This window comes from Ursus arctos, unplaced genomic scaffold, assembly GCF_023065955.2.
Source record: "Ursus arctos isolate Adak ecotype North America unplaced genomic scaffold, UrsArc2.0 scaffold_23, whole genome shotgun sequence".
Taxonomy (NCBI): Eukaryota; Metazoa; Chordata; class Mammalia; order Carnivora; family Ursidae; genus Ursus; species Ursus arctos.
In genome coordinates, this window is record NW_026622908.1 from 20,102,439 (window position 1) to 20,173,864 (window position 71,426).

The 71,426-nt window shown below is 47.1% G+C and overlaps 1 protein-coding gene across 2 annotated transcripts; it reads right to left on the reverse strand.

Annotated features, from left to right (window-relative positions):
- Positions 1–12,031: 12,031 nt before the first annotated feature.
- Positions 12,032–59,292, reverse strand: WT1 (WT1 transcription factor). Of its 2 annotated transcripts, XM_057317301.1 has the most exons (10): positions 58,458–59,292; positions 52,792–52,914; positions 52,213–52,315; positions 42,254–42,331; positions 41,172–41,222; positions 23,123–23,219; positions 20,048–20,198; positions 16,502–16,591; positions 15,810–15,902; positions 12,032–13,427 (listed from the first exon to the last, which is right to left on the reverse strand). In XM_057317301.1, the coding sequence occupies exons 1-10, from the start codon at positions 58,897–58,899 to the stop codon at positions 13,306–13,308; spliced, it is 1,350 nt and encodes a 449-aa protein (XP_057173284.1). In that variant the 5' UTR covers positions 58,900–59,292; the 3' UTR covers positions 12,032–13,305. The 2 variants fall into 2 exon arrangements, with proteins under 2 accessions (XP_057173284.1, XP_057173285.1); XM_057317302.1 differs by lacking the exon at positions 41,172–41,222.
- Between the last annotated feature and the right edge of the window lie 12,134 nt (positions 59,293–71,426).

A 71,426-nucleotide genomic window follows, 5' to 3' on the forward strand; every position in this document is an offset into this window, starting at 1 on the left:
CCTCCGCGGCCTCTCTCACTCAGTCCCTCAAAAACCTCTCGGAACGTGTGTGCCGGTGAGGCAGCGTGTGGCCGCCCAGCTCCACACTCACCCTTCGGCGCGTGCTCTGCAATGACTACCCGACTCGGAGCGCTGCCCACCGTGTGCAGCTCCGTCAGTAGAGGGCAATGGAGGAACGTGAGAGGAGGAAGAAGCTTCTCTTCCTGCTTGTGGTGTGCTCTCTGGCTTCTGCTTGCTCCTGCTGCTCCAATCATTACCACTCCCCCTACCGTGTGGGGGCCCCCCCAGGGGTGCTCTGCTCCACCCAGGGTACCCCGTTCCTTAGCAACCTCACAGCCCTGCTCAGAGCCCAGTACCACCTCGCTGTGTCTTTCCTGCGGCACACACTTCAGGCCTCCCCTCAGGCTGCGCAGCTCCCCCCGTGCACCTGTCCACCAGCCTTGGCTTCCCTGCCCCCTGGAGCACCGTTTCTCATGGCCCTCCCAACATCAATGCCACAAATCCTAGGCCAAGCGCCACCTGCCAGGAAGCAGCCTCCCAACACCCTACTTCCCCTTACCCACCCACCTGGGCTCCCCTGTCCCTGGACTGCTTCCTCCTGCCTCACCACTGTATACCAGCTCTGGGCCAAACAACCCAGCAAACGTCTCTGCCATCTGGTGGGCTGCGATCTCCAATCAAGTCTGAACCCTAGCTTCAGGGAAGGCCTCCCCACCCCAAGTTTGTCCTTCCCTTGGTACCTTCCCTCAGCTCTGGTGTAGCCTTTAGAATTCTCTCCATGTCTTTCGAGTTACTGATAGCTCCAAGCTTAATACTTCCTTAGATTAAACCATCTCTGTTCAAATCACTGTGTGGTTTCTGCCTCCTGCTTGGACCCCGGCAGACACAGGCAAGTACCACTATTATTTCCTTTTTAGAGATAAGAGAATGTGATAAGCACGGGCGAAATGACTTCCTTGGATCATATGAGGAATGCAGCAGAGCTGGACACAAACCCAGGCCTGTTGGTTCCAAAGCCTTTGATTCTGCAGTAACTAGGGGTTGGTGTAAAGACATCACATGGGACAGAGAGATGGGCTTACCTCCCCTCAGCCTCCTTTCCCATGCTTTTATGTCCTGGGTATTCAGATTAAAACAAGGGCCAAAAATGGAAAAAAAAAAAAAAAAAAAAAAAAAAGACCGCTCCTAGAGGAAGGTTTTCAACAGTGAAGAACGTCGATGGTTCTCTCAAACTAATGGCCAACATAAACATAGAGGAAAAGAAAAAAGAAAAAAAATCTATTTAAAAATCTCTTTCACACATATTACATATGGTCAATATTCTGTTCCAAATACACTTATTATGAGGCTGATATTTGATTTTTGCCAATTTCCCCATCTTTGTCTTATCTGTTAAAATGTCTTATTTTCCTAAAGAGAGAACTAAAATCCCAGTTTGGGGTCTTGCCTGTATTCGTATTTGGCTCAGAGCAGCCAGATTTCTTGATGATGTACGTCCCATCAGCTCTCAGGGCCTCTGGTCCCCACCAGGGCGCTCAGAGGCAACACATAACAGCTTCCATATTCTTGGAAACAAGGCCCCGGGCTCCTCTTACAGTTTCTTCCTTGGGGATCACAGCAATGCGAGTCCTAATTAGCCTCAAAATAACAAACCCCAATATTAATGATCTTTCTTGAGTGTTGTTCTTCTCTTCCAACTTTGGTAGGGAAAAAAGTCCAATGTGAGGATTAACCATTTCCTGCTGATGAGACGTGAACTCCGACCTGTGAGTTAGGATCCCTAGGTTTGAGTCCTGGTTTTGCCACTCATTCTGTGGCCCTTTGAATTGTTGTAAATAAGGGGACTGGATTCTAAGCTTCTTTCCAGTTCTATTGTCCTTTGACCCTCGGACTCCTTTCAACTCTATTTAGTCGTAGCAAGTGAAATCCCAGCAGCTCCCATCACTGACTGCTCTCAGTGCACCTGGCAAATTGCTAAATGCCTTAAATACATTATCTCATTTGATTCTTGCTGTAAACCTATGAGGCAGGGGCACCCGGGTGGCTCAGTCGGTTAAGCGTCTGCCTTCAGCTCAGGTCATGATCTGGGGTCCGGGGATCGAGCCCCATGTTGGGCTCCCTGCCCAGTGGGGAGTCTGCTTCTCCCTCTCCCTCTGCCTGCAGCTCCCCCTCCTTGTGCACGCACTCTCTCGCTAATAAATAAAATTTTTAAAAATAAATAAATAGACCTATGAGGTGAGCACTATTATCTATTTTTACAGGTTCAGAGGGATTCAAGCGTAGAAGTAATAAAGCCATAGAACGAGTCCTCTCCCCAGATGAGTCACTGACTTTTTCCCCAGCCTAATGAATACGCTCCGAATAGGGTCCAGCAGAAGAAATGTGAAGGTAGATCCATCATTGATTTAAAAAAAAAACACGAAAGTCAGCATCAGACTCCACTGGCTAACGGCGGATAAGGCAGTGGGTGGAAGTAGTCAGGGGTGGTGAGAGCCGAAGTGGAGGGAAAGAGGCTTTAAACAGCACAGCCAGGTCCGTTACAGACATGGTCTGGTTAAATCCTGACAGCAACCAGAGGAGCTGAGCTTGTTATTCCCATTACACAGATGAACAAAGTGCGGTTCAGAGAGGTTAAGTAACTTGTATACACTTGTATACATCACCAGCCAGCAGCAAAGCTGTGATCGGAGTGTGTTGTTTGACTCCTTCTATTACACTACAGTGGGACGATGGTTGGTGGCCAGAGATTTCAGGGCCTAAGGAACCATCCATAGATTTATCAAGACCAAGGCGGTGTCAACTGACAATGAAATAATTGGTCCATTGGTGCAAAGGAAGAAAAAAATGTTTCTTCAAAAAGTCGGTCCCTCCTTGACATTGGCTGAGCGGAGATGTCCTGCATCGGAGGCCCAGCACCCCTGCAGGAGCTCTTTCTGGACAAGGGCTGCCTCGCCCAGGAGGGAGGAGGCTGGGGTCTGTGACTGATCCCAGTGGGGCTGACTTTAGGTTGGGCCCCAGTGAGGCTTTAGAACAGGCTTGTGGGAGGAAGCAGAAGAATATGGTGTGAGGCAGGCACAAGGCCTACACACACCAAGTCATCTTCAAAACAGAAAGAATCGATTGCTGTTCTATTTGTCTTTTGACCCCAGATGCTTAAGAAGAATCAAAGCAGGGCCTTCATGGAAAAAGGGAATGACTGACTGAGTACAAACACACATTATGCTGGTAAACTGGCTCTCCAGAAAACAAACGGACAAAAACAGTCCTGCTCTGTAGCACTTGTCAGTTTCTATGGTACAAATACTCCCAGTCCAAGCAACTAATGTTTTAACAACTGGCTTGCAAAATTCTAATCTTTTTTTTTTTTTTTTAAGTAGGCTCCATACCTAGCATGGAGCCCAACACCAGGCTTGAACTCACGACCTCGAGATCAAGACCTGAGCTGAGATCAAGTGTCGGACACTTAATTGAGCCACCCAGGTGCCTCAACAAAATTCTAAATATTTAATAACTGGCTCACAAGCCAGTGAAAGCCAGCTTTACATACCACTGGGTAACTAGATCCAAGGGTGCGCCATCTTGAGAAAGCAGCAGTCTTTTTGGACAGTGGCCCAGTGCCCTCCTTCCCCACTACGACTTTAGGTATACTAAGATATTCCCTGTCTTTTTACTTCTTGCAGTTTCTTCTGCCTGGAATGTTCTTCCCTTCTCTTCCTTCTCAGAAACTCCTATGCATCGTTCAAGACCAGGCTGAAAAACACTCTGTTAAACCTTCCCAAGCCTCTTTAAGCAAAGCTCATGCGTGATCTTTTGCCCATGCTTGTACCATCTGTTTAAGTTCCTGCTTCTCCCACTAGACCTTGGCGAGAAGGCCATGCTTACTTCATCTCTAAACTAGGGGTATGATACATAGAAGGCTCGCGATATCTGTTTGCTAAATGAATAAAGTTATAAACTTCTCTCTGGTTTCAAATTCGGCAGTGAGTGACACAACTCCTCAGCCTACGTAAAACGTCTGTTTCTCCAGAAGGCCCATGAAAGCAGTTCTAACGGCAGTAATTGGACGACAGTGGCCAATCCCAGCTCTGAAGGGATGTTTTGGGAAGACCCAGACTGCTACAGTTGGTCTTAAACATTTTGGTGATAAAAAAAAAAAAAAAGGTGGGAGACTTTAAGGCTGGAAGTTGAACCTTCTCTTAAGTTCCCTCCCAGCAAACCTATGAGGCTTCTACAGGGATCCACTGCAGGCAGGAATAGTGTCGCGCAGGGTGTCCCCTCAGGACTGCCATGAGAACACCAGCATCAAAGGGCAGAGCTATCTCAGACCGGCCATCTCAAACTGGGACCTTCCAACCTGCCAGAGGGAAGTGGAAGGAAGGAATGAAAGGGGATGAGCAAGAGAGAAAGAAAGAACAGTGACAGGAGAGAGTAGCAATGTTCTCTCCAGGAACAGGTGATAGCAGTGGGTCACAGCAATGATAAAATTAAGAAAATAAAAACACTGCCCTGAAGATTTATAGACCAGCTAACACAGAGCTAACTCGGCAGTAATTCGGGCTGGTAAAAAGCAGTAGGCCGTCCGCCATATAAGCAGCCCGTCCACATCAACGCTTCTGTGGACATTGTGACCACGCCGGTGTGTTGACACCACACGGTCCCCACGCCCCCGGGCACCAGGAGCGGTGGCTAACCCAGGGGAGAGGGTGTGCAGGGTTGATGCTGATGAGGGGGTTTTTCGCAAAGACAAGCTACCCTTGACTGGATGCAGATGGCCCAGTGAAAAATGAAACCTGCCAGCAGAGGCTGCCTTTATCAGCGGTAGGGGCGCAGGGGGGACGAGACTTCCCCATCCCCGGCCCGCCCGAACGAGCCTCCGGTTTCAGCACCATATCACAGACTGTCCTAATGAGTTCTTCTGACGGGGGGAGCCCGCACATATCTGCTTCTAGGAGTGCATCCTGGCAGTCCGGGGCATGGTACCGAACTCGCCTGCTGTTTGCATTCCGTCTGCCGGAGCCGGCAAGGAATGCCTGCAGCAGGAAAAGGGCTGCGACTCACCGGGACTGAGGGCCCTGCCTACACCGGCCCATCCTGCCGTTATCCTGGCCCCCCCCTTAACTTCCGGCTCGGGGATGGTGCCAAGAAAAGCCAAGAGGTTTCCCCAGGCACGCTCAGCCAGATACCCAGACACCCAGTGGGTACCCACAGTATCAAAGACAAAACAAGAGCAAGGGCTGCTGTATATTAACTTTCTACTATGTGCCAAGCACCGCACCAGGCAGCTGTCCCCATTTAACCAGTACAACTGTCCTATGAGGTCAATGCTATAGCCCCACCTTACAGATGAGCAAAGTGAGGGCTAAGTCAGCCTATCCAGAGTCACGGGGCTGGTAAGTGGCTGATCTGGGGAGTGAAACTGTGTTTCATCTATTCATAGAGCCTATAATCCTAAAAGGACAAGTGTGGAGAAGAGTGGGCAAAATGAAATGAAGTTTCTGGTGATTTGGCAGTAGACGGTCAGATAAATGAATAAATTTTTCAGTTTCATCCAGGTTTTTTTTTTTTTTAAGGATTTTATTTATTTGAGAGAGAGAAAGAGAGAGAGCGCACAGAAGAAGGGGGAGGGGCAGAGGGAGAGGAAGAGAGAGAATCTCAAGCAAACTCCCCACTGAGCACAGAGCCTGACGTGGGGCTCGATCCCAGGATCCCAAGATCATGACCTGAGCTAAAACCAAGAGCCAGACGCTTATCCGACGGGGCCACCCCAGCGCCCCCAGTTTTATCCAGGTTTAGTAGTATCATGGCGATGACCATGATTTGAGAGATAAACCTGCCATTATGGGTTAAACACACTCAGACCACAAATTCATTTCAGAACCTGGTACCAGAAGTTTTTAATCACTGCTGCTTTTGGTTTTTTGAGCCACTGCTCTGCTCATCTGGGGCACCCAACCAAGAAATGCAGCCAGCAACTTAGAAGGAAAGGGGTCTCCAAGGCCCCCAACTGGCCTGCAAACTGAGACCCATACAGTTCCCAATTCCTCGATACCGTCCCACTTGCCCACACACACCAGTGAAAAAAATATGCCTGCGTCAAGCCTTCTGAATACTTTTTCCCTCCCATTTGGGAAGGTGAACCAGCGGGAAGCACTTTGATGCGTTCAGAGAGGACCTTTACACAAAGGTCCTGCACGCCTTAAGGGGGGGGGGTGCTGGCCACTCCCACCTGACCGCACCCTCCTCTCTGAGGTGACCGACAGGTGGGGAAGTGACCTTGCATCGCCAGTCCCTTCAATCTCCTGAGTTGGGCAGGTCAAACAAAGACGATGGAGACAACTGTGCGACAAGAGGGATTTGGCCGGCGTCGCGCAGTGCAGCCCAGCTCTCTTCTGTGCAGTGGGGTGGACCACAGCTTGCTGGCAGGGGTGGCCCTGAGCCTGTCTGATGTACAGCCAGACACCTGACTGCCTTTGACTGACGGTACATGGGCTAAGCACCTGCAGGGTCCCCTTCCACCTTCTGGACACCCCTGGAGGCACCCAGTTTTGTTAGGAGAGGAAGCTCTGACGTTCAGAAGGTGTTTGACGTCTCACAGGTGTGATGGCAGAGCCTGTGCTCTTAGTGGCTGTGTCACGATGCTGGAATGTTCCTACCTCCTAGAGGACATGTTCACCCCACGGCCTGCTTCAACAATTCTCATGCTTTGCTCTGGGCTGTTCTAGGCTGCTCTTGTCAGAGGTGAACGGCTGCATCAGCAAACAAAACCATTGTGTTTTGCCACTAGTATTGAATGTTACTAGAATGGGGGAGTCTTTCGAAATCCACATCTCTACAGCTGCTTCTCCTGGGGCCTCGGGGCCACTGCCTAAAAGTGGTGGCAGCTTGTCTCCAGATGGCAGCTTCGGGAATCTTCCTCAGAACACACTTTGTGTTATCCACCCAGTGAATTCAAAGACCTCTTTATCATGCAGCCCCTCTTGATTATCTTCTCCCGAAAGATCTCTGTAAGCCCTGACCAAGCATCCCCATGCCCTTCTTCCCCTGCTAGGGGAGAGATTTGCTAGAGTTGGGGCTGGAAGGAAAGCTGTGTCCAAATTGAGGCCAGTGACATGGGTCATTATATTTTTAGACCTCAGAAAAATGGGGACAAGAGGCATCTGTGACAGTCTCCCTGGCCCTCTTCATTTGGATAGTAAGGGCCCAAGGACACCTTAGAAAAATGGAGGCTGCTTGCTGAGACGTGGGGACAGTCCTATCCAGGCACACATCCACAAGATTCCCCCTCCCCCACCATCACTAGACACGAACAGCTTCCTCCTCAGCCAGTTCCCTCTGACATTCAGCTCCTTGGGAAAGCAGGATGCTGCTTTTTAAAAGTACTCATTGACCTTGAACTTTTAAATGTGTTTCTCAATTTTCCCCTTTTATCACTGTCCGGCTAACATCATGCTATGTCATTTCTTAAGTTCCGGTATTTAATATAAAATACTGAATGAAAACATATTTTACAAAAGAGCTCTACAACTGGGTATGTGGGGAGAGAACACTTTGCCAATCGTGCCTGTTCTTTCTCCCCGCACTTGACAAACATTCCCAGTATCTGAACAAACAAGTGGGCGAGGCATCGCTGTTCCTCCTCTGGTTTGAGGGGCCAACAGGCCCTGGGACAGAAGGATAAACAGGCTACAAGGAAGGGGTTAAGAGTCGGAGTCGGGTGAGAATCTCGACTCTGTCATATACAAGCTGGATGACCCGGTGGGACTGATTTCTGGGAACCTGTTTCTTCATCTGTAAAATGGGAATACTCTCAGTAGAAGGCCTGGCTCCAGTCCACACACAAAGGTCCAATAAACGGCCCCATTATGATCACTTTCGTGTTCACGCTTGAGCACCTCCTCTGTGGGAGAGCCCTGGGTGTGTGTTCACAGTGCTGGCTCCGGTTCACGTGGGGGTCAGGCCCTGTCAGACAGAAGCCCCCTCTTCCTGTCAGACCTCCCTGACATCCACACTTCATCCCTCATCCGTCTCATCTTGCTTCCCAGAGCTGTCGGTCTCCCTCTTTCCATCCCTCCTTCCTCTTACTCCCGGAGTCCAGCTGCCTCCTCAGTGGCCCTCAGAGTCCTTGCCGTGTCAGGCCATCCTTCTTACCCGGCGTCAACATCCCCAGTGCTCCTGGGACGCTGCGAGGGGAAAAGCCGCCTGTTTCAGCCAACCCACCCCGAGCATTTATCTCAGCCCCATCTCCCCCGGACCAGCTTCAGTCCTCCCCTGCTCCATAAAAACATCTCGTTATCTCTTCAGCTCACGTGTGCTGATTGGGTCTGCCCTCGCGGCTTACATCTGCAATCCCTCCGTCTGAGGCTTCCACTCAGACCTGGCTGGTTTTCAGTCTGGGCCTAACGGCACCGCCTCTCCAGAGTCCTGGGTCTTGCGGGGTTTGTTCTCATCTGTCTCTGAAAACCAACCCTGTTCCGGACTTGCGTACGCATGGCTGGCTGCTGGCTGGGCTGGAAAGCCCCCAGCCCCTTCCTCTGCTGTTGGGCTCTCTCATTCCTTCTCAAGGCCGGCTCAAGAACTAACGGAATCAGGGTTTTGCTTGAAAACGGAGAAAAGCCCGGCACCCTCCCCTGAAGCAGCTACTTTCTCAGTGCAAGAAACCAGACCAGGTGTGACCGACATCATTTGATCATTTGAATTTACCTAGTAAGCTTTGCGCAGATCTCAATCACCTGATACATAAAACAGTCATTAGAAGCAAAGACCTAAATGAAAAGGGCCAGCACCTTCATATTTTCTTAGGGATTTGTCTTCCTTCCTGTGGCAGCTTGCTTTTCCTTACTGTCTTACACATCTACCTGTGAGAAATTCTTAGAAGCCACTCTGCCAGCTATGAGTCTTTGAAGAAAAATGCCCCCCAGTCGAGAACCACTGTTCTTCTCACATACACACTTCTCTCTGACACACCTGTGGGTCCAAGACAAGAAGTGCAAACACCCGGCAGAGAAGAGAGGGCTCCAGAAGCCGCTGCCTTTGCCCCTTGGTACCCAAGGTGCTAAGCAAGTGGTTCCTGGTAGGGGCAGGACATGGGGAATTCCTGCCCGCCAGCAAGGCTGCTGGCTCACGGGGAGGAAGTTCTCTCCAAAGCCACAGACTTCCAGCTTGTGGGTGTCAGGGAGGTCGAGGCCCACTGTGGCGATGTGGACCGCAGAAGGTTTATAAGGGCTCAATACTCAACACACTGCATCTCCCCCAGGGGTCCTCCCTGCTTGTGGTGAGTCACCAACAGAGGATGGGGAGACTGGGTTGGAAAACAAACCTCCTCGATGGCCTCACCGGGGCTAACACATGCAGCATGCCTGTCCCCACTCACAGCTCCACGGGCCACCGCACCACAGCCCCAGGCCATCTTCCCTGGCTGTTCCCTCTCTGGTCTAGACAGGTTCAGTGTGGCCCCAGGACCATCAGGAGCGAATCTTATCGGACACCTTCCAGCAAGTATTTATTGAGCCCACTCTCCAGGTCCTTGCTACGGAAGGGGTGGTTCACAGCCCAGCTCGGAGCTTGTGAGAACTGCAGACTCTCAGGCCCCACCCCAGAACTTCCAAATCGGAGCATGGCCCTTAGTGATTCTTCAGGTGATGTATATGGTCGCTGAAGGTTGAGAATGCCTTTCTGTGAGTAACCCAAGAAAGGGAGATCTGCTCCTCTCGAGCAGCTCCCAGTCTGGTTGGGAAGAGAGCACTCACAGATCCGAAACAACGGAGCAGAGTACAAGTCTACTTCATCAAGCATGATTTGGTGGATACTGAACACCGAGACCAAGTCCTGCCTCGGCTTCCTCGTTTGTAAAGTGGCAATAACACTTGCCCTGTTGACCTTACAGATTGTCCTGGATGGGAAAGTGTTACACCCACAGAAGATACTATTTAATGTTACATACGTAGACGTCTACACAAGTTCAGAGATGAGAGGGCTAGGGATGACTGGAACGGTCCGTGAAGATCCAGCAAGACGAAGGGGGCCTTTCAAAGATACTGAACCATACACCGAATTAGACACTATAGTAAAGCAAGAGGGAAAATGCACACGTTGACAAGTGCACCAGAGCCTCACTGGAGCTACAGAGAGCTCCCCCTGACCAACGTTCACCAGCTTTCACCCTGACAACTGACTGATGCTCAGCTCCGTGGGTCTCAGAAGCACACACTCACTGCCACCAGAGCCTCACAGGAGACACAAAGCAAGCAGATGTCGTCTCTATGTGGATGCTGGCAAGAGCCCTATTGCTGCAAACCTCACCTCTGGTCGGGGATACATGAAAATGGATTTGTCATTTTGCAGGGCTGACCAACGAAGATGGGGATGTCTGGGGGCAGAGCTAATGGAATATTACTCAGCCATCAAAAAGAACGATTTCTCAACATTTGCTGCAACATGGACAGGACTGGAGGAGATAATGCTAAGCGAAATAAGTCAAGCAGAGAAAGACAATTATCATATGGTTTCACTCATTTATGGAACATAAGAAGTAGGAAGATCGGTAGGGCAAGAAAGGGAAGAAGAAGGGGGGTAAACAGAAGGGGGAATGAACTCACGAGAGACTATGGACTCTGGGAAACAAACTGAGGGCTTCAGAGGGGAGAGGGGTGGGGGAATGGAATAGGCTGGTGATGGGTAGTAAGGAGGGCATGTATTGCATGGTACACTGGGTGTTATACGCAAGTAATGAATCATGGAACTTCACATAAAAAACTAGGGATGTACTGTATGGTGACTAACATAATATAATAAAAAATATTATAAAAAATAAAATTTTAATGAACAAAAAGAAAAGAAAAGAAAAGGAAATTAGCAGGTGAGTTCTTACGTAATCAGTTCCCTAGGTAATGCTTTTTAAGCCTTTGCTATGTCCTAGATGTTTCCTTTTCTCCCTTCCCTCCTTCCTTCCTCCCTCCCTCCCTTCCAAATTTAATCTTCACAATAATCCTATCAGGCAGGGGAATCCTCTGTCCCTACCCTACAGAGGAGTAAACTGGGGATTTAGGATTTGAACCCAGGTTGGTCGGCTTACCGAAGCCCATGACCTTAACTGTCGCCCGCTAAGCCGCTAGGGCAGTGTGAGAATCTCTGGTCTTCCTCCTGCCGTTGAAACAATGTGGCTTTGCTTTTGTTGTGAAACCTGGCTCGCTCTGACTTGCTGACGTTGCCATGCTTGTCCTGAGCTTCTCCAGAGAAATGCTGTCTTCTGGCAGGAAAAGATAAAACCGGCTGATACAAATGAGTCACCATACTCGCTATAATTAACAGTGATGCAAGAGCCAGATGCAAACGAAGAGGGGCCTCAGGACCGGACTTTTAGGCGGCCCAAACTCTGAGCTGCGGTCTGCTCGGGATACATTGTAAATGAAGAGGAGTAGCTGGACGCATGCGCACTCCAGCTCCTGGCGCTGGGAGGGGCGGCACCAGCTCAATGTCCTTACTTACGGCGGAGAGACCATACGCCAGAACCAGACAGAGTTCATAGTTCATACATAATGCAGACCTTTGCTTTTACACTCGGCTGTCCTGGAAAGTCTAAGCAGTTTTGAACCTGCTGAGCTGACGCATAGCAACTACAGTAGGCAACTCCGTTGTGCCCGGTGTTCAGCCCATGGCCCCCTGCCTGCAGTATGTACCTGTGAACTTTCCAGAAAGACCAGTCATCATTAGCATCCCTATTCTCATTTGCTGACCTGCAGTAGCAAGTGATACGAGGATAGCCTGATTAAAATAAGCCCCAAGCGCTTCCCACCATGCGATCCACAAACCCCCGAGCACAGCCCGAGTGCCATCCCTTTGAAAGGATGCTAGCTGCTTCCAGGATGGGCAATTGCCTCCTGAGGTTCGACAGGGAGAAACAGGGCAGTCAGGACGTGGACAGACTACACTAGTGATCATCGATGTCCAGCAGCATCTTCTTACCTGTTTCAGACAGTCTCAACTGTTCTTAAGAGTTGAACACAATGCAGCTGATACAATCTTGCCACTTTCCTTTTGAATAGACTTTAATTGAGAGTGAAGTGAAAAATGCAGGTTACATTTTTAGTGTTATCATTGATACGCTGTAAGATCAACACCAAACAGTGATGCATCTAACATTTATACATTTCCTAAGTTTAGTTGTCAAAGAGCAAATCATTATCAGATATATATATTTACACAATAATTTCAAGCAACAGTAAATAATAAACACCCTCCTTTAAGCACACACGTGCACGCACGCGCACACACACACACACACACACACACCTTTAAACAATGGATTTCCTCACACTAGTAAGTCTCATTTTGTCGCATACACTGATAGACTCAAAGTTACTTAAAAACAGTCTTATCAGTGGAGATCCTGGACCAGCCCAATTTTCTTCTAGAATCACTTTAATTTTTACAACCTGAAGCCACACACCCAACGTGGTCTGTACACTCTAAGGACACCCCAGATGATAAAAATGAATCCCACTTCCTTTGTGTGAGGAGATATGTACGTCTCGGGAGATGCTTGTGATTACAACTCAAAAAAGTCGAAAATAAACAAAACCAAAATCTCAGATCTTCAAGCACAGTTTCTAAACAGCGTTGTGCTCATGTTAACATTGAATTAGCCGAACGGGAAGATTCTTTTAGATTTCTCTACAGAGGTACTGGTTAGTTCTGGTTCTTTCTTCAGCTGCTTGAAACGCACACATTTTTAAAGGTGCCTGGTAGCATTACATCTGCCTTCCAGGTTAGCGGCCTGCCTAACCTCCGGAATGCCGGACGGGACTCAGCCCCAGCGCTTTGCTCTCTGATTTATTTCTGGCTGTTAGTAAATGGAAACCATGACAAAGTTTACATTAGCAGACACATACACATGCCCCGGCCTATAAATATTCTATGATGGAAAATGGTACAATGACTCCATTCCTAGTGAAGAGGAGCGTAAAAGGAGAAGAAGAGGGGGCGGGGGGACATTGTCAACAATGGCTCTTCTTACAGTGGAAAATCCAGACCAAATGGCGGAGATGGGCTTTTAACTAACTGGACACTGACAGCCGCTTCTCCAGGGCCTTTGAGTCAACTAAAAGCAAGCAGGGCAGAGCCCGACCCCTCTGGGCAAACCTGGTAGGATCCGGTAGGACAAGCATCTTGTCTTGGAAGCTGGATGAAGACGATCACCGGCCATTTCCTTCTTAGAGAGGTGAGTGAGGAGGAATTTTAAAGTCAGGTTTGGAAGGAGTTCACACACTGTCCTGCCTGGGACATAGACGTGTCCCGTGTCGGACCCCCTCAAAGCGCCAGCTGGAGTTTGGTCATGTTTCTCTGGTGCATGTTGTGATGGCGGACTAATTCGTCTGAGCGGGCAAACTTTTTCTGACAGCTGGGCCACCGACAGCTGAAGGGCTTTTCACCTGTGGACACAACTGCCAGTCAGAGATGCTTGCAGCGGACAGACTGCACACAAGTTCAACTATCAAAGGCCCGAGCTAAACCATCCCAAGGCACGCACTCCCGATTCCCTCTAGTTCTTTCCCTAGGCTAACAAATCGGGCTCATTCCACGGGCAGCCTTGAAATGGCAGCACCTCGGGGCCCTTAAGGATTAAACTACGATAAAAAGCATAAAATATTATTAAGTCAGAGGACTGGGGAAATGGCAGAGAAGGCAAGAGTCCAGTTAATCCAAGTGTCTGGGCAATTCAAATGTAATCGAGGGGGAAACATCTGTTTCAACCTTTGCTGTTAGACCGTTTTGTGAATTGCATAAGTGTTTCCCCTCCACTGTCTTCCCAGGGAATTGAGCTTGACTGGGCTGCAGGAGCTCAGAATCATCACCCTGGATATTACTGACTGATTGCCCCTTGTAGTAGAGCTCTCACTGTAACTTTAATACGTCCGTCTGTGTAGATATTCGGGATGGGCTGGGTATTTTAAGATAAGTCACTGATTCCAGTTTGCAGGATATTTTCTTCTTTTACCTTAAAGTGTTATTCAGAGCATAATCCCCGTTCTAGTTGAGACACAGTTATAAGATTTTTAACGAGGCTGCCAAAAGATCGAAACCTCTCCATCTAAGGAGCTCTCAGAAGTTCCTTTCAAGACTCATTCTGAACAGGGAGGATAATCAGCATTTATGAAGTGCCTAGTATACGCCCAGCCTTGTCGTGGGCACCATCTACGTAAGTCATTTCGTGTATTCTTTAAAACAGCCCTGTAAGAGAAGCATTAGTATCCCTACTCTGGAGATGAGGCTAGACCGATAGTGAGGGCAGATCCAAGCTGCACTTAAATCCAGGTCTGTCTACTCTAAAGCCCATGCACTTGGCAGTATCCCACCTCCCAAGCCTGGCCCTAATGGAAATAGAGCTGTGGCTTTATCCTAAGTAAAAATGCCACAGGAGCCAATCTCTGTACCATCAGAGAGATCTTTCCAGGATATCTCTGGTTCCACTTTGCCTCCTTTGAGAACTACTGGTTGGGACAAGCAGGGAGCAATGTCCCAGGGGAGGTGTTGTCCCAAGGTTAAACTGAGGGGCTGATCAAATACAGGGTAAAACAGTCTGCCAGCGACGTGGGTCATTTTGGACACCGGCGGATATGCACAGGGTTGGAGGAGGAGGGGGGCAAGATACAAAGGATGATAACTAAGGAAAAGAAGAAACACCAGAGGCACCTGAGTAAGGCGAGAGACGTCCGTCCCAGCAACTCTGAGGCACAGGTGCCTTTACCCTGTGTATAAATGCAGCCTCTTCGGGCTGAGGATCTGCAACTGCACTGGGGGTCATGACCTCCTGTTTTCCTTCACCTCCCATTCACTGTTCCTCTGCTCTTCCTGATCCGGCTCCTGGCCGTCCGCCCCAACCTCCAGCCATGCTGTCAAAAGTCATCTTCTAATGGACAAAGCCCAACCCTTTCTCTTGTTGGCCTTCACTCTCCTCAGTCTCTCAATGGCACTCAGCTTTGCTGACCTTGCCTCTCCTCCTGATTCCTCTCCTCCCTGGGCTGTGAGAGCCTATGCTCTCTCTCCAAGAAAGAAGGCTGAGGGACATGGTGGGCTGGGAGCAGAAGGAATTGGGTTTGCTATTTACTAGCTTTGGGACTGGAGACAAATCATCTCATTGCTACGTGCCTCAGTCTCCTCATCTGAAAACTGGGGATAAAACAAGCCTACCCTCCTCTTCTTACAAGGATGTTGCAAAGATACAGCGGGATAACCCTGAGCCTTGGCCCTCCTTCCAAAGCTGAAACATACACTATTTTCATTCTGAATCACACCAACCTTGTGCAAAAGCAAAAACTTTCAGCGACCAGTGAATACATGTCCTGTTCCCCTCTCTATACTAGTACAAAGGAAATAATATCCAGATGCTGATATGAGTCTGGCAGAAACCATGTCTGCTCCTGGGACCTTAACTTCTGGCCCAGCATGGATTCGGGTCTCTGAAAATAGTGTCAAGAAATGTGAGCTCTCCAAAGAATAAATATTTGGCTTGTGAGAATTTCTGCTATTCTTCTGTGAAGTTGACGATCCTATCAAACTGAGTGACACCATGTGTCAGCAGCAAACTGGGAGCAGTGAGGACCTAGCCCATCTCCTCCTTTCTTTCTGGACACGCAGTAAGAGAGTGTTCTTTTCACATCTCCCTTAAAGATAGCCACGCACTGTTCTTTCTCTCAAACCCTACTCAGAACTTCTACACTGGTCTTTTCCAATCTCTCCCATCACAAACACTTCATTCAACAGTATTTTTAAAAAAAATAATGAAAAATAAATGTGAAGAAAAGTTTACGCACTTGTTTTACCTGTATGAGTCCTGGTGTGGGTCTTCAGGTGGTCAGACCGGGAGAACTTTCGCTGACAAGTTTTACACTGGAATGGTTTCACACCTAAATGGACAGAGAAGGTCTAGCCGCAGCCCTAACGATGTGGGAGCATAATGAGGCCCCCAGGGCCAGCTTCCTGGAGGTGGCCGGAGGAGCCGGGCATTTCCAGCCCCCTGACGACGTCTGCCTCACCCTCAGATGTCCCCCATGCCCCAGGCCTGGCACGGACCACCTGATTCCGCACAGTAATCCCTGAAGACCTGCTTCTGTCTGGGGAACAGCTATTCCTTAACCACAAACGTCCAGCTTCCCACCAGAGTCTCGGCTGTGTCCAAGACTGAAAAAGTGAATCACACACTACAAATTGGATTGTGCTTCCCACCACCCTGTTCTTCACTGCTACTCAGCGTATCATCAGCAAATGGCTAGTGGGATCCCACTGTTCTGCGGTTTGCAGGAGAAATGTGGGATGTTTCTTTGTATTTTTTTTTTTTTCTTAAGAAAAGGAAAATCTCCAGAGATGGGCGGTGGGGGAGGGTGCGATTATTGGGAAAAGCTAAGCAAGTGGCTTCTCACATCCATATTCAACAACAAAGAGAATCACAAAATCAACTGCAACCCAAGAGAACATACTGCCAGCAATGAGAAGTGAGCCTACAAACCTGTGTGTCTCCTTTGGTGTCTTTTGAGCTGGTCTGAACGAGAAAACCTTCGTTCACAGTCCTTGAAGTCACACTGGTATGGTTTCTCACCTTGGGGAAGACACATATTCCATTTGAAAATGCCTCTGGAAATGGGGATCAAGGGAACCTCTCCTACTGGGACTGAGGGATCCCAAAATGCCTAAGGCATGTGGGTAGACCTTGTTAGGGTGCTGCTATGTGAGGCTGAAGACCCCCCTGCACACAGGCTCCTGGACAGTGAGTGTAGAACGGGGGACTAGTTATATGAGGATGGTCCCTGAGCTCTAAGTTATAAGTGGAGGGGAGCTCAGGTTCTGAAGTCGGACACTAGGGTCACACCCAGCTCTGCCACTTAGAGCTTTGGGTGAGGTGCCACTTCCTTATGGAGAAAGGGGGCCAATAATCTCACAACTTCAAAAGATTTATGAACAGATTGAACCAGGCCATCCACATAAAGGGCTTCTTTGCCCAGTGCCTTGCACAGAGGCACTGCTCCAGAAAACTACTGGCAGAGAATCTTTAGATAAATAAGAAGCCAAAGAAGTCTTAACTCTTCAACTGAGTTGGAGGCAGAATTCTGGGATGGCTAGCCTTGAAGCTGGCCCCATACAATAAATGTTTTATGTTTTATGGCCTAAAGATTTGGTGTTCCCTGCTACTGACTTCTCATTTCTGGATCAAGCCTAACATTATGAGACACTCAAGTGAAACCAGGAACCAAAGTGTTTAGAAAGGTTTCAGTATTCCTTTATCCAAGAAAAGTCGGTAGTGGGATTACGCAACCTTCTGCCTCAGAAGGGAGAAGCCCCACCCCTGTCCTTGCTAGAGAAAGTTCAGCCAAATACTGGGAACGAAGTTCCATGAGTGCACTGAGCGACCTTGGGTCTTCCCACCTTCTTATGAGAATTCTGAGTCACTGGTATTCTGGGATGGAGAGCAAGCCATCCCAGGACCAGTTGTTCTTTCTGTTGCAGGGCATTCCCTCATCGTCTTTCCGGCCTCATAACCTCCTCTGTTCCCCTAATTAATCTGTACTCCTGCTGTACCAGAGCTCACCACTCCCCACATCTGCCTTGCACTTTGCTCACACCAAATGCACCTATGTCCTTTGTCCCTATCTCCACATTCCTCCCCGTCAAAAAGTCTACTGTCCGTCCCTCACCAATGCCACCTGCTTCCTCTGCAATGCCTTCCTGGAAATTTCACGTTCAGATCAGAAACCCTTCCTTCCCTCAGTACACAATGTATTACAGAACATCTAACATGGTAGACTGCGTGCAGGGCTACCTTGCCCCGGGGGCTGGAAAACCCTGAGGGCGGGAGCCTTTCCTTCACTTTGTATTTATATTGGGCCCAGTGACTTGTACTTCAACGGCCCTACTCAAATTTCTTTTCCCTGCCTTTCTGCTTCTGCTCCTTCTTTACTTCCTCTACTGCACCCTACCAGCCCTTTGATGGGTAGCCCAAGCCCTTCCTCTTCCTAGGATGACTTTAGCTCAAATCAGCAATTCTCAGCTCCTCCAGCCTCTGGTTTAGTACACGGCCATATACTCTCTTAGTCTCTTTTCATTTGTGTGTATCCTAGCTCCAAAACAGACCATCAACTCTTCGAGAAGGGGGTTTTAACTTGGAGTTAAAAGCCATGAGTGTGGGTCCTGCTTCCACTATATGCTACCCACCTGGTAACTGGTCAGTGTGTGGGGATTAAATGAAATAATGCATGTAGAGAGTCTGGCACATAAAAAAATTTAATATAAAAGTACTTAATATAATAATCTTACTATTGTCATATGTAGATAAGAAAAGACTCCTTTCTTTCAAGAAAAGGGCTGCAGGACTGTTAAATACCAGGCTGCTCTCCTTGACTTCTGCAAAGAAGAGCTTCTTAAAGCCTCCGGCGGGCTTGGGGATCATGGCTACCTTGTGCACTGCTTCCCCTTCACACAGACATCTCCCCCTCACCGCTTGCTAGGTGCCTCTTCCCAGTCAAGGTTTCTACAGCCATATTGCCTTCAGTGTATTCCCTTGCATTTCTCCAGCCACAATTTTAGTTTATCATTTTCTTTATAACCTTCACAGATACTTCTCAAACAATCCCATTTGGGGAAACATGTAAAAATACACCAGATCCCTAGTTCTCTCACATTTAGCCTCAGAGCATGTGGTCTACTGAGTGCAAGCTCAGGTCTGTACTAGACCTGCATCCTCCAGACACAACAACTTAGCAAAGTCCAACGATCCGAAGAGATGTGAATACAGCCTGCTCTCTTCTTCCACTTCCCCAAAGCAAAATAAGCAGTAATAACAAAACAGTAAGGGTAACTGTAACAATGAAACTGTCCCTCCAGTTACAGGAAAAAAAAAAAAAACAGAAGCAGCTCCCCTGTAGGAAAGCCTGTGTTTCACATTGCTTCCCTGCAGTGGGAACCCAACCACACTCCCGTCCAGTGCCCACAAGGCCAAGAGCAAACATTTGTGAAACGGCTGTTCACACTGAAGAGGGCCAACAACCAGACGAGGCCAGTTATCTTTCCCAGAGGAAGGCAGATCCCTTGACCTGTGCGAAAATTCAATTTTCCTTGACACATAATCAAAAATCATTTTTTTAAGATTGAAAACAAAAATTAAACCTACGAATCCATCTTCCCATTCCTATCGGGTTGGTTATTACTAACCCAAGTAGTTTAGTTTTTCTTTGGACCACCTCTCCTTAAGTCTTATTAACCTCGCCCATCTCAAAACGGTCTGATTTGCAAACTCCCAGAATAGGTCCCCTCTCTTTAGAGATGCTAATAGTAATCTAATAGTTACATTATTGCTTTTTCAGACCTATTGACATAGGGTACTATACTAGGTGCTTCATATCTAATGCCTTGCATTTAACTTGATTTTAAAAGTTAATCTAGACTTGGGGCGCCTGGGTGCCTCAGTCAGTTAAGCATCCAACTCTTAATTTCAGCTCAGGTCATCATCTCAGGTCATGAGATCGAGCCCCACATGGGGCTCCACACTCAATGTAGAGTCAGCTTGAGACTGTCTCTCCCTCTGCCTCTGTCCCTCCCCTGCTCATTCTTTCTCTCTCTCTTTCTCAAAAAAAAAAAAAAAAAAAAAAGTGAATCTAGTCTTCACACTGGAATAAAATAGGCATTACCACCTCCATTGTCCGTGAGACAAATGAATTCTAAAGACAGGTTAAGTAACTTGCTCAAGGTCTCAGCACTTGGTTGTGAAGCCAGAATTCAAACACAAGAAGTCTCTTTAGTTCGGTGGATCTTTTTCCACCACTCTGCTCTGCCCTTCGCGAAGACACTTCACTGAATTCTTTATTAAAGGATGGACAGTCAGGACGAAAAATGCCCCTGCAGCCTTTTTTTTTATCACCTTGGCCAGACCTTTCAAAGCACTGCCTACTGTCAATCCAAGACATTTCCTGTGTGCTTAGCAGTGTGACAGCCAGGGGCAGGACCTCTTGAACCACCCTTGCCCAGGCCACTGGAAACAAGGCTGGACAGGGGACACACTTACCAGTGTGCTTCCGGCTGTGCATCTGTAAGTGTGACAGCTTAAAATATCTCTTATTGCAGCCCGGGTAAGCACACATGAAGGGGCGTTTCTCACTGGTCTCAGATGCCGACCGGACAAGAGTCGGAGCAACCCCGGGCACACGTCGCACATCCTACAAGCAGAGCATGTAAGAGAAACGGATGCTTTAAACCACATGTGAACATTCACGTCCATCCCGAGGGGAACTGAGCGTTGGAAAATACCCAAAGAAGGAATGACACATATAAGGCCTAAAACCACTCCCATCCATACCCCAGATGCTCACAGCAGACATCACTAATGGATGACAGATCAGGACGTGCTACAGTGCAGCATGCCAACCTCATCAGTACTGTTTAGGGTTGCTGATACAGGGGATCTGGAAAAGAAGTGCTGGTGACTGCGAGAGCTCCCGATCCAATCTGTCTCTCAGCCTCTCCACTTGAGGCAGCAAGGTCTGGAAGTCCAAAATCCCAGAATCTATTTCCTCCCACTTGGACACATGGCCACATGGCCACATGACCTCAGGTCCAGTCTGCAATGGGTGGGGAAGTCCATATTAGAGAAAAATATGGGATACTGAATGAACCCCAAACTGACCAGATGTTCCACGTGAGAGTAAATGACAAGGAAAAAGGAGCCCCTGAGAATTGGGGGTTCTCTCTGTGAAGGGGCTGAAACCCCTAGAGGCCAATGGTGTGGCCAGTGTAATCGCTTAACAGCAGAAAACACTGTGTCTGCCTTCTGGCATGTTCCATGTCCTTCACTGTTGATTCCCTTTACCTTGTGGGCGTGGGTATGTGTATGGTCAGTTCTCCATGACAAGGTGCTAAGGGGACACAGCGAGACAAATTCTCCTTCCTGCTCTCAGGATCAATGACTCATAGATGGGAGTAGTGGGCCCCAGGGGCCACTGAATCCTCCTCATTCTCTTACAGATGTGCAAGTCAAGACCAAAAAGCACACCCATGTTTTGTGTCAAGACCCGGGACTGCCTCTGAGCTTAACCCATTCCCTGCCCTGTGTATCTTCCACACCATACTTACATTCTAGATTCTATTTCGCAGTGCCTCGCACTGTGAGATCTTCTTTTTTGAAGGAAAAGTACTATGGTGACATACAAATTTGCTGTCGATAGGCCACAGCATCTCAAGGCAAACAGTGGCATAAATTTAAATGGCAAGCCAGCCATGTTTGACTGTCAGACTCAAGGAGAAAATAAGTCGGTAGTGGAACAACACCTGTGAGGTCTGGAGTCTATCAGCAGCCATGACAGTGACTCTGACAAACTGGGCTTGGTGGAAAGGAAGGCAAAAGGGGCTTTCTTCATTTCCTTTGGTTGAATCTAGATGCAGTGCACACAGCAACAGGATATAAAATCGTGTTGTCCATGTCAGTCAAAAATCCTGGTGGAAGATGCCAGGAGGAGAGACAGGGATGACTCTTCCTGTACCTCCATCAGATTTCGTATATCTGCAACCCTCACCTTTATTGTCAGCCTTGGAAGGTTCGGGCTGAGGGAGCACGCTATTCTATCTCCATGATGCTCAATCGGAACATCTCAGAGCTACCTGCCCCACAGCCCGTGTGGGGACCTGGCTCACACACAACTTATGTCTAGGGCACTGCGGACTATTCTGGTGAAAGTATCACCACTGTTACTCGTGTTACAGCCACTGAGGCACAAGACAAAGTCACAAATGCAGACTCTTGGTAACTGTGTGTGGTTCTGACCTCCCAAAGAGGCTTTGCTGAGGTGGCCTGCCATGGACTTTCCTGAATTCTCCAAAATGTTTATCTTTTTACTTTACTTTCCTCACTCTCCTTGGAGGCCCCTCTCCCCCAAACTGTTCACAGCTCTCTGTCTGCCTAAGAAGCAATGCAACATGGTACTTAAAAACAGGGGTTCCAGAATCAGACAAGACTTGTGTTATGACTAGCTATGTGTCGGTAGACAAGTCCCTCATCTTCTCTGGACTTCGGTTTCCTCATCTGTAAAATGGACATAATGGTACCCACCTGTAAAGGTGCACTGAGGACTAAATGGAAAAATAAAACACAGACACGGAAGAACCTTAAGTGCATATTACTAAGGGTCAGAGGTCAGTCTGAAGAGGCCGCAAACTGTATGATTCCAACCATACGGCATTCTGGAAAAAGGCAAAACTATAGAGACAGTAAAAAGATCAGTGGTTGTCGGGGAGGAGAGAAAGGAGGGAGACATGAATAGGTGGAGCACAGGCATTTTTATTTTTAGACAGTGAAACTATTCTGTACTACAATTTAACGGGAGACGCGTGGCATTTGCATTTAAGAAAACCCGTGGAACAGCACAAAAAGCCAACCCTGATGTAAACCATGGACTCTCATTCACAGTAATGTTTCAAAAACAAGAATAACGTATCAATACTAGCCCATCAACTGTAACACGTGTATCATACTGAGGCAAGATGTTAATCACAGGGAGGAGGAGGAAGAGGAGGATATGGGAACTCTTTGTACTTTCTGCACAATTTTCCCTTAAACCTAAAACTGATCTAAAAAATTAAGTCTATGAAGACAAAAAGCCCGTATATAAAATTCAGCACAAGGCCTGGCATATAAAAAGTGTCCAGCACCAACACGGGGGTGCTGTTATTGTCATTATTTATTGTTATTGGTAGAACACTTGGCAAGAGAAGAGTCAACTTCGGGTACTTGACAATCCAGACCAAGTCAAAGGTCTGACTTGGAAGCCAAGGGTCCAGGTCATTCATTGCAAAAGCTGCACAACCCACCTGGAAAGGTGAATTAAGCAGCAGGAAGAGTGGAGGGATGGGGTTCTGCCAGAAGCATCTCAGTCTGAGTCAGGCACGTGGCCGTGGTCACAAGGACCTGTAGGGAGGAGGCTGTCCTCTCTGCCCCAGTGGAAGAGGAGAGGTCCCTATTGTCAGAGGAGCCTGTAATTAGGAACAGACTTACCAGGGCCAAATGGCCATCAGCAGGGAAGCGACAGGTTGTTGCAAAGGGAAGGAGGCATGGAAGTCCCCTTCGAGTGAGGGCCCCCCACGTTCTCACCTGAATGCCCCTGAAGACGCCGTGGGTGTGTATTCTGTACTGGGCACTGCAGAGAATGGGGGTTGTGTGGTTGTCACTCTCATACCCTGTGCCGTGGCTGCGAACACAAAGCAAGGACAAGGCTCAGGTCGGTCCACCGGGGCCTCTGCACTAGAAGGCATGCTTTCCAAAACCTCAAGAGACAATGACAGTTGGCTTGTGCGTCCCTCCACTGGGGCTACTCTGGAAACAGGACTTGGTGAAGGGTGGGGCCGCTCCACCCTCGCGTCTCACCACCACGCAGCCCTCCCTCACGCTCAGGTTCTCAGGGCTGGCCGTCTGGGCCTATGCCTCTCAGACAAGCTGGGAAAAGTCACCGTGGCAGGACTTCATCCCCGGCAAGTTGGTTACCATCCAGCCGGCGAACTGACAGCCGCGACTATCTCAGGAACGAGCAGCTACCTCAAGTTTCACATTAAGTGCAATAGATTTTCGTCGGCACCTCATGACTCAGTTTTTACCAGACAGCACCAAGAAAGTGATGACACGGAAGAAATGTCACATTCTCCGAAGTGGGGATTACACATCTGTGGCCCTGCTCCCCTTAACCTACAGATCAGTTTTCAGGATCATCTTAACTCTTCGCAGCCAACCCACGGCATCAGTGGACACTGGATAATCCCACCCAGCATTAGACTGGCTAGTCCTCTCGTTGGTCTCGGGCTCATCTTGGGCTGCTTGCGAGAGCTGGGGGCTGTGGACGGCTGAGAAGAACAACCTGGAAGAAGTGAAGACTTTAAAAGTATTCTCTCCTTTAGGTAAAAGCTGGTATCTGTGCTGCTGTGATTTTACTTCCAAATGAGGCAGAGGAAGGATTCTTATCCACGTGGGAAGCACGTTATAATCACGTCTAGAATCAGCACAGGGAGCTTTTATGAAATGCCTCCGTAAAATGGAGCAGCTGCTTTGGAAAATGTCTGGCAGCTCCTCAAAAGATTAGACCTAAAGTTACAATATGACCCAGAAATTCTACTTCTAGGTATATTCCCAGGAGAAATGAAAACATGTATCCACACATAAACTTGTACACATTGTTTATAAGCAGCATGACTCCTAATAGCCAAAAAGTGCAATCAACCCAAATGTCCATCAGCTGATGAAGGGATGGACGAATTATAGTGTATTCATAGAAGGAAATACCATTGGGCAATGAAAGGGCAGGAAGTACCGATACATGATGATGTGGACAAACCCTGCAAACAGGCTAAGTGAAGGACACAGCCACAAAGGTGTGTCAGCCACAAAGGACACACCCTCTGTGTGATTCCATTTAACCAAAATGTCCAGAACAGACGAATTCTGTAGAGACAGAAAGCGGATTGGTGATTGGCTGTCTAGGACTGGGGAAGTTGGGGAAATGGGAGGGTGACGGCTGAAAATGTCTTAAAATTGTGGGAATGGTTGTACAACCCTGTGAATATACTAGAAACCACTGATTTGTATATTCCAAACGGGCGAACTGTACGATATGTGGAATTCATAAAGCTGCTTTACAAATTTAACTCTGGGGAGTAACGGGGTCCATGCACTGTTTTTTGTTTTTGTTTTTGTTTTTCAGGCCTCCAGGTGTAATTAACTTGCTGTCAGGGCTGACAGCCCTCTGTCCTCTGCCTCTGTTACTCTAGAGACACCAGGGGTCCTGCTGCAGGAGGCAGGCAGCTTGACTGATCAGCCCCACTCCATCTGAGGGTGTGGGGGAACCCTGGGGCTGGCTCCACTCCCACTTCCCCAGGGGAGAGAATTCCTGGAGGGAATGCCAGGATGACTGACTTGTCCACACGTCTGCCAGGATGTCTGCCAGGATGACTGACTTGTCCACACGTCCCACAGCCACAGCAGCTGTGGGGTTTCACGTTTAATTCTGGCTCCAAGCTGTTTAGAAAGAATTGCCTGTCTCACTTGCAGAGACCAACGATAGCAGTTTGGGGATTTGGGTGGCAGTTCTGCTCCCTTGAACCTACAACACTTTGTCTCCGCATCTTCCAGGTGATTTTTGACATATCTGGGGGGAAATGTCCCAATGAGCTAAACCAGGGTTAAACATGCAAATATTGAGAAAGAAATGCCAAATCCAGATAACATCTGCCTCTCTGAACCTTAAAATGTACTTGCCAAGAAAGAGGCCATGTCTGCTTTCCTTACAATCATGCTATATAGACGGGGGGGTGGGGGGGTGGTGTAAGAGCTGATGACAGTGGCCATGTGGTAGCAGAGAAAGGACAGGACAAGAAGGATGCTGCCAGAACATTCTGCCTTGAAGGCTGTGAAGAGATGCTGCCTCTGCTTGGTTTAGTCCTCTTCCTGGAGCCAAAAGGTGACACATTTTCTAAGACTGAGGGATGTCTAAGGGAGACAAAAGAAATCTGAATTATTTTAAAGTTCTGCTATCAAAGGGGAAGAATTCGGAGTCTCTTGTCTTGGCAGTTCACCTCTGGATGTTACTCGGGTTCCTGGAGGGTTGAAGAAATAGACTTCCCTCAAAATACTTGTCCCGGGAAACGAAGTGCTGCTCCGCTCACAGGTAATGACGTGACCCTCAGAGCCAGATGCAAGCCAACCCACAAAAGAAACAACCAGAAACAAGACTGTACCTGCCAAATACAGCCCTAGCTGCTTCTACCAGGCCCGTGAATAAAATCTAGAGCTGGGCCCGGCCTGCTGGCTTTGGCCTCTCCAGAAGACAGACACATCAGTGCGACTGCACACCTGGAAACCCGGCAACCCAACGCTCTCCCCAGTGTGGTCTACCCAGACCACCGAGTACAACCCACCGGCGTTTCAGATGGCGACCGCTCTCTCCGGGTAAGGAAAGGAAAGCAGGTCAGTGGTCTTGGGACCATACACTAACAGAGGGAGAAAAGTCATCGACTCCAACCCTCACTGCAAAGCTCCTGTAGCTCGTCTTCGACAGTTGGACACTTCGACAGTTGGACACTACGACCGCTGGCAAGTGTTTAAGGCAGCCCATTCGATTCGGGGTGTGCTTTAACTGTGAGGAAAGGCCTTTGTAAGCCAAGCTGAAATCGGCCTCCTCCTTTCTGTCTTCTGGAGAACCAGAGTCTGCGTGTTTTACAGCCATTTCTGTGTGTCTCCTCTGCTTTGGGGGGAACTCGGCCTCGAAGACAGAGACCAACTTGCTCCTCTCTGTATCCGCTCAGCTTGGTCACCGAAGTAAGGCACACAGTCCTTGAGATGTTCCATGAGAAGGACTGAATCTAAGTCCTTTTCCACAGGACAGTCCTTCAGGCATTGGACCAGATACAGAGCTGAGGTTCTCTCAGTGATTACCACATAAACTGGTGTCTGATTCCTTTCCTATCTATTTCATCCTCTTCTTGATCCCCTTTCTTTGTTAAGTCTCTTTCAACGTGTGAGCTTGAAATGGATCCCAACGCCCCTAGAAGAGTGCTACTATAAGGGAAGGGGAAGGAGGACCATCCATAAACAAAAACCTTAAGAACTGGGGGAGTAACATAAATGCATAAGACCCGAGAGTACATGCCTCACCCAAAGGGATTCCATTGCAAATTTTTCAGACTCAGCATGCTAGTCAAACACAACACAACTAGGCCCACAGTTTGCCAGGGCTCTATGAGCACATCTAAGGGCCCATCGCTTCTTAGCACTCAGGTCACCGTGGTCTTCCTCAGTCAAACAGAATCCTTAACATCCAAGCACGAACTGCAATTAAGGCACATATCTCGAACCGTGAGCTTGAAGACATGGCTTCTTCACCTGCGGTTCAAAACTGCACGTTTATGCTTCAAATTCCATTTTATTTCTTTTAGCGCGTCATCCCCAACTGCTGAAATCTTTTTTACTCAATGTGGCTTCCAAAACATTTGCTTTCCATCCCATTTCATATTATCTCTACCTTTGAAAATCACCTTTCCCGTGTTTCCATTTTTAAAAAAGGTGGGGGGAGGGTCTTCCTTGCTGTTGCGGGAAACTATTATATTTACAATACACATAATTGTTCTCTCGTATTCAGGAAGTGATAGGATTCTAGAAGGTCTCTCTATGCGGCAACCTGGGGGAAGCCATTACAGAGAATCTAGTTGTTTGGATGGACAAATGTCATCAGCAGGAGTCAGTCTGGGACAGAATGGCTCAGGATGTTGGTGGCTGCCATTGGAACAACAGACCCAGCTACTAGCTTAGATGGTCAAGTAATGCCAAGCTTTTCCTCCAAGAGAATTAGCCTTAAAAAGTTCCAGTGACTGCTGTAGATGAACCAAATAGGAGTGAAGGCAAAATTCTTAGAAGTCTGGAGCCATAAAGCTTCTTAAGAAGGGCAAGGAGCTACCACCCAGTGAAGAGATTTCTGGGGCCAAAGACGTACTTTCCAAATAAAGCGATCACAAAGCTCTGGGCAGTTGTGGGGTAAAAATTTATCATGACCCAGAGACAGGGGTATTATCATTCACGGAGCACACTAGAGTGGAGTGTGAATCCCACCAGACCAAGCAATCAAGAGACCCAAACCTCCCTTAGGGTAGAAATGTTTACAGTGTCTAGATCTACCCTCCAACCCCGATAATGAGGAGGAAAGTAAGGACTCTGCTCTTCCAGCCATGGACTGTCAATTATATGAACCCAGTGTTGCCAGAACTTTCTATTTTCCAGAAAAGTCAGAAATCAAGATTTTTTTTTAACATAAGCATTGTTTTTTAAAGATTTTGTTTATTTATTCGACAGAGATAGAGACAGCCAGCGAGAGAGGTAACACAAGCAGGGGGAGTGGGAGAGGAAGAAGCAGGCTCCCAGCGGAAGAGCCTGATGTGGGGCTCGATCCCATAACGCCGGGATCATGCCCTGAGCCAAAGGCAGATGCTTAACTGCTATGCCACCCAGGCGCCCCAGAAATCAAGATTTTTATATGAGATCACTTGAGCTTTAAATTCTGGCAAATGGGGTGCCTGGGTGGCTCAGTTGGTTAAGCGTCCAACTCTTAATATTGGTTCAGGTCATAGTATCGAGGTGTGAGATCAAGCCCCACATCAGGCTCCGTGCTCAGCAGGGAGTCTGCTGGAAATTCTCTCCCTCTCCCCTCCCCTCGCTCTCTCTCTCTCAAATAATCAATCAATCAAAAATTCTGGCAAATAACTGAGATTTTATGGGATCACTGTCAGATCAGGCAAAATATCTCTGGCCCTGAGGGCCACCAGTTTGCAACCTCAGCTTTAAAAGCTGTGCAAAGAAGTTTAAGCTACAAACTGGAAATTTTCATCTTGATTTTGTTGTCTCCTTCCTCATGGCAACAAAGTAGAGGTGGGGAACCTTCTAAACTCTTGAAAGCTTAAAAAGCAGCTGTACTTGTACTGCAGACATGGCCAATGCCACGAGGGCAAAATCCGGAAGCACTTATCATCTACAGGTATCAGGGGTTCATTCTAAATTTCATTGGCCCACTTGCAAGTAGGTTTAAACACTGAAGCTCTAGGCAGAAGGTGTAAATTCCAGCAAATCAGTTTCCTACAGCTACTGTAACAAATTATCACAAATCTGATGGCTTAAAACACAAATTTATTCCCTTACAATTCTGGAGATCAGAAGTCTAAAATCAGCCTTCCTGTCCTAAAGTCAAGGTATGGGCAGGACTATTTTCCTCTGGAGGCTGAGGGGAAAATCTCTTTCCTTGTCTTTCCCAATTTCTAGAACTTGCCTGCATTCCTTGGTCCCTTCCTCACATCATCCCAACCTCTTGCTTCCTTCGTCACATCTCCTACAACTCCTCTGTAGTCAAATCTCCCCTGTGCCGTCTTCTTATAAGGACACTTATTACGTTTAGGGCCCACCCAGATGATTCAGGATCATCTTCCCATCTCAAGATCCGTAACTTAATCACCCCTGCACAGTCCCTTGTGCTACACGAGGCATCATTCACAGGTTCCAGGAATTTGGACTTAGATATCTTTGGGGGTCATTATTCAACCTCCCATACCAAGAGAACCAGACTTACTCAGTTTCTTGCAGATGCATTTGAAAGAGTTAAATTAATTTGGATCCTTTATCTCCAGATTAATCTAGAAGACTAGTCCAAAAGAGAAATAGCACCTCCCCATCTGACCATTATAGCATCAAATCAGACTAGGTAAGTAAAGCACACTGCTCGGCACATGGTATGCCCTCAATAAATGTTCACTAGGACTTCATAGTAACATCTGCATTTTATAGCAAAGAATATTGAGATTTAAGAAGACACTGAGTTATCTGCCCAAAGTCAGATAGATGGCAAGTGGCCGAGATGGGGTTTGAGTCCAGGTCAGTGAAGCTCTCTTCCTTCAAAACTAGCTAGACAATTCTGGTGGTATAACCCCCTCCTGGGTCCACTTCTATCATCAAGACCCTTGACCAATTCCCAGCTCTTTTCTCCAGTAGCATGAATGCAATTAGGCTTGCTGAAGGTTTAAAAATGTCGTGGGAGTGGGTAGAAGAAGAGAAGGGGAGCAGTCAGGAGGAACTGGTTCAAGATACTCACTCTTCAGGGCACCCCAGCTTCTGCTCTGAGGCACAACACTCATTTTGGTATAAGGAAAGCACAAAGCTAGCTGACGAAAATGACCTGCTTATAGGCAACAGAGCAACAACCAAAACTGAGCACAATTTTTACAAAAAGAAATTCTTTCCACCTAACTGGGAAAATAAACTAAGCAGAAACAGTTATCAGTAGAGCATATGCCTCGTGACTTCATTCCTGGTGATGGTGTGGACTGTACATTTTCCTAAACAGCTTTAAAAATGCATAAAAATGTATCCTGAGAAAGTTTGCTTTTCCTAGACATCTTTAAAATACATAAACACGTGTCCTTAGAAAGTCTGCAGAAAGAGAAGAATGTCCCTTATATAACACAAATTATGAGCCCTCTTCATGCTAAAAACTCATACATTGAGGTTTGGCCCAGAAAAAAACTTAATGTTAGAAGAGTAGCTTCTTTAGAAATGATTAATTTTGATATTCCACAGGCACAAGAAGATTAATAAAAAGGAATTGAGGTTTTGCAGATGAGGAAAACCAGAGCTGCCCTGAAATCCCTTATCAACAGAAGAGGTAGAAAGAAGGAAAGAAAGAAAGAAAGAAAGAAAGAAAGAAAGAAAGAAAGAAAGAAAGAAAGAGAGAAAGAGAGAAAGAGAGAAAGAGAGAAAGAGAGAAAGGAAGAAAGGAAGAAAGGAAGAAAGAAGAATAGAAATGAAATGAAATGAAAAGAAAGAAAGAAAAAGAAAGAAAGAAGAAAGAAAGACTTTTGAAGGTAATTAGCATTTCATACAAATATTCAAAAAGGGGAAACCTCCACCTGTGATTTCTCTCTCCCATCTCTAGTCCTTGGCCAGGTAGGCATCCCCCCATCTTCACCTCCATCTTCTCACCTCTGCAGAGTTAATCAGGTTGAAGGAAAGCACCTGGGAAGACTCTTGCGTATCCAGAAAATGGATTTTACCCATCAACCCCTCTTCTCTGTCCCTCCTTGATACTCAGGCTTATATATATGAGATGCTTAAATGCTTGATTCGTCTTGATGTTGAAAATACACTTTGCTGCAAGCCTTGAGAACCATCACCTCTGTCTAATGCGCCACTTTTGAGGGAAAAGAGCGCTGGAACCATGTTCAAAACTGTGCATCCTTAAAGGTTAAATACAAGAGATGAGGCCAAACACAGCACTCTTGGTAAAAACAAAACAAAATAAAACAAAAAACCCAAATCTGATCAAGCCTCCAGATCTCACTACCTATTTATAGGAAATACAGGGGATGGAGGCCCAAAGTTAAAAGACTAAGAGGAAGCAATCTGCTGAATCTAGATTGTGAGATAGTCTACTGGCCAATTGACCTGCTGTCTCCAACCTGTCAGTAGCATGAGGGGAAAGAAAAAAAAAAGAGGAGGTGGGGGTGAGAAGACAGTTACAGCATAAAAGAGGCTTAGCAGAGGACAACCGACAAAATAAAGCCAAGCCCAATGAAACAATAAGCCCCTGCACAAATGCTCAGCATTCACAAGGATGCACCATGCACAGAAATAGTTGGACTTGAACTAGAGGACTTGGGGCCAAAAGAACAGGAACTTCCCCCAGGAAGCCTTAGTGGTCACACCAGAATGCGTAGGTTGAAACGCTTTACTGAATGAAAATCCGATTTCCCTGTAGCCAGAGTATTTTCAGAACTCACTTTCATATCCACTTAGAAGATCGGACTTGGGAAAACGAATATATATTCAATTCTCTTTCTGCACATAGTGAGCGGTGGCGGCAACCTCGCACAAGCACCTGTGGCTCAGCATGAATGCTGTTCTCGTCTCTGCCTGAATGTGACGTGCTAAGGGCAATATTTACATACAACTCTGCACAAACATCGGCAGCAAGGCCATCTAGCCATTCTCTTTTCTTCGTGTAATTTCATCATTTATAGTGGGAATATGACAAATCAATGCGTGTATATGAAAGCCAAAGGATTGCTCTGCTCCTGAGAATATACTAATGATGCAGTTTCTTTTATGAATCCAGCACAGAAACTAGAACTTAAAAATGAAACAACCAAGTTAAATTTGATTGAGCTTAAAAACAAAAACAAAAATACAGGTAATGTCTGCAGTCTGATGATTCAGGGTATAAAATTCCTCCAGAAGGATAGTCTACAGAAAACAACCAGCTATTTTTTCACTCAGAAAAAACTGAGTCTTCCTCCTCCCCTCAGGTGTTTCATTTCAGTTCAGATCCCAAGAAAATGATGCGTTTTTGACTTTTAACAAAAACGTAATCTATCTTGTGTCACTTTTAATTAAAAAGTATACTGTGGTAACTCTAACTATTGTACCTTTTAATGAATGCTTCTCCCATGAGCATTAGAAAGAAGGCTTCTCTGCACCATCCTTCATTTATTTTCTCTCTAGGTCTCATCCCTATGGCATCCAGCTCCAAAGTTATCTGGAGGGGAAGAGGACTCATGCCACTTTCACTAACTTTGACTTCTTTATTTATTTATTTAGTTAAGATTTTATTTATTTATTTATTTATTTGAGAACGAGAGAGCAGGAGAGAGAAGGAAAGAGAATCCAAAGCAGACTCCATGCTGAGCACAGAGCCCGATGTAAGGCTGGATGCCACAACTTTAAGATCACGACCCAAGCCGAAACCAAGAGTCAAACACCTAATGGACTGAGCCACCCAGGTGCCCCCTAACTTTGGTTGTTTTAATTCTCTATTGAGTATCTCTTGTTCTGCTCACTCCACATCCATCCCACCTTCCTTTGGAAACATGGCCCTTTTCCTCTCCTGGAAATCACTTTCCTTCTAATCTCACCCTCAGATTCCAGGGTTGAGGACATGCTCAGGACCTGGCCAATAAGATCACGGCATTCTCTAGTCACATGACCTAACCTAAGCCAATCAGAGCCTTCTCTGGGTGTTTTGTTGGAGAAGAACCAACAGAGAGCTAGTCTCCTTGTGAGGCTGTAGATGCCCAAAACCAGAGCTATTTTTGCCACAATGGAGAGAGCCTGTCTGAGAAGGCAGCCAGCACAGAAAGCAGCAGAGACAAGAGACAATGCAACAGTGTTCTAGTGACACAGTCTGCCCCTGAATCGAGACTTGGGGTTTTAAAATACAATACAGTAAGTTACTAAATCTAAATTGCCCCTTGACCTATGCCAGTTACCACTGGGATTCTGCCACCTGCTATAGAAAAAGTCTTGGTCTATACATAATCTAACAATTACCCTAAAGTCATTGGATTTATTTCTTCATCAAACTTCTCAAAACATGGTGTCTATCAATGAGTGCTGGTCCCTTCAAAGTATTACCTTCTGGAAGATGCCTACTGGTTCCAACAATGCTATCATTACCAAAACCTATTTTGTATTCCTCTTTTGAAGTTTCTTTATATCATGGCTCCTATGTCTTCACTTCTCATGCAATCTGGTCATCAGCTGCTGTTTAAAAGGGGACCCGAGCTGCGTGGTTAACAACCTGACAACAATGCTTGTATAAATCAGCCCCTGTGAGCCATCAAGCTTTCCACACTACTTGAAATGGTACACAAACCTCCTCCAACTAACATTTTCCCTCCTATTTAACACTCAGAGCAGAGCTAAGAGATATTTTAAATATTTAAATCCAGTTTCTCACAACAGTTTGGAGAGAAAACAATCTAAAAACACCACAATTTTACTGGCCCCTCCACTTGGAAGACAATTTTTTGGCATGACTTTCATTCCTGCTTCAACACACACACACACATGTGCGCGCACACACACACACACACACACACACACACACACACACGAAGTGTATTTTCATAGATCACCTCAATTAGACCATATAGAAATCTCTGAATCTTTCCTTTCATGTGTCTGGAATTGAGATGATGGTTTATCAGAATCCCAATTCCATTTAACTCACTGGATTTGCTGTTCTCACAGTCTTGGCTCTTGGCTCTATGGCCAGAAACTGCTGCTAGATACCAAGAACGTCTGTCCCAGATCCACATGAGAGACAAACCCTGCACAGGAAAGATGGAGCAGGAGATTTTCAGCCCGGATTCCTAAAGGCTCCTACCCAGCTTGCTTGCACACTCTCAAATCTGAGAAAGTTTACTCAACTATGTTCAATTATATAAAAAAACAAAAAAAAAACAAAACAAAACAACTGCCCTCCCTAAAACATCAGGATCAAGCACAGGGCTCTTAAGATTAAGATGTCCCCTGCTTTTCCAGTTGAAACAGAGGCTTGCAGGTGTGAAGGCTGTGTGCATAACCATCTTTTCCACAGGTGGCACCCTCCAAACAAATGTTAGTAACACAACAAAGTATTTCAAGGTGAAGACACAAAGGAAAATCCTTGTAATATATTCATGGAATCACACTCATTCTCAAAGAAATTTTGAAGTCAGAGGCATGACTGCTAAAGAGTCTTGAAAAGGAGGAAATTCAAAATAGAGACATCTGACACAGAACAAGATTTGAAAAAATCTTGAGGAATTCCATCCACACTCTTTTATTTTTTTTTTTAAGATTTACTTATTTATTGGGGGGGGGGGCAGGGAGAAGGAGAAAGAAACCCAAGCAGACTTGGAACTGAGCTCGGAGCCTGATGCAGGACTCGGTCTCATGACCCTGAGATCAAACCTGAGCTGAAACCAAGAGTTGGATGCTTAACCAACTGTACCACCCAGGCACCCCGGCTATCCACATTCTTGAAGAAAGGGTTAGGTTTTTTTTAAAAGTCAATCTTCTCCAAAATTAATTTTTAAACCTGATGCAATCCACTCAAAATTCTAATTAAGACTTAAAAAATAAACTTGTTATTTTAGAATTTTTTAGATTTACAGAAAAATTTCTAAGATAATATAGACAGTTGCCATATATCTCATGCCCAGGTTCCTCCCTTACTCACATCTCACATTAATATAAGTGCATTTGTCACCATTAATGGACTAATATTGACAAAGACTTTCTTTCTTCTTTTATAATTATTATTTTTTTGTGTGTAGAGAAAGTGCCTGTGCATGAGCAAAGGTGGGGAACAGCAGAGGGAGAGGGAGAGAGAGAATCTTAAGCAGGTTCCAAGCCAGATGGTGCTGAGATCATGACCTGAACCAAAATCAGGAGTCAGACGCTTAACCAACTGAGCCACCCAAGCACCCTGATAAAGACTTTCTTTGAAATTAACGAGATGAATCTAAAATTCATCTTGAAGAATAAACAAGAGATAATAGCCAGAATTAGTTTGAAAAAAGAAATACAATGCTAGGAAATTTTCTATCAGATATTTAAATAGACTATAAGATTATAGCCAAGAAAACAGTCTAATACTTGGCAAAAGAATCAGACTGATCAAAAGGAGAGAGTAAAGAATCTAGAAATGGACCCAAGGAATTTGATAGTACCCAAGGACTGATAAAGGTAATATTTGAAGTTAATGAGGAAAGACTGGATTATTCAAAATAGTTTGGGATACTGGCTGGTCGTCTAGAAACAAATCAAGGTGGAATCAAATTGCCAAATAAATTCAAGATGAACGAAATGTTTAAATATAAAAAGTAAATTTAAAAATACACCAAAAAATACCAATAAATAAGTAAACTTTAAAAAAAATCTTGGGATGGGAAAATCTTTTTAGACATGATACTGAAGCCAAAATCTTCAAATCATAAAACAAAAACTGATCATTTTTACTATAAAAAGAAAATTTTCTGACAGGGAAAAACAAAACCATTAAGAGTCAAAATACAAATCGGAGAAAATACTTGTAGTGCATAGGACAACCTAAGGGTTAATATCCTTATAAACAAAGAGCCCTTGCAGATTAACGGTTATTAGATGACCTATCTCAGCTCTTAGCTAACCAGCTGCCAGTTTCCCAAGGAGCCTCTGCTCTCTCAAGGACAGTGTTCCAGCAATTCTCTCCTCTCCCACCAACAACTTTTTCCCTCTTGATCATTCTCATCAGTAAACAAACAGGCAGGTGCTTCTCGCTAAATAAATAAATAAAGCAAACACTAAGAAACCACCTTCTCCTGACATTCTAACCTCATTGAACTAGAACCCCAATTTCTTTCCTCCTTTTTGCAGCAAAACTCCATGCAAGCTTTGTACAAGTGGCTCCAGTTTATCTCCTCCTGGGATCTCTTAAACCCACCTCTATCAGGCTTTCCCCCCTCCCTGTAATCTTTCCAGAGACAACTACAGTTACAAGATTGGTAAATGTTTCCAGGAGTTTCTCTCTGCAGATAGAAACACATCCTAATAAAAATTAGTGACTACCGGGTGGTGAGATAACAGATACCTTTTTCCTTTATGATGTTTTGGTACTGGTCTGATTTTTTAAATACGTAGTAAGCCCGTGTTACTTTTATAATCAAGGGGGGAAAAGCTGTTTTCATTTTGATAAAGTCACCATCTTAGCCTTAAGAACATTATATTTGTGGCTTTGCTTTTTAAAATAAAGAGTTAGAAATAAAGCTAGAGTAAATGAACTTTTTCACTTTTAATAAGAAAAAAAAACCTACTCAAATATGCAACAGAACCTCAATTCAGAAAAGTGTTTATATGGATGACTTTTTACCACTGTAGCTTCCATGTCAATGTTTTCCTAGCTGGAGGTTGTGATTTTTTTTTCTTGGGTAAATGATAGGGAGGATTCATGGTGAGTAGAGGGTCTCAGAAGGGCACAAGATGGGAACACAGACATGAGAGGTCCAAAATACTCCTTTAGGTCATGAAAGACATCCTCCACACATCTGCTATACTTCTCCCCCTCCAACACACACACACGCACACACACACACACACACACACATTTACCGATAGGCTGGAATCCTACTTCATCTTTCTGTGCTGAGTCCATCATTCTCCTCATATCTGTCTTGGACCCTTCACCACCACCTTCCTTTTCTATCCTTCGTGCTTGGTCTCTTTCTTCTTATGATCTAACAAACCTGTCACTTCCCCCTCAACTTTACAAGATGAAAATGACTCCCTGCTTAAAAATAAAATAGAAACATAGTGTGGAGATGATGTTCATAAAGCCCAAAGTAGTTTTTTAAATGAAATATTTTTTAACAAGTTGAGAATATTTTCAAAACACTTTCTTGATGGTTGAAATACAGAATTTCATAATGGCTTACGGAAGTTGAAGCCCAATCATTTGCTATAAAAAAGAAAAGAACACAAATGTATATATATATGCGTAGGAAAAGGTCTAGGGGCATCTGGGTGGCTCAGTTGGTTAGTCCTGATTTTGGCTCAGGTCCTGATATCACGGTTGTGAGATGGAGCCCCACGTTGGGCACTGGGCGTGGAGCCTGCTTAGGATTCTCTCTCTCCCTCTGCCCCTCACCGCCCCCCAAAAGAAAAAAGTTTAAGTGTATGCAACATAATATTAACAGTAATTTTGTCTGAATTACTGAGGGGGGGGGTAATTTCCTTTCCTATAGAGTTGTATTTTCTAGGTGTTCTATAGTTTATATGCATTACTTAAATAATCTAAAAAGTTAAATACGTTAATTGGATATATGCCCAAAGAGAAAAGGGTGGGAAAGGCGAACAGCCAAGGAGAGTTGAAACAAGCAGAATGGAAGTGAGAATTGAGGGCAAAGAAGTTAAGTCTACCCCGAGGTGCGAGGAACAGAAGGCACAGCTCAAAATCAGCCACCATTCCCATCCCCCCACCCCCCGGCCAGCCCAAGAGTCCCATGTTTGTCTTGGAAGTATGGCTAACAGATCCCAGTAGAGTCCCAGGGAAGACAAAGAACCACTTTCCTGGCATAAAGGTAACCAGTTAAAAGGAGAAATTAACAAAGTTTTGCTGGGGGTGGAGCTGGAGGATTTCACTCAGGAATGCTGATATTCACAGAACTATTTCTCTCCACCTTTGCTCTGCATCCCAAGCTCCAGGAGCCACTTAAAAGCAGGCTATCTATTTTCAAGAAGTAAATCTCTTGGACGAATACCTTATGTTTATGAGCTGGAATGGGAAGGTGCTGGGCTGTGTATTGGAACTCCCAGCCAGGGAAGACAGTTATCTCTTTTGGCACAGGTTCTCAGGGATGAGACCATGTCTAGCGGGGATTTTCTCCAGATTCGACAGCCTTGGCCCTACCGAAATGCGCGGCTTTGTTTTCACCATACATCACTCATCGTGAGTCTTTCGTTTTTCCTTTCAACCATCCACAGGTCAAATACTGTGTGTTCCCAACAGTCTGTGAACTTCTTGGACCAGCAAAGGGACATTCATTCTGCTCAGCACTCCTTTAACATTTCTATTGTGTTCGATTTCCCACTCCCCCTGCCCAGCTCCCCAGAGAATAACTTCTTCCTTGTTTTAATAACTTGGACCACAGTCAAGGTTGATGTGTTACTGCATTTTGCAGGATATTTTCTTCAGAAGAGACAAAACAGAGACTAACGGAGTAACTGCAGCTCGTGAGCAGGTTTGGGAAATCAGCGGCCATTAAGAACACACGGGAAGGGCTTTTAAAGAAATAAAAAGCAAGCAACGAACGCAAAAGCACCATAAACAAACTTGTTCATAAAGGTGGACTAGTGCTTAGAAGGAATCCCTGGCAATCTTCTCTCCCAGTGACCCACTTAAAAAATCTAATTTCATTTGTGAGTGATGAAAAGGGTCAGTTAAGAGAGTGGGTTCATGAAGTACCTTCTCTGACTTAAATTGAAATATAATATTCTCCCATTTGAGGTCATAAAAGTAGTCCTGATCCCAACGGGCACACAGAGATCAGAAAATGAATAAAAAAAGGAGGAGAGAGGAGTAAGTCAGGGACAAGAGTATCCCCTCCTCCTCATTGTATCATGTTTTCACCTCCTCTTGCCCATGCTCTCCCTAAAAATCCTGTCCCCACCCGTTGTAATAACACCGCTCCCTGACATCTAATGAAAGATGTCTCCAAGGACTTGCTTAGGACACAAGGAAAAAACCCTATTCTTTTTTAAGTAAAATTTTCAAGGAAAAAAGATATGAACAAATATTTAATGGGGGTTTGTCTGAAGTTCATGATCTTTTTAATTAAAAAAATTTGGGGGGCGCCTGGGTGGCTCAGTCATTAAGCGTCTGCCTTCAGCTCAGGCTGTGATCCCAGGGTCTTGGGATCGAGCCCCACATCGGGCTCCCTGCTCCGCTGGGAGCCTGCTTCGTCCTCTCCCACTCCCTCTGCTTGTGTTCCCTCTCTTGCTGGCTGTCTCTCTCTCTGTCAAATAAATAAATAAAATCTTTTTAAAAAATATTGGGATAATGTCTCATTTTTATGAGTGATATGGAAATTATCTTTTTTCTCCAAAACAAGAGGCAAAACAGGAATTTTCTGTTATATATCTATCATATCACCGTGATTTTTCTTACCATTGATTTCAAATAGTGTCAAGACACTAGCTGTGATTTAAGTTAAAAAAAATTTTATCTATCTTTCTTCGTGGAATATCTTTACTCATATGTATTTTCCATATTAACTGCATGACAAGAGGAAGTGAATATGGCATCAGAGAGAAGGATTGTGTCTCCCCTGGAGAAAAGCCCAATTTTCTACCGGAATAACAGATTCAACAGAATTCAGTTCTCGGCAGTTCAGGGGCTTGGAGGAAAGAGCTAAGGAGTAGCCATTTTTAAGAGCCGTAAGAGAGGCAAACTGTGAGTCGTGACACATCAGTGGGTTGTAATATCAATCTACACATCACAACAAGCATTTTAAAGTTCACACTGGCTCAGCGAAGAGCCTGCTTCTCCCTCTCCCTCTGCTGCTCCCCCTGCTTGTGCACTCGTGCGGTCGCTCTCTATAAATGAATAAATAAAATCTTTAAAAATAAATAAATTAAAAATAAAGTTCACGTTGCTATGTGAACTTGAATTAGGTGGCTTAGTCTCTCCACCCTCTTCATCTGAAAGATGAACATACCCTGGTATCCTAGGATTGTCACGAGGTCGAAGGAGAAAGCACACGTAAAGCCCCTTACACAGGGCCCAGTAACGTTAGCATCCACCCTTAGATAAACTGTCAAATCACAAATGGAAGCAGACGTTAGTTGACTTACAATACAGTCTAAAGGGATAAATCTGTAGCTAGAGAGAAGGTGTTAGTAAGCTATACAATTGCAACTCTGCTCTCCAAAGAGTTGCTCTTCCGTGGGACTATCTATTGGAGACATTTTATCCATTTCATTCAGCTTTCTGACTAAAAACAGCATTCAAGAAAATACATTTTGGTGTCAGAAATCCTTTTCCAAAATGTAAGCACCAGACCAATAAAAACTCTTCTAGCTTTTTTTTTTCCTTAAAGAGGATAGAACAAAACAAACTATTCACACTTTGTGCTTCATCTTTACAATATAGCTTCTGATTCCCCAGCAAGTGACTAATATCATGTGTCTAAAGACCTTAAAAGGTATCAAAATTATCTCAACTATGGAAAGACCCAGAATCAAACACATGCCAAGATTCCCTATCTGTAATTTTTGTAATTAAGCAAACAAACAAACCCTGTACTCCAGCATGAAGAAATTTTAGAAATTGAAACATACTACTCACTTCACAATCAAGTTCTGTCTTCTCTTGGCATTTAATGTGGGGCAGTTTCTGAAATTCTGAGAAGAGGAGAGAGAAGAAAAGGAAGGGATCCAGAAACAAAGGATAAGAGCAAGAAGCCAAGAAACATCAGACAAGTTGAGAGTAGGTAGAAAGACAAAATGCTGAAATTGTCAGCAGCCCCTTGGATGCAAGTATGGAGAGGAAAATTTCAAATCAACAGGCTTTTTTACTTTTGGGTCTAGAAGAGAGGAAGCTGAGTTTGGATAAAATAGCAGAAAAAATGGGGGAAGGGGTGGAGAGAAGGATCTAACAGTAAGTCCTGGAAGATTGAAAAACAACTCTATGATCACTGAAGGGTGATCCAAAAGCCAGGACTGAGCCAACAAAAGAAAGAGGGATGAGAAGAGGGAGACGGATTCTGGTGTTCAATCAGAGAAAATAAAATCAAAAGAAATAGCTACAGAAATGTCCCAGGGTGCAGGCTATAGGGCTGGGGAAGGCACAGATGTTTGAGAAGGAAAAAAAAAAGTTTTTATAAGAATTCTGGCTACAGACTTGGGGTAAAAATTAAGTTCTCCCTGAGAGATTTAAAAGCAAATAGAGAAAAAGTAAGTTATGTATGCCTGAAAGATTTGACTGATCTAACAGGAAGATGTATAATACTACAAATTTAGTGTTTTGTAAAACATTCCAGAGGAAATGAGCAGGGCTCCTAGTGCATCATTGTAAAAGTTGTTTTCTAGAAGTATGTTGATGAGAAATGTCACCAACTCCATTTTTGCTCACAGTATATCTACGACAAATAAGAGGCAGAGAGAGAGAAGGAGGGAGAGGGAGAGAGGGGGGGAGAGATCCTTCCCATCCCGTTGCACCAACTGCTACCCTGATGACCCACTGCCAATGCTAACTCCTGCATCGCCCCAGGAGCCAGTCAACAAGGCCTACATCATTGGCTTTGCCATCATCGTATCGTCCACTCACTTGCTCTGCCCTTCTGTCCATTTCACTGAGCTGGAGCTCCCAGCAGCAACTCTAGAAGAGAAGAAGAGGTGGGGAATGGGGAATGGAGCATGCGTGGTTCTAGTAAGCCCCCCAGATCCCAGAATCCAATGAAAAGCCACTAATACACAGAGATGTGAAGCTAGTTGTCTCGTCCAAAGTGTTGGACTTAGTCTCCTGCACCCCCCGGGCTGATGGTGGGGTAGAAGGTAGCATAGGGAGGCTGGAAAGAGCTTCTGCTTTGGAATTAGATCCAGGCTTGGAATCCCAGCTCTACCACTTAATATGATGTGAACTTGGGAAGTTACGTAACTTTCTGAGCTTGATTTGCTTGTTTGGAAAACAGGGTAACCATACCTAAGCCTTATAGTATTGTTAGGAAGAGTAAGTGAGGGGACAGAGACAAGCACCTGCTACATTGCCGGGACTTCAATGGAGTCAGATCCTAATGCCCATTGACTCAGACTTGAGAAAGCAAACAGTGAGTTCTTATACTGTTGAAAGCAAGTCCCACCTATTTGCCTTTTAAAATTTCCAGGTGCAAGGAATCTCCCCTGCCTATGCTGTGTTCTCCTTGTTGTGACTATCGAGCATGAAGAGAACCCGTTGGTACAACCAGGTGTGAGCACATCTGACTTAAAAGTGTCCAAATCATCAGCAATCAAATATGAATTTGGATCCCGGGCATTATAAACCGAAAGTATTTCTCGATAAGATACAGAGATAACATCTGCGATATCACTAGCAAAACAAGCGTTAAATGAAGTTGAACTGACACAATTTTGAAGAACTCTAAAACAATAAGTAAAGGCCAGATTACGTTTTCTCAATATTCTCAACTCCCTTGTTTTGGACACACACAAAAATCCCGTGTTTATATTCCTAAAAATTTAATACTGAATACAACCCACCAACTAGGGGAGGGAGGAAAGCAGCTTAATTCTACAGAGACCCATGACCATTTTCCTAAAACTGCATTTTCTTCGTGAGTTATAAGCGCCTTTAAAATGGTTCAAACAGGTGTATGTTTTTGTTTAAGGGCAATGGAACAGAGAAAACCTTACCCCTTTAAAGTGGCTCCTAAGTTCATCTGATTCCAGGTCATGCATTCAAGCTGGGAGGTCATTTGGTATAAATTGTCACTGTTAGAAAAATATCCAGAGTTAGAAACACATAACTACAAAGAAATATACAATTATTTCTTCAAAAAGCAATGGTGTTTTACCTTTTCTTTGCAGCGAAAGCCTCCATGTTTTCCAAAATGACAGAATATCGTGAGTCTGAAATGATTTTGTTTTCACCCCACTGATTCCTGCACAGTTACTCACTTCACACAGACCAGAAAGGCTGTGAGAGTAATCTGGAAGCCTTTAAAAAACCTGAGTATAGCAAACACTGAAGTTTCTGAAAAGGTATTAAACCTTTTAGGGGAAGAGGCTAAAGGGAGTAGAACTCTTGAAAGGCAACACAGGCTGGATAACTCAACATTAAAGTTAAAAGCCTGGAGCTGAAAGTAAAAAGACGGCAGATTAATTATTCGTGAAAAGGCCATTAAGTTGTTTTAATCAAAAGGATAAGTATCATGTGGATTATGAGGGTCTGAAAAGTCAAAGAGTGATGGGTGGTGGATGGTCTAATACTCAAGGATGTGACAAGCAAAAGAAAGAGGATGGTAAAGTCTATGCACAACTGAAGGAATTCCTCTTGAGAAATTGTATAATCCTGGTACAAGTCGAATAGAGTTAAAAAAAAAAAAAAAGCCCCAGTTCTATCAAGCTCTAAGAAGGAAAATAATGGCTGATCGTTTCCATTAAGACCCCAAAGGAGAAAGTACACTATCACGTAAACCAACCAAAAGTTATTCTCTCCTCTCCTCTTATATTCATCTCATTTCCTAGGAAAGCGGCAGATCAATCAATTAGAAGAGATCTCCCTAATTTTCAAGCTCTATGAGGAATACATTCAGTCCTGAACTGAAATGGTTAATTATGAAATTCGAGACCCAAGAGATGAATGGGCTGTCTGGGAACCCTCGGTCTAAACACATGACAGAGGAATACCTTCCCTTTACCTTCATAGCAGAAGAGAGAGAGAGAAGCTTTCAATGTCAGACCCCAAACCTAGACAATCTCTATCTTATCATGCCACGCCTTTGGATCGCTTCCTCGGGCAGAGGCAACACCGAATTTTAATTAAGAGAAGCTTTTGTGGGGCCAGCCAAACTGGGAACTTGTGGAGAGGTCGGGGAAATCACAGCAACTCGGAATAAATGGATGTTGCACCCCTCTAGGCATAGCTTGATAAATCATGGCAGAGTCGCTCTGCCGTTCGTATAATCACTCTGAAAATGATCTGGAACTCCTTTGTGGCGGGCACACAGGATAAGGAGAAAATCAGATTCCAGGAGGGAATTTTACATATGAAATGTGAAGTTACTTCAAGCTCCAAGTATGGTGTCCTTTCATTAGTGTATATCTGGACCTCATCATTCATCCTCGGGTCTGACTGGCTATTATGCTACTACAATATCCTACATATCAATGAAAAAAAATGATTAGTTTCTCCTGCAGCTTCTCCATTTGCAGTAGCGGCCCGTGCTGGTCTGTGCCACTACGTTTCGCAATTCCACAAATTCTTGCTGTAAGGCCGATGTAATTAATTCCTGAAGGACCCCCAATTTTTATTAGAAGTGCCAGCCCTGCTGCATTTAACACAGAAGAGTTTCTTGAACTTTCTTTGGGCTGACAGCTCATTAATAAGCAGCCTCCTCCACAGTCTCTACTGGTTTTTGTTCTCTTGCGCCTTTTCATCAAGCAATCCATTTATTAATCTTGTCATTAATCTCAGCCAACAGGCATTGTATTCCCCAGGCAGCTCTGTATTTTTGTCACTGATTTTTAAAAAATTGTTCACCAACTAAAATCACTCAGCTCCGCTTGACAATTTTCCTAGGCCCTATTGGGATGTGGGATCTTTCTGAAATTATTTCATCCTTGCCTAAGACTAAGACCATAATTTTCAAGAGGGCCGAGAAGCAAGATGGGGGACAGAAGTTTACGCACATGGGTTAATGAATGCCAAATATCTAACTTTATGATTTAGGAATTTTCTCACAGACTTAAAGAATAGTCCAGTAGATTCTTAAGGCTCTCTAGAAGGAAGAACCCCAAAGAGAAAATATTTTTAAGGCCATTTTCTCAGCCCCCAGAAAGCAAATTTTCCCAACTGAACAGTCTATGTCTTACCTTTATGTATCTTCCTAGTGTGTACTTAGTCAATACTCTATACTCACAGTATGACAGCTGCCTACACACAGCTATTGAGCACTTGAAATATGGCTAGTGTCACACACTGAAGTAAGAGTTTGACTGTGTTTTTAAAGATATTATTTATCTGAGAGAGAAAAAGAGAGAGGATGAGCAGGGGGAGAGGCAGAGAAGCAGATTCCCCACTGAGCACGGAGACCAACATGGGGTTTGATCCCAGAACCCCGAGATCATGACCTGAGCCGAAGTCAGACGTTTAACTGACTGAGCTACCCAGGCGCCCCAAGATTTTCACTATTTTAAAATAGAATATTTTAAAAATTAATTTCACAGTCTTATTTTTTTTTAAAGATTTTATTTATTTATGTGACAGAGATAGAGACAGCCAGAGAGAGAGGGAACACAAGCAGGGGGAGTGGGAGAGGAAGAAGCAGGCTCATAGCAGAGGAGCCTGATGTGGGGCTCGATCCCATAACGCCGGGATCACGCCCTGAGCCGAAGGCAGACGCTTAACCGCTGTGCCACCCAGGCGCCCCCTTCACAGTCTTATTTTTTTAATGCAGCTACTAACAAATTCCAAATTCCAATAAATTCCATATATGTGTGTGTGTGTGTGTGTGTGTGTGTGTGTGTGTGTGTGTGTGTATAGCTTGCGTTGGTTTTATTGGGCAATACTGCTCTATAAGTTTTAGGACCTTGAGCCAATCAGTTCAGCACTCTGTACCTCAGTTTTCTCACCTGCCAAAATGGAAATATTAATCTCAATCAGTCTAACTTTACAGGGATGCTGGAAAGCCCTAAAAGTGGCTCTTTGAAGACTACCCAGATAATATATTTTAATTTTTTCTCACCTATCAAATTTTGCACAGTACTTTTCACACATCCTCAGTATGTCCCACAACTTTGTGAGACAGATATAGTTATGATCCCCATTTATCAGAGGAAGACTGGGGCTTACAGAAGTGCCTGCGCTGGCTTGCCTGATGCCCCCATCCCACCTGCCGCACCCCTCTGAGGGCATCCTGGTATCCTTTGGCCTCCAAGCTCATCCTCTACCACTTAAATAACAGCAATCATAACATAACAATGATACAGACAAGTCTGGAGGTGAAAGAGAATATGCTTCAGGAAGCATGGTGACCTTCTCTGTCTCCAGAAAGTTACAAGATGCAAGATGCCTGCCACATCCCTTTCAGCTAAGAATGCCAAGACCGCAGGAGGAGCCCACTTCTGGTTTTAGTGGTCCTGATAGCTCAGCTTGCAAATCCTCTTGAGGGGAGAGAAGATGGGAAGGGCGATAGGGGAGACGGACTTTTGGAAAATCCCCAAGCTACGAATAGGTTTCCTGAGTCCAGTGATAGGATCGGAGCACCATTTTAACCACATCCTGCCTTCTGCTGGCTGGGGTTCCTCGGGGGCTCGGTCAGTCAGCTTGGCTGGCACAACCTCTTCACTGGAAGTCAATGACAGCATGGCAGTAACCGCTGTCGGGGAGGAGACAGAATGTGAACCCGAGCTAAAAATACCGGGCCCGAGCATGCTCCAGGTCTGATCTCTCTGGGCAATCTGTCAACACCCAGCTTTCATCATGAAAACCCACAGAAAGAGGCAGCACTGGTCAAGGAATATATGGCCTCTGACAAATAAAGCATCTAATTATTAAATAACCGCTGTAGGTGTCGACCACTTCATTCCCAGAGGAGATCAGATAAGCAGGTGGTTTGGCTCAAAGCAAACCACAGTGGTCACGTAGGCATTTCAGCTCCCCGTCTAACTCTGTTCGGAAGTGAACTCTGAAATCGCAGGCTGCCAAAATATATTCCAAAAGTCATGGTATCCTTTATATTTTTTAAGTAGATTTTTTTTAAAGGTTCCTTGTTTCCTATGTAAGAAATGTTTGAAGTTGGAAGCAAGGGAGAGAGGAAAGAAACTTCTATAACTGGGATTAATGCAAGTTGGAGTAAAATAAAAGGAAGTGAGTCCTAGCAAAAAGAGGAACTTAAAAGGAAATCGGTAGTAGATCATACAGAGTTTGTTTTGGCCTGGACTGCAGTATTACTGAGTTCTCGACCTCCACACAAAAAAGAAAGGAAGGGGGGGAGAAAGCCCTCAGCTATTATCAGGGCTGGGACTCCCCCACTCTTCAAACGCATGTGTAATTCAAGTATATTTTCATCTCTGAGTGTGTTTACTATATTCAGCAGAACAAGGTAGAAAAGTTCATGTCACCTCTGGAACGGAGCTCTCGAACCTGGTTGAAGTTGCCGTTACCTCTGCCAGATGGTTGTCGGCTGGCAAAGGAGCACTTTGGTGGAAGTAAAGAGTTTCCCCCACGAGATCGAAGAAGAAAAAGAAAGAATGAAAAAAGAAAATGCCAACCAGGAAAGATGCAGATAGATATAGCTGGCCTCTGTGATCAGAATTCTTGATGGCCAGCTTTTGCTGCAACAGCTCTACCCCACACCGACAGAGGCCTCTGCGGGTTTCCCCCTACCTGATAACCAGGGCTCAGGCACGGAGTCTGCAGCCAGACCTCCGCGCAGCCCTTTTCCTGCGTTCTTCCCTCCAAGGCGCCATGGAGGCTGCCTGTTGGGAAATTTCTGCCCAGCAGGCCATGGTGAATAATTATTTTACAGTCAATCTCTTGGTATTGTTATTTCTCTCAAGCTCACCAGTTAACCAAAGAAAAACCCACTGGGGATTCAACTTCTATTAATAAACACTTGGTCAGCACAAAAGTTGCAGGAATATTTGAAACTAGATTTTTCCCCCTCCCTGGAGACAAGTCCATTTCAAGCCTTTGGTTATGATAACACTGCCCACCCCTGGAAACCACTTCAGACTTTCGGCCTTCATTCGTGCCTACTGATGTGGGAAACAAATACCAGTATTGTCTTAAGTGGAACTTTACACCATGTAAAGTGTACGTAGATAGGCAAGTGAAAAGAGGCATTCTCAATTGTCATTTCATTTCCCTGGGCATGATCTGTCCCTCTGATTCACGTCTATGTGGAAGGCCAAGCTCAATGGTAGATAACGCAATTCCCGCTGACCTGGATTCCCCAGAAACTCTATGGCTGCTACGGAAATCTCTCTCACATGAAAAACAATCTGCAGCAACAACCGAATATTTGAAAGAATATTTGAATCAGCAGTTACTTCTTCCCAAGGTGGAAGAGTTTTACCTACTAAGCGGCAAAAGGAAATAGGCACATTTAAATTGGTAGCACCGTTGCTAAAGAAGGATATGCAAACTTAATAAAAGAGCAAGAAATGACTAGAATATCTAAAAAAAAAATGTGTGGGGAATATTTTTCAAATACAGGGCACAGAACTCCTTTTCAAAGTAGTTGTGAAGATCAACCCATAAACTGGGCAGAGTCAGGGATGGGGGGCTCCAAGGAGATCAGCAAGCAGAGAACGCAGAGGGGTTTGTGGAAGAAGATTCAAAGGAAGTGAGCAGGGAAGGCACGGCTAGCTGCTTGTTCTAGGTGGAATTCAGGACAAATTTGTGCTTAGTGAGAGTGGACTCACTACTCTCTACGCTCAGGAGAGCAAGAGGTCCAACCTCGCCTGGAAACTTGCCTCTGAGCACAAGCACAGTGCCCCAGAAGCAGTCCTTCTGCTGGGTCTGGATGGATAGGGAGAAGGGTCTTCAGGTATTTGGACTGAATTTCACCCCCAACAGCTCACACCCAGGGGTTAAGGCAAAGCTAGAGGAGTCTGAAGTCTGAAGGACAGATAGCTGCTTTGGGTGGGAGGGCTTCAGGAGAAAGCTCAAGTCTGCTTCTGACAGTACTCACCAGGAACAACGCTGCCCCCAATCCATTAAGGGCCTTCTATTGAAAGTTATGGATAAAATTAATGGATAATGGGATTTCTTTCAGAACTGGGAAATAAAGACCGTTCTCTAGGGAGACCCTGGACAGACGCCACCTTTGGAAAGAAAATGGCTTATTCATCAGGAGAGGTGGCCGGGTGAAGTGGATAGATTCTGAAACCTCACTATGTGAAATCAAACACCAGCTCTGTCCCTTACTGGGTCATATTAGGCAAAGTCACCTCCTAGAGCCTCCTCTGTGAAATGGGGATGATAACCTATTGCATGCCTCAAAGAGTCTTGTGGATTAAAGAAGCCAATACTTGTAAAGTACCTAGAGTGGTGCCCGGATGAAGTAAGTCTATATAAGCATTTGCTCTGCGTACTCATGAGCAACAGTACTGGTACAGATGGTGTAAGAGGAACATTCCAGGTGAAGGAAGCTGAGTGGCCTGGAATCCCTCCGAGATTTTGAAATCACAGAGACTGAGGATCCAGTTCTGGTCTTGATTCTGACTTGCTGTGTGACTTAAGCAAGGTATTTCGAGTCTCTGAACCTGTTTCCTCTCCAGTAGAGTAGAGATTAGAGTACCTATCTCACGAAGTAATTGGAAGAAGTAAATGAGTGAACAGAGTGAAGCACTTAGCACAGTGCCCAGTAGCACATAGTCAGCATGCAATAAATCCTCATCGTTTACTCATGTTTCATGCAGCTATGGTCACTGGGTCCCCTAGGGGCTGCAATCTGGTTTCAGAAGCCTTCGTGACCTTTAGACAGAACGCTACACACCTTCAAATTGGAGGGTGGCGGAGAGGATGGGGAAAACTATCTCCTATCACTTCCCATAAGTTGATTGGGGACATTTTCTATTCGCTGTCGTTCACATCCACACACAAATGTGTGCAGCTGTAACTCCTCAGATCTGTTACCTGAGAGAGGAGAGAGAGTCACTGGATAGTTCTCTCCTAACAAGAAGAGAATTTTGAGAATTTTCTCAAAGCAAATTCTCATTCTTCACTGCTTATTTACTATTAGTATATGTACCATTACCTTTATTTCATGGTGGGAGGGAGGACTAAATTCAAGATTGGAGAGACAGAAGCTTTGGAAGGGCAGCGGGGAAGAGGCTGGGCAGGCTGCCCCAGGGGGTCAAGTGCAACATGGCAAACGAAATACAAGCAAGCCTTTCCCAGGAGGTCCCAATTTTAGACAGAAGGGAATGGAGCCAGGGACCAAAGAAGCACCACTGAATATCTAAAACCCAAATGTTAAGCCATTAAGTGATAACAGTTTAGTTTTGTTTCCTATGCTTTTTCAAACATTGTATTCATAAAAGCATTTCAGTACCCTTTCAAACTTTTTTTAGGAGTAAGAAAGAAGGAAATGACAGAACTGCAATAATGTCGATGCATAGAATGAATTTTAAAACATCCCTACACCTGTCCATTCATCATTAGTGCAGGGGAAGTACCTGACCTTCGAAGAGTAATTAGAAATGTAATGAATTTAGGGTGAATGGAACTTCAAAGACAGTAGAAGCTTCAATAGAGCAAACCTTTTCCTACAGGAGTCACAAATTCTTTCTTAGATGTTAGTGTTTAGAAATTTTCTTTAACAGAAGAAAATGCTATCTTTGTGATGTAAATATAAAAATCAGAAGCAAAAAAAAATTCCAATTACATAGAAAGAAGAAAGGGATAAGCAAATATTTCCAAAAGATAAACCTGACAAAATTGCTTCATATAGTGGACAATCAGAAGCTGGATTAGAAATGTGAGAATTTTACCTATAAAATGCAATGCGAGTGACTTTTCCTACTTCCATGACAACCACAAATTCAGCCCTCAGTCAAAATCCACAGCAAGGACTCAGTTTCAGAATTGTTAAACCAGTGGCGGTGATCACTTTATCCCCACCTCCTCTTTCTAGGCTGCTCAGGCCCTGATGGCCCCTTCCTAGTGTGGTTCTAGGCTTGGGAGGGAGGAGAGTAAGAAACGTGTGTATCTGTGCCCTTCTGAACCAGACTCCAATGCCTCCCCGACCCCAACCCCCAAGGAGGTATCCCAGCACATCTAAACAGCACCCACTCCACTGTCAAGGTCTTCCTCTCTACCTAAGGCTCCAATCAGGAATCAAGGAGGGAGGAGTGGGCCAAGGTCATCCCATAGGAAACCATTCCAACAACACCCCCAATGGCTACTCCAATAACAGCAATGCCACTCTGGCAATGGCAGGAACAGTTCCTCAAGAAGGGTGGGAATGGCCCTGCCACCACAGTTTTGCTGGTGGGAGTGGGAGTGTTCACAACAGAGAATGGTTGTGGGTCCTGCACCCATTCCAGTGATGGAACCCACCAAGGGGAAGCACAAAGGCTGTGGGCTTGGGACAGGACACTGGGACTGAGGTGCCAAAGAACAGAACTGGATTCTAGCTAGTGAGAAAGAAAAGGAGGATGAGGAGGTGTGCTCATTCTACCTCTCTCTCTCCCTCTCTGCAACCTTCATGCATTCCTTTGTTCTTTCTCACTCAAAGAAAGAGAGAGAGAAAGGAGAAAGGAAGGGGAAGGTGCAGAGAAGGGAAGGGAAGGGAAGGGAAGGGAAGGGAAGGGAAGGGAAGGGAAGGGAAGCATAGTGATCTCGAATTCAAGATCCAATTAGATATGCCGGATTTTCCCATCAAAAGGAAAGGCTTCCCAAGTCCGTGCGCCTCAGGCATACAGAACTGGAAGGGGCTCGACCCTGTACTTCCCCCGATAGGAGAATCATACCAGTCCCAGGCTCAATTTCATAAGCACACTAAGACTTTGGGATGCGCCGCCCCCGGCTGGGGAGCGAAGACTCCTTCCCCTCCTCCACCTGTGGGACTGGAGGTCCCCCAGGCGCGGCCATTCCCCCCACCCAATCTCCCAGGGCAGGCGCTTTTCCTTCCTTCATTACCTCACTACCTCCTTCCCTTGACGTCAGCCCCGGGTCCTCGAGCGGAGGGGGGAGGATGGAGATGAGTTTGGGGGCTGTCGGTATCAGGATCCCCGCTGCACCGGGGTGGGGGGTAGGGGCGGAATATGAGGTAATGCTCGCCCAATCCCCCGCCTCAAAGGCCGAGAGCAGCCACTTCCCTCCCCCCGCCCCACCTTCCAGCCCCGCGCGCGCCGGTGTGTGCACCAGTTACTAGGCAACCCTATCGGAGAAGCGGGATGCCGGCCAAGTTCACCCAAAGTTGAAGAATAAATTTGGGGGAGAGAAGGTGGAGGGTGGAGCGAGAGCCGGGAGAACGCACGAGGGACAGGAAAAAAGCTTGGAAGGAAAAGAAGCTGGTCTTCTGCCTCCCTGGAACGGGAAGGAGAGCCGGCCCTGGCTGGAGCAGTGTCCCCGGAGGCCACTGCTGCGACCCGACAACCGTCCGGCCCGCACTCGGGGTCGCGTCCAGGCGCGGGGCCTGGCGCTGGGCACCACGCCCACCGAGCGCCGCTGCAGCCAGACTGCAGCACACGGAGCAGGCTGTGGTCCGAGTGTACGCGCCCTCGAGTTACTCCCAGAGAAGGCCGGCCGCTGTGGCCAGTGGGCGAGGAGGGGACTGGGAAGTAAGAAGAACGCAGGGGGAGTGGACTCCATGTTTAATCTTCGGTCCCGAGGAAGTTAAGGGCTCCTTAAAGCGCCCTTAAAAAAATAACTTCTCGAAACGCCACTCTTTAGCTCAAACAGTAACCGCCCTCGTTTATATTCAAAACAGGAACGCCGGGAGACAAGGAAACCTACTTTCAAATCAGAGCCAGGAGATCCGCTTACATTTGCTTTAAGAACTAAAAGCGTCCTTTGCCTCCAGGACCCTGCATGCCCACGGTCCAAGCTGCCCGCGTCCGACGTTCGCGCTCCCGCGGGTTCGCGCGCCCCCTCCGGGGTCCCGGGGACCCAGACACGCTGCCGAGCGCCTTCCTACCTGCTGTAGGGCGTCCTCAGCAGCAGGGCCTGGCTGCCTGTGCAGCTGTCGGTAGGGGTGTGGCAGCCATAGACTGGGGGCGGCACAGAGTACTGCTGCTCGCCTGCGGAGAGCCGAGGAGAGCGGAGTGAGCGCGCCCCAAGGGCTCAGGGTGGGAGTGGGGGTGGGCGTGGGGGTGCGGGGGTGCGAGAACGCGGGCAGAATCTGGGAGAGAGAGTATCCCCAGCCAGGCTCCGAGGCTAAGCTGGGAGCAACTGGCCTGGACGCCGGGGCGTGCCAAGAGAGGGCGTCCAGACCGTAAGGAGCTAATCTGCTTCTCACTTCACATTCCCTTAGCAGTCACTTCCTAGTACACGGAAAAGACCTTCGAGACATTCGTAGGCTTGCTTGGGTAGAGCTGTCATACTAACATACTGGGAGTGCGGGCAAAGCTCAATCTTTTCTTTTAAATTGAGTGAGATTGGGCTGATTATTTCTAAAAGTCCCTTCTCTCACCATGTGCTGTGGGTTGGAAATTCCGGGGACGGGGGTGGCACGAAAGGAGGGGAGAAGGACCCCACATCGTTCCCGCCTGCTTACCCAGAGAGCCCTGCTGGCCCATGGGGTCCTCGTGCTTGAAAGAGTGGTTGGGAAACTGCGCCGCGTGGTGCGAGGGCGTGTGACCGTAGCTGGGAGTCCCGTCGAAGGTGACTGTGCTGTATCCTGCGAGCGCGGCGGAGAGAAGCACAGCGTCAGCGGGGAGCCGGGTCCACTAAGCCAGAACCGGGGTCGAGGAGCGCCCAGCCCCTGAACTCGAAACCCCAGCGGAGGATTATGCCACCCCACCGGCCTCCAGAACTTTCGGCGGGAAGCCGGGCCCCAGACCAAAGGTGTGACCTCGGGGCCAGCTCGCAGCCCTTTCCCAATAAAACCCTGACCTCCCGCCGTTTCCCGATTCATTTACGCCCCTCGTCTTCCACGCTGTCTGCCGCTCCTGAACCGAACCTCAGGCAAGTGAAGTATGAAAACCGCCAACCACTCGCCAGAGAAAGTTCTTCACCTCCAAAAACAAACACCGTGGCTCTTGCTCAGGGGCAGCGCGGGCGAGCGAAATGAATCTGTTCAGCTGACCCCGCGCTGACTCGGAGCCGTAAATCAGGGGACCGCGCACCAACTTTCATTAATTACTCGGAGCCAGTTAAATGGCATGGGTCTTATGGGTAGAGTAATTACTGAGTAATGTTATCTGAGGCTGCGCGATCCGACACCACGACACCCAAGGCCCTCGGGAAAGCTGGTGAGGGTTAACAGAAGAGGCCCTTTCAGTTGGGCCGGCTGGCATCCGCCCTGTACCCTCCGCCTTACCCTCTCGGACCCAACTTGCATCCAGTGCGTCCTTACTCTGACCAGCATTGTGGGGGGGGGCACGTTCCTCGCGCCCCAGGCGGGGAAGCGTGCCTGTTCTAGAGTGTACCTGACACTGTAGGTCCCTTCCTCTCCCTGGCAGTGCACGGGTCCCCTGCCAGTTTCCCTACCGACGGTGTTCTTCCCCAACTCTGCGAAGGCTGAGTAACAGAATGTGGTGTCTTGGTCGAAAAACGTGGTCGTCTTCTGTGATTATTATTAAATTGCTTTAAACATATACCCCACCAGCTTCTGGAAAACTGTCGCCACCTCTGGGGAAAAAGCATTCTCCAGCTACAATAAAGGTCGGTCCCGGGGCTCTGAGCGGAATGGTGGTATCTCTCTTTTTATGCGCAGGCCCCAGAGTCTCTGGTCTGATGTCCAGGCCAAGAGGCGAATGAGATTCTCCCGGAGCTTCACATAGGCTTCGCGCAGGGCCACGGTGCCGACCCATCCCCTGCCCATTCTCCCAACCCCCTCCCAGCCATTGCGCTGGATTCCAAACTCCATTCAATTTTTGGGAGTGGGATGGGTCAAACGGCCCTCCACCCCCACTCTTGCCCCAGGCATGAAGGAGGCTCTTCAACGAGTGTCTGTGAAGACTTAAAGGATGGACAGAGGAAGGAGACCGTTACCCCATCTTTGAAACATAACCTCGCCCAACAAAAACAAAGACAGCGCTTCTCCTGCCCACTCCGGGCAGTGCGGTGCGTCGGAGTGGGAGAGAGGGTCGGGGCAGGTCGTAATTTTACCGGATCGTACCAGGCAGGCAAAATCTCACACACTGCTTGGCGCCACAGGTTGACAATTCAAGAAGCCACCAGCTTTTACAACTTGCATGATCCCAGAGTCCTACATCTTTCGCCTGCTAAGTAGGCAAAGATAACCCCCGCCCCGTGAGCTGTTAGGCGTGGGTGAGCAGCTCGGGCTTCCTTTTGGGAGCCAAGGCATGGCCCTCTTTGAGGCCTACCTGTCAGCTTACAAACGAAATTTGGCTCTCAGTACCCAATTTTGCAGAGAGAAGGCCGAATTTTGAAAAGATATTTTTTAAATAGAGAGGAGAAATAGAAACCACAAAGAAATTGTCTCTAGACGAACCCTTCTCCATTCCTGAGCAGAGGAGTAGGCAGTGGCCCGGAGCACGTGCTGTCCTTGGAGGCGGGCTCCGCAACTGTAGGGTTGCGGGCTGCAGCTCCCGAACCGGCCACGTAGCCTCCGTGCCCCGCGAGGCTCCCAAGGGCCCCTCCCAGACAGGACAAGCAGACCGGTCGTTGGGGGGGGGGAGCAGGGGCCAGCCTCCAACCCCTCCCTCACGACCCCCGGGAAGGGCCGTGGTGAAAGCGCCTGCGGAGGGGACAGAGGGCTCTTTTAATTAGAAGCTTATCGGACCCGGGACTGATTAGATCCCGCTGTCCTGGGGCCTCGTGCTGGGCCAGGCGCGGAGAGCGCGGGGGCGGGGGCCCAGGAAGGAACAGTTGCCGGCAGAAAGGGGCAGCGTGCTCAAAGGCTCCTTGTACAGGCCTTCGAGGGAGAGGCTCTAAGCGGCCAAGGTAGCGCTTTTCCCACGGTTAGTCTCTCCCGGGGAAGGGAGTGCAACCTTGACCGCGCAGAGAGGCGAGACACGCTCTGCGCCTCCCTCCCCCGCGCGCGGCATTGGAGGAACCCGGGAACCGCCTGGCCGGGCCTGGCCTCCCAGGACCTGGGGGGTAGAGTGGACAGCAGGCTCAGTCAGGGAGGGGGGTTAGAAGGCTGAAAATGATAACTCCATCACTGCGGCAGAATAAGAAGAAATCTGTCCCCCAACGAAATACCCTCTCCAGCGTGACCCAAAGGGGGCGTTCGCCCTTGGGTAGAGCTGGTCTCTACACTTGAACCTAGGGTGGCCTGGTGATGCCAAGGCCGCCTCCTGCACTAGGAATTCTGAGCGCCCTTGGGGCTGGGGGAATCAGAGGCTGACTGACAAGCAATCTTTTTCCCCCCTCCTTAAATCCTGCATTAAGTCTGGGAGTATGCAAGTCCTCACCCCACTTCTGTCCTGACAAACCATCTAACCCTTACACACAGACTACAGTTCAGTGCCCATCCAATAGGGCAAAGGAAATCCATCTCAACAGAGGGGCCAAGATCCCTGGAAAAGGAGGTAGAAATAGCCTAGTACGGTCTGGGTTTGAGTCCCAGCTGTGCCACAGAGGGACCTCTTGCACACCTAATCTCTTAGAGCCTAGATTTTCTCATCCAGAAATAAGGGAGTCCTCCAATGTCAGTTTCCATGCAAAGATGCACACTCCCTTAATGCTCAATCCCCAGTGCTTTGCACAGAGTAGTTGCTCAATAAATGCTTGCTGAATTAATGTTTAGAAGATTAGGACACCATCTATACTATTTAAGAAATGGGAAAAGAGGGGGGATGGCATGATGCCTGGGAGTGCCAACTGTCCTCTCCTGTGGGCCAGGGTTAGGCTGCTTTGCCTAAGGACAGGGATTCAGAGTCTTGATTCCTCTCTGCTGGAGCTTGGCCCAGGTCTGCTGATGGCCATTCCCATACTCTGGGGAAGGAGCTGATGCCCTTGCTTCCCCCAACACAAGCCTCCTGCCAGAACTTGCATTCTTGGGGAAGCCACAGGAACCCTAGAAATCAAGAGAATCAATCTAGAATCTCCAGGCCTAAGGTTGCCAAGGCCAGGGCTGAGGCTGGAGCAGCTTCAGTAAGTCCCAGCTGCCCAGTAAGTCCCAATAGCCAAGCAAGCATGACCCACTTACATTTTCAATATAAGAAAAACCTAAACCCACAGACGGGAACAGCCTTTCACGTTGTGGCACGTGTCTGGGGCCGGCTCTCCACTGGGCTTTTCCTCAGGATAGGGAGAAGAAATCCTTCACCTGCTAGTCCTGGTCTCCAACTCCCAAGCCTTGTATCTTTTTGGCAACCAACCCCATGCTGAACTGATGGGATCCCAGGCACCAGACCTGCCTACAGAAGGGGAGACCCAAACAAAGTGAGAGAGCCTAGGTTCCAAAAATCTCCACAGAACCTAGATGGACTCAAAGAAATGATAACAGCACAGTAGTATCTTGAGCCTCAGAAACAGACCAAATGCCTTCTCAGGCCCATCCAAAGAGCACATATCCACACACAGATACACTCACACCACACACCTGCCTGCCAGTCTTGCCATGTCTGGTCCTGTCCATTTTGGGTGGTCTGCTGCCTTCTGAATTTAGAGACCCAAGCCAAGGGAAAGCTGGGCTTCTGCTCCAGTGGCATCGACCTTCAGGCGGGGCCCAACCCCCACGTTGCTCATCTCAGCTCTCCTCCTACAGATGGGGAAACTGAGACCTGGGGATTTGTAAAAGGTGACAACAGCCTGCTATTTAGAGGTGACGCTATCAGAGAATACAAGCCTCTGAATTGACACTGAGTTGTTCCAACATCCCTTGAGTGGGAAACACTAACTTCCACTTAGGAAACACCTAGAATGGAGGGACCTTGGGTGCTGCTTGAGATTCCTCCACAGAACACGGATCTCACATTCCCTAAACGAAGAGGGGAGGGTGGTTTCGATTTCAGCAGGGCTTCTGGTGAGCCAGGTGCTCCAGGCTGGGTTCTGCTAGGGACCACCTGAAGATACTCGTTCAGAGGTATTGACCATCGACCAGAAGCACTGAGCCGTTCTGCACTTTGGGAGCCCTGGCGCCTCCTGCAAACGGTACACCGTCTGCTTCTCCCGTCCCACGCATCCCAGAAACATCCCAGTCCCTTAGGCCCGCGCGAAATTTTGCTCCAGCAAAAGCATCCGCCATTGCGTTTGTAAGGCGTTTCCTAAAATATAGAATCAACCCGAATTGGTTTAGATTCTCGACAGCACATTAGTCCAATTAGAATAAAATTGGAAAACAAACTCCAGGGGCCTGGCAGGATTGGATCCGCGCTAGTCCCTGAGAAAGGCAGTAGGTGTGCGGGCGCCGGAGCCGGGTGAGGACACTACTGGCTGTGTCCCTCGGTGTGCACGGACTGAAGTCGGCAAATAAACTGTTCTCGTTCTAACCCCCACGTCTTGCAGAAATCTTTCCTCAGCTGAGCTCCGAGTTTAACGACAAGAAGGCACCAAGGAGCGCTGAAAGGAAGGCCGATGCTTGAGCCTCGTTCCACTGCCTCTCGTAGGACCCGGTCCCACACAGCTTGGAATAGAAATTGTTCTTGTCCAGCCCTGGAGCCCTCACGGACGCCGCCTGAGCTGGAACCCAGGAGACATCCGCTTTCATACTAGCAGACGCGAACACCGACATGGTTCCAGGAAAGCCACCATTGAGTTGCTAGCCCGTTCGTTTCCTCGTTCTTTGCTCAGTGATACTTATCGTACGTCTAATGTGCGCCATCACCGCGGTGAAGGCTGGAGCTGCTCCTGACAGTTTGGCGCCGCGTAGGAACACCGGCTGCTCACCCGGCGCTGGTCCCCCAATCTAAAAGCTAAAAAGGTCCAGTGCCCTCTAACAGTTTGGTGGTGACTTGAGCTACAGAGCACCTTCCTGAGACAGCCAGACACTGCACCGCTTCCCCCTCCCACGGAGACTAGCAGTCCTGGAATCTCCCGGGGTCCGAGGGGCCCCACATGACCTCCCGGCTCAGGCGAACCGGTCCGGCTCCCGGCTCTGCAGGATGTCAGGGGCCTATGCCGGCACGTACTCCCTCTCCTGGGCCTCCTCTCCCCTAGCCGCTGCTTCCGCTACCCTCACAGTCCTGGGGGTGGGGGCGCCGGTTAAGAGCCGGGGTCAGGGAAGGGATAGGACAGGAGAATGCCACAGCGCAGCGACGGCCCCGGCGCCACCCCGCGTGTAGGGGGCGCTCCCCCGGGCCCGCTTACCCTGGTTGCGAATAGCGGGCTGGCTCTCGAGGCAGCTGGGCAGGTAGGGCGCGTTGGGGAACATCCTGGCCTGGCCGGAGGACGCCTGGCTAGGCGGAGGAGGACCGAAGGGACCGTAGCGACAGGCTCCAGCTGTGCCGGTGAACTGGCCGGAGAAATGCACGGTGAAGGCGCTCAGGCACTGCTCCTCGTGCGGCTCCGCGCCGCCCCAGCTCGGCTCCTGTTTGATGAAGGAGTGAGGCGGCGGCGGCGGGGGTGGCGGCGGAGCCGGCGGCGGCGCAGGACCGCCCAGCGAACCGTAAGGCGAGGCGCCCGGGGGTGCAAAATCCAGCACCGGCGCCCACTGCGCGGCGCCGCTCACGGGCAGGGCGCAGCCGCCGCCGCCGCCCAGCGAGGGTACCGCCGGCAGCAGCGCATTCAGGTCCCTCACGTCAGAGCCCATTTGCTGCGGCTCAGCCCCGGACGCCCCGCGGCTCCTTCGGCCTTGCAGACGCTCGGCGCTGGACTCGGCCGCACCTAACTTGGCCCAGAGGCCGCCTGGGCCCTGGAGCCCCGGCTGCTCGGGCTGCTGAAGGCACCCAGACCCGGAGCGGAGCGAGTGAGAAGACGCCGGCTCCGGGGCACACGTGGAAGCCGGCTCCTGCGGCAGGAGGAAGTCCAGGATCGCGGCAAGGAGGCGGCGGGGCCCCGGCTCCCGGGCTGCCGTCCCGGCTCTGGGTGGGTGGGTGAGTGAATGAGTGGGAGGGCGGGTGGGAAGGGGGGAGCGGACAGACGGTCGGGTTGCGGAGAGCCCCCGGGTGTGGGCGCTGCCTTGAACTCCTTACCCCAGCTGCCTGGCTGCCCCCAGCTTCCCAAAGCTCAAATAAGAGGGGCCGGCGGCGGGGGAGGAGGAGGAGCCAGGAGCCTCGGCCGCTCCATTCACACCGCAGCCTAAGCCCAGTCAGGCAGCGCGCGCGGCTCAGTGGGGGCGCCCTAGCCGCGGGGGTGGGGGGCGGGCCTGAGGGAGCGTACCTCCCGGAGACAACCTCCTCTCCTACCCGCCACGCGCTCTCAGCTGGCCTGCGGGACACAGCCCTCCCCCCACCTCCCCTTCTCGGCCTTCGCAAGTGTGGGCGCCTCTGCGCACTGGCGAGTCTCTCCAGGTGAGCAGTGACTGTCCCCACTGCATCCCTGTACGTTGGGGGGGCGGGGGGGGGGCGGGATGGGGTTGTTAATCTGAGAGGGCGGGCTCAGGGGAGGGGCAGGTGAGCTCCACGAGGGCGGGAACTTCAGGAAAGCACTGAAAACTTTCCAGGGCTTCAAAGAGGCGAATTCCTTTGCTCTGAGCCCGAAAGTCCAACTCTTGCTTCTTGAGCCTCCGGGCAGGAGTGGTGGCCGCAATCTCAGGTTCACTGGGATGGGGGGGGGGTTGACACTTTATGGGTTCCAGAGGCCAGACTCAAGGTGAACGTAGGTGACCTGCGGGGCGCGGTGCACCAGCTGTGATAAACAGCACATTTCGATCGTCTGGTAGTTGGTTACTTGATGAGGTTTGCGCCCAGAGGACAGCAGTTGTCGCCTGCCTAAAGATTGGTGTCGTCGGCACTTAATCTCCTTTTCTAGTGAGGGATATTTAACTCTTCTTCGGTGAAGCCGGGAAAACAGCGGCTAGTTTGGGAGGGAAGAAAACCCTTAGGGAAAAACCCAGAGCCTGCACACATTCCGACCGGAGAATCCTGGAGCCCAGCTTGGAGGGTGAGAGGTGGGGAGGATTCGAAGTACAAGTCCCCCAGGGGAGAGGCTGGCTCCTGCAGCCAATCCCGCCGAGCTCGGCCTCTGCTCACGTCGAGAATACCCTGCTGGATAAGCAGTGACTGATAAAGGGACGCAAACCAGTTAGGAGGACCAAGAAGGAAAGCCCTCAGTGGCCCGCGGTCCAGGGCAGTGTTCGCATCGCTGGGAGCCCTGCGCCTCTGGGCAGGTGTTTGAAGTTTTGTTTTGTTTTGTTTTGTTTTTTTTGGTTCTTCCACAGTAGTTAGGATGTACGGGGATGCGGATCCTAGGCAAGGAGGAGCGCTGGGAACCCGCGTTGGAGTGCGTTTCGGGGCGCGTGGAAACGCCCAGGAGAGCCAGGGGCAGCGGCGACGGCGCAGCCTGGAACGGCCAGGAGCGCGGGCGGGCAGCGGCCGGTTGCCGCCAGGCCTCTTATTCCAGGCTGGCGGCGGAAGGGCCCGCAGCTCTCCGGCAAGCCCTCGCGAAGCGCCAACCGAGGTCGTTGCAGCTTTACAAAGAAACGGAACGTTTGAAGAGCCCTGACAAACTCTTCATTTTCTTGCGCTGTGGTTTTAGCTAATTTTCCCTGAGTAAATGAAGTAGACCTGAGTTCCGGCTGCGAACCCGAGGCGTTGGCGGGCTCAGAACCTACGCGCCACACAAAATTCCCTCCTCTTGGGGTCGCTCGTCCTAGAGGCGCAGGAGACCGTGAGGGCAAAGGTCGGGAACACGCGCTACCCGCGTGTTCCCCCAGCCACCTCCGAGGCCCTGCACCCCTCTTTGCGCTACTTTGGTGCTTGACTGTGCTTGTCTCCACTCAGAAGCTTTATCTTTTCTTTTTTTAAAGAAATGAAAAGGTTCTGAAGGCCAGCTCCTTCTCCCCCGACGCTCCGTGGGCTGCCCACTACGCTCCCACGAGTGCAGTCTGGAAACCTGCAGCTGGGCTGGAGAGCTGGGCAGAGGGCATGCGCGTTTGGTCCTGTTGGTGCCGAGAGGCCCCGGAGTGGAAACTTCTCAGGCCAAGTTGTCCCTAGAACGCCGCAGACCCCTTCCTCATACCCACCACTTTTATTTCGACGTCGAAGTAGTTTTTCTTAACTAGGATTCACTCATGACCCACGAGGGAAGGAGAGCTCTTTATGAAAAGTCAGGGATTTTTATTTGCCAACGGAAAGGTCGAGATTGTTTCTCTTTTATCCTCCTTTGCAAAGTTTTGGGGGGGGGTGTTTGGGGAGAGATGGCTTGAACGTGAGCTTTTGTGGTTTTGAATTCTGGATAGGGCAGAGGTGCTTCACTTTGCTCCTTTTCGTTAAAAAAAAAAAAGTTTTTGTTCAGGGGCGGGGTGGGGTGGAGTGAGAGGAAAGGGGGGCCGAGAAAATTTAGGACTCCTCTCCCCTCGCCATTTGTTGCCTGAGAATCCTAGAGGGAGGGAAGAGCAGTAGTACGATACCCGCTTCAAACCTGGGGTGCCTGCTCGCTCCAATTTCGTAGTCCAAAACGGTGGGAGGCGTTCCGTGCAACCCGCGGGCCGGCAAGTGCTGCGCGTCGGTAGCCGCTCGAAGTCGGAGGGCCTCAGCCGAGAGGAGATCCGCGAATGTCCCCACCCATCCCCATCCCCGGAAGCCCAGCAGCGCCGGGCTCAACGCGGGGAAACTCGCGCACTGCGGTCCCACTTCTTTCCTTGGGTAACGCTCTCTGCGGGAGCTCGGCGGTTACCCAGGCAGACGCGTCCGCTACGCTGGCCTCGGCGCCCTGAGCCTGCGAGGCCGAGGGACAAGAACCTGGCCGGGAGGACCTCTGCCCGCCTCGGCAGGTGGGCGCCCTCCTGCCCCTCCGTAGTTCGAGGCACAAGGAAATGAGGGCGGCGGAGACCTGGCCGCTCCCTTCTCTCAATCACCTTCCCACTCCCGTCAGCGCTGAGACTTGTGGCACAGAAGATCTGGTCTGAACCACCGTTTGGCAGAGGTGGAAATTCAACTCCCCGTCTACAGAGAAGGAAACTGAGGCGCAGGCAGAGGGAGGAAAGGCAGTTGTAGAGCGCAGTGGTTAAGAGGCTTTGGTGTTCAGAGAACGGAATCTCAGGTCAACCAGGTAACAGCTGTGCAACCCTAGAAGACTTCCATAGCCTCTCTGAGCCTCCGTTTCCTTATTGATCAGACGGGATAATGGAATGCTAGCGTCCACTTCATGGGGTTGTGGGGATTAGACTGGAGGATAGTGTTGGTTTACGCAATCAATAAACGTTACAATTGTTGTCACTATTATTAAGGATACATAGCAAAATACTGGCAAAGGCGAGCTGAAACCCAGGTGTCTCGAAGTCTAGCGCGGGGCTTTACTCCCACTACCCTTCTGCCTCTGTAGAACTAATGGAATGGGGTGTAAAGAAAGGAGGGAGAGAGGGACACTGAAAACCCACGTGGCTCTGATACATTGGTAAAACACATCCTGGCCTGGAAGGTGCTTAATTACTGCGAGATCAAAAAATCGCCGCTGAGTGGTAGAGGGTACTGAGGACTTCTACCCCGCGCCCCCCCCCCTTTGACCCCGGCGCTGTCAACTGCATCTGACCAAAAGATGAGCTCGGCCCTGCAGCCGCGGCCCCAGGGAGCAGCGCGTACTCCCAGGCTGCGCTCCGGGCGTCACCCCCGGCCGCCGACAACTGAATAAACACTCCCGAAGCGCTGCGATCTGTCAAGGGCTGGGGCCGCGGACGCAGATGAGGAGTGGCTCCACCGCCAGCCGCCCAGGAGGAACTGGCGCTCGATTAGCACTTCGCTCAGGGGCTAGAGCCCGGAGCTCCACACGCAGGACCAGCAGCCCTGGTCCTCCCCTGCCTGCCCACTCCAGCTCTTAGGTATCTGCTCACCCCCAGCCTCTGGGCAGGCGCTTAGGCCGGTTTCCAGCTCCGCTGGCAGTAGAAACCCCAGCTTCATTTCTTTAAATTAAAAAAAAAAAAAAAAGTAAGGGAGGGACTTTTGTTAGAGTGTGCCTCCCTTTTGTCCCCCACCCTGGCTTCCTCTGCTCATTTGAAAAAGAACTCTATGTTTTTGAACAGCCTCTCGTCTACAGTACAAGCTCCGTTCTCTGACCCAGTTTGGGGGTTCAGGACCGCGGAACACCGCCGCCTGGGCGGTGCAAAATTTTCCCCTCTCCCCCAGCTTGCAGTGCCTGGAACCGCCAGAGTTACCCGTCTGTTCTGATACCACCGCGAGATGGTCCCCAAGCTCCCAGAGAGTCCCCGTTGAAAGGATTCCGCAGCGCTGCCTCTATTATTATGCCGTAAATCTTTTTAAATTCTGGAACTAATTATATAGAGGATATGTCTCAATTTGTTCTGCATTAATGCCACAGTGGGGATGGAGGCCGGGCCGTGGCCAGAGCAGATACGTAGGCCCATGAAATTGATGAACTGAGAGTTGCTCCCAGTCCTAAGCGCACCATCTGGAATCCCAGTCTGAGGTTACAGTTAGAACTCCTGACCCCAGATTCAACTTTGCAAACAACAGGGGGAAAATGGGAAAAAGAAAGAGAGAGAGAGAGAGAGAGAGAGAGAGAGAGAAACCAACTTACATTCTGCACCTGTAAAAAAAAAAAAAATCCCCACACAATCTTAAAATCTTTCCATCTTAGAAGAGTCTTTCCAAGTATTCTTTTGTGTTTTTTTAACCTATAAAAGATAATGGAATATATTTTATAGACTGGATTTTATCTTATCCCTTTCCCTCTCCCGACTGCACTCAGTTTAATAGTTGTCAGTTTTTTCTGTGTTTTTTCCTTAAGCATTGGATTTAATTATATGGGACCAAAATATTCCTTAGTAAATTAGCTTGCTAAATATTCTGTCATTTTGCGATTCTGCCTTTGAGAAACAGCTTAATTACAGAAATCTATCCGGATCTAGGAACTTCTTTTTGACTGTTGCTCCAGCTTAACTGTAATCAGAGATTTTATTTGTGTTGTAATTTTATTTGTGTTCTAAATCGGTTAGGCCAATTTCTTCCTTCTTTCTTTAGTAACACACTGCTTTATTTTCCTCTCACTTTGACCCTCTGAAGAAAACGAAGGACCAGGCAGTACTGGGGAAATCTGTTAAATTTATTAGCATAAATGCTTAGACAAAACGAGATATAAATCATTCAGATGTATTAAGCCATAAAGTATCCCAATGAAGTCAGTGCCTCGCAAGGGTCCTGGTGTATAAATGTTCATATAAAACAAGGTATCAGTATTATCTTTCAAACCAAATATACGTTGTAAAAATATCCAAATGTTGAGTTAGGAATATGGGGGCGATGGCAGGGCAGGAAGGGTATATTCTTTAGCGATTTGGTGGCTCAAAAAGCATGGCAGAAGAAAAATCTCAGCAGTTTGTATTAGGAATATTTAGTAGACAATTTTTTTTGAAGAAAGGTATGCAGGATATATTTGATGAGAAGTGAAGAAATAAGGAAAGAAATGAATAGAGAGCAAAACATTGCTTTCTGTAGAATGCTTTTCCCCCCTACCAAAGGTCAATTTAGCTTCAAAAAAAAAAAATCTACTCAGAAAAGGCACTGGCTCTTCGTACAGATAACGGATGAGCCATTAGCGAAGAGCCACCTGGGCCTTCGTCTGCGAACCCGGATATGCAGCTGGTCGGCAGAAGGATGTGAATTCACTAGAGGTGAACAGGGAGAAGAGGGGTGGGGGAGTGGGGAAGGGGAGTTGCCAGAATTCCTCGCAGAGGTTTACCAAGACAAAAAAATCAGACGAAATGTTTAAGGAGCAACGGCTCACAAAACTCATAATCACAGCTCTCTGTAAACTTGGCAAACCAAGGCATTCTTTGCCTTTTAGAAATGATTGTTCCAAAGCTTTCCCCCCCCCCCCTTTTCTCTCTTTCTCTTTAATCAAGGAGTTTACCAGAGAAAGGGAATAGTCCCCCTTTTCTTCATCAGGGGCATTGTCAGCTTTTGGGTTTCATCAGTTCATTCCCCATTGGGGCAACTATTTATTGGCACTTCCTTTGTGCCAGGCATTGTGGCAGGGACTGGAAACCTTGCAGTAGGAGGACAGGCTCACCCTGCTCTCACGGAGCTTACGTTCCAGTAGGAATGACAGACAAATTGCAAGCAAACAAGGCAGACACTTTCAGCTAGGGGTAAATGCTGCAAAGAAGCAACGAGATTTAGTAGACTAGAGGAGTAAAGGTAAGACAGGGATGGGAGAAAACATACGTGCACTGCCCTGTCTTAATGTGTTTGTAAGTATCCCACCTTACTGTTTTGTGGCAGGAAGGGTGTGAAGGATTTGGAACGCTTGATCTGGACAGATCTCTGCTTACAAGGGAGCTGGACTTTATGGAATCAGGAGGATAGCTGTTTAGATAGGGCTGCATTAAAATTGCCACCACCAGGGGCACCTGGGTGGCTCAGTCAGTTAAGCTGTCTGCCTTCAGCTCAGGTCATGATCCCAGGATCCTGGGATCATCTCCCCTTGCTCAGCGGGGAGCCTGCTTCTCCCTCTGCCTGCAATTCCCCCCCCCCTTGTGCTTTCTCTCTCTGACCAATAAATAAATAAAATCTTTAAAAAATAAAATAAAATCACCACCACCAGCTGAGTGATGTGAAAGTTACTTAACCTCCGAAACACTCCATCTTCTCCTCTTGATAAAAATAGCAGCACTTATTGAAGTTGAGAGAACTAGGTGAGGAAAAGCAGGTACCATTTTTTAGCCCAAAGGGAGCACTCAATAAACGGTGACTATTATCTATATTCATATAGATTATGTTATTCTTTGCTTCTAATTAATTGATAAGTTATAGACTTAATATCGATATTGGTGTGAATTAAGAAAATCTTCACTGTTGTTGGATCAGGGAGAAGGGCAGGAAGAGAAGCCCTTTGCCAACAACTCTAACCTTAACCAGAGTTTGTTGCTGCCTTAAGGTGAATTGAAATCATTCTGTCCTATACCCAGTCCTGAACCAGGAAATACGTGGCTTTTGCTGGAAAATCAAGCTTAGATTCTTCCCTTTCAGTACAGAAGGCTATAGGTTAATGTCAGCTCGAAAGGTTTAGGATTGCATTGTTCCTTATAGCCACATTTCAGATATGTAACCTAGTCTAGAATAAAGAATCCTGGGCTAGGTATAAAAACACTTGGGCTCAAATCCTGTTTCTGGCAATGACCGTGGCCTTGGGGAAATAACTTAAGCTCTTGATTTTTCAATACCCTTATCTGTAAAACAAAAATGATAATAAGGATGAAATAGAGCAAACAGTGATTTGAAAACTGCAAAATGCTAGGCAATGCTTGCAGAGAGCCATCAGGACCATCTGTAACACGGGAACTAACCAGGGAAAGAAATGCTGCAGGGAGTGTCGGGGTACATCATTTTCTCCTGCATGTTTCTTCGTTTGTAAAGTGGGCATAGTACCTTTCTCACGGGGCTGTTGTGAGGATGACATGAGATGTGTGTGTAACCTTTCTGAACACCGTCTGGCATAGAGGACTTGCTACCTCAGTGTGGCTGCTACTTTTGTTGTTACCCTTCTCTGGTCATGCTCCCGGAGCTTTACCTTTTCTCACTGATACTTTTTTTTTTTTTTTTACTCTGGCAGAATGAAATAGTATAAAGAGCAGGGCTTAGGGATCAGACGTCTGGGGTTTAAATCCTCCTCTGCTCCTTATTTTCTGTATGACTTTGTGTGACTTCCTTATTTTCTCTGAGCCTTAAGGTTCATAACTAAAAATGGGAGCTAATGATACCTTCATCTCACAGAGTTGTTTTGAGAACAGATTAACACAACACATATAACGTGCCTACATGGTGCCTGGCATGTAGTCAGAAATCAATAAATGGTAGCTATTAAGTTTTCAATTTGTCTAATCAGAAAATATTAATTTACTTTGGAAAACTGATCACCCACCACGAACTTGAATTACAGCGTGATTTCAGCACACACAGAAACAAATTCCCATCTTCTAAATTTTCTGTGCCAATAAGTAAATAATCAATCAATCAATCAATCAATAAATTCACCTGTGCCACATCGAAATCTCGCTCCCTCATATAGGAAAGACTTGGCAATCAAGGCATTGACAATGACTTTCCTTTTTGACTATGAGTCCATTAGGTTATAAGTTAGAATCCCATTTATTTTCACTGAGTTTCTTTGCAGAATATCCAGCATGTATTAAGGACTTCGGTAATCTCTTATTTTTCAAAATAAGCAGAAAACTTTTCAGCCAATGGAGAGAAAAAAACACTTTGACTCTCTTCCTGGAGTTGCCACATAGCATTTATTAATAGCTCTGTAAACAGGCTTGAACATAGTATCAGCTGGCCGCTCAAGATATTACAAAAGTTTATGAGAAGTTGCTCAGGAAAAACAAGATAGAGTCATTAGAAATCTGATACTGGTCAATAGTGCCTTTATCCCAAGTCTCCATAAATCACAAACAAATGAAACTTCTATTGTGATCACTGTTCCAGATCTAAAGGATCTCCCTCTCCCCTTTAGTAGAAATTAAATAACATTTTTAAAAGCCCCAGATTTTTTTCTCTACTGATACAGAGGCTAATTACAAAATTTCCCAAGAGGTAATAAATATCAAACTCTAATCAACGGATGTGACAGACAATAAATAAGAAGCACATAACTTTGATTCTCTATTTAGGGCACATGTTTATCTTTAATTAGCCCCAACCTGAGAATGGAATAACTGTTGTTATCTGTTATATTTATTATTTATTTCTAGAGTGACACCACATTTTTATCTTGCCCAGAACAGTCAAAGTTTAAGCTGCTGTCCCTGCTTAATTATTAATTGCTCTCCTTTTACTTCCCAACGTGTTTTGGTATTGATAGTAAATGATAAGGACTTCACTTGCTTTAAATTTTTTTTTTAAAGATTTTATTTATTTACTTGACAGAGAGAGAGACAGCCAGCGAGAGAGGGAACACAAGCAGGGGGAGTGGGAGAGGAAGAAGCAGGCTCCCAGCGGAGGAGCCTGATGTGGGGCTCGATCCCATAACGCCGGGATCACACCCTGAGTCGAAGGCAGACGCTTAACGACTGAGCCACCCAGGCGCCCCCACTTGCTTTAAATTTTATTTTATAAAAAAAATAGATTCGAGAAAGCCATTAGAACAAAGGTGAAAGACAAGAGTTAACTGTGGCTAGTGAGAAGAAGAAAAGATTGGATTAATATTAGAAATCAAAGATGAAGGGGTGCCTGGGTGGCTCAGTCAGTTAAGTGTCTGCCTTGAGCTCAAGTCATCTTCTCAAGGTCCTGGGATTGAGCCCCTGTCAGGCTCCCTGCTCAGCAGGGAGTCTGCTTCTCCCTCTCCCTCTGTCCCTACCTACCCCCACCCCCGCTGGATCTCTTTCCCTCAAATAAATAAATAATATCTTTTTTTAAAAAAAGAGAGAGATCAAAGGATGAGGATAATTACTGTAATTGAACATAAAACTTAGTTCTGAGCTTCCTGACAGCCAAGTCAAAAAGGGAAAATAAAACTAGTTACATATCTCTTGTTATGCAATAGAGAGAAGAAACTCAGTTTTTTCAGAAGAGACAAACATTCCTAGTACTAAACTCTAACAGAAACTTATCTCACTGGCCTTCCTCTAAGGATCATCAGACAATGGTTAGGGACTTCAACAATAAAGTTTCAAAAGATACAGTGATATTCTCTGACAGGTGGCTTCTCATTTCAACCCAATGGTGTTTTCTAAAAAAAGAAGAAAAAAAACCTAAACTTTTTCTAAAAGGAAAGGCAGCATAATCCCGTTTTATAGTTTTCTGGGAGTCTGACCTGATTCAAATTAACCTAATGTGTTAATTTTCAAAAACTGCCAACTGATAATTTTTAAAAATATTTTTTATTTATTAATCATCAAATAACTTTGAATATGAACCAAAACACTGTTAGGGACCTGACCCTTGTTCTCCAGAATCTGTGATCTGATTTGGGGAGAGCCCTAGAGTAATTGTAGTTCTTTTTTTTTTTTTTTTTTTTTTTAATATTTTATTTATTTATTTGACAGAGATAGAGACAGCCAGCGAGAGAGGGAACACAAGCAGGGGGAGTGGGAGAGGAAGAGGCAGGCTCATAGTGGAGGAGCCTGATGTGGGGCTCGATCCCATAACGCCGGGATCACGCCCTGAGCCGAAGGCAGACGCTTAACCCCTGTGCCACCCAGGCGCCCCAGTAATTGTAGTTCTTAACTGAGGTGCTTTTCTGCACCTCTGGACGGAGCATCTGGCGATGTCTAAAGACATTTGTGATCATCACAACTTGGTCAGGGTAGGAAAGTGGATGCTCCTGGCATCTAGTGGGTGGAGGCTAGGGATGCTGCTAAACTTCCTTTAATGCACAGGACAGTCCCCCCACAACAAAGAATTATCCTGCCTGAAATGTCAACAATTCTGAGGTTAAGAAACCCTGCCTCGGGGTACTGTCACTAGAAGAGAGCATCATTTCTAGCTGGGGTAAAAAGAAACTTCCTGGAGGAGCAGTCCTTGAGCTAGGTTCTCCCACCCTATCCCAGTGGAGCTGAAGAATGCCTCCCCCCAGGCTCAAAAAATGGTGGGAATAGAAAAAGGCAGGTGAGGAGAAGCAAGGCATACTGTAGGGATGCCGCCCAAAAAGGGAATTGTGGGTAAACTAATTGAGCTAGAAAAGAAGGAGCACGTATGTGAAGCAATAAGAGAGAAAGCCAGAGAGTACACGTGACTTTAGGGCAAAGAGTTTCTGCTCTGATGTTATGCTCCAAGATCCCTAAACATTGCTAGTGTTTTTTTTTTTTAAAACCACACAAATCAAAAACAGCATAAACTTTTATGTTCACAAAGATCATCTTTGAATACCGGCTTGTGCTGCATATATATGGAGAGACACATATTTTTTCCCACTCCCCTACATCATTTTTCACCACTTACATAGTAGGGATTCCTTGGAACTCAGTTTTATGTCACATTAAATTTTAAAAAATGTGTGCCTACTTAAAAATACAACCTATCAAGGCACAGAAAATTCTGAACCACTGGTGTAATTAATAGAACATTGTAGGAATCACCATTAAGAAATATTATTCTGACCTAGTTCGCCGTGTCACGCTGCAGATTGTCCTTTTCTTGAATCATGGAATGCTTTGCGAGAAAGGACTACAAAGCTGGGTCCCTCGGTATTAGCCATCTCACCCCTCAAATTTCAGCCAGAAGTGGGACAAAACCCTCCTCACATGTTGACATGTTTACTTCTGGCATAGGAAAATATTGCTGTTGCCCAATTTGGTTTTCCAGCCCATTCACTTGCCTGGAAACATATGTTTTATTCTTTCCTTTGATGATTTACAAATAAATTAGCATGATCCACTAAGGTCTGCCAACATACATGCGTTACTGGAGAAATCTGAGATGTTGAAAAATGGTTGTAATTTATTGTATCCCGATACTTTCTTCTTAAGGACCAAATAAATAGCATCAGTTAGTTTATATACCTGACATATTTATTGCAGAATTCCCACTGAGCACTTCCCATTGTCATGTGTTCTCACACATTGTTTTCACAAATTGTGTTTTGAAAGAAGTCGAGGGAAACTCGGGCCAGAGAAACAAGATGTTATCTTTTGGAAAGGATGAGCCCACTCTAATGGAAGAGGATAATCCATTCAGAGGTTTGCAAAGCCAATGTCCTCCAGCGAGTGTGATAAATCCACAGGATCTGAATCCAGGATTTTGCGCTGGGACCTTGAAGTCAGCAGGAACAATTTAGTAGTGCTCCAGATAAACACAGTGTATCATTATTATTATTGGAATAGCATGAACATCTGTTAGGTCCATTTTGTCCTATTTCCTTAATGCAATTGCATTCACCAAACACAGTTCTAATTATGTCTATCACAAACGGATCTAAGATGAGTGCATAATGCTAAAGCTGCTCCTTGATCATCTTTGTGTTTGAAACCAGATTTTAAAAAGAGAGAAATTCACCTGCTCATCTCAGATGGGTCACATGCTTGGAGGACCCCCCATAGAGACACTAGTTCTCTCCGAAACTCCATCAACGAGATCATTTTCAAAAGACGAGAATATTTGAAACAGCTGGCCTTCTTCACTTTCAGATAAATGTTGTATGTGCTTTAGGTACTTTGGTGGGGGGCAAGAGGAATCTAAATATTATTTTCTAAGAAATTCTTCATCATCTCCTTTTCCTAACTCA

Excerpts from the sequence above, each read along its gene's own strand:
- WT1 (XM_057317301.1), bottom strand. The coding sequence starts at position 58,899 with ATGGGCTCTGACGTGAGGGACCTGAATGCGCTGCTGCCGGCGGTACCC. Across the intron at positions 52,316-52,791 it reads GGGCCAGCAGGGCTCTCTGG|GCGAGCAGCAGTACTCTGTG; the intron begins GTAAGCAGGCGG and ends GGCTCTCCGCAG. Across the intron at positions 20,199-23,122 it reads GCGTCTTCAGGGGCATTCAG|GATGTGCGACGTGTGCCCGG; the intron begins GTGAGAACGTGG and ends CTCTGCTTGTAG.